At 34.0% G+C, this 59562-nt stretch overlaps 8 protein-coding genes and 1 pseudogene across 20 annotated transcripts; 4 read left to right on the top strand and 5 right to left on the bottom strand.

Moving 5' to 3' along the window:
- Window positions 1-4137: 4137 nt before the first annotated feature.
- Window positions 4138-6881, top strand: LOC140977572 (probable indole-3-acetic acid-amido synthetase GH3.1). Its single transcript, XM_073442323.1, has 3 exons — window positions 4138-4517; window positions 4932-5033; window positions 5174-6881. The coding sequence occupies exons 1-3, from the start codon at window positions 4195-4197 to the stop codon at window positions 6549-6551; spliced, it is 1803 nt and encodes a 600-aa protein (XP_073298424.1). The 5' UTR covers window positions 4138-4194; the 3' UTR covers window positions 6552-6881.
- A 3460-nt stretch (window positions 6882-10341) lies between these two features.
- Window positions 10342-12639, top strand: LOC140977540 (E3 ubiquitin-protein ligase APD2). Its single transcript, XM_073442289.1, has 5 exons — window positions 10342-10479; window positions 10595-10829; window positions 10960-11136; window positions 12083-12212; window positions 12527-12639. The coding sequence occupies exons 2-5, from the start codon at window positions 10751-10753 to the stop codon at window positions 12603-12605; spliced, it is 465 nt and encodes a 154-aa protein (XP_073298390.1). The 5' UTR covers window positions 10342-10479; window positions 10595-10750; the 3' UTR covers window positions 12606-12639.
- A 4916-nt stretch (window positions 12640-17555) lies between these two features.
- LOC140976216 (metal transporter Nramp3.1-like) lies at window positions 17556-20692 on the top strand. Its single transcript, XM_073440185.1, has 4 exons — window positions 17556-18415; window positions 18887-19023; window positions 19102-19754; window positions 20028-20692. The coding sequence occupies exons 1-4, from the start codon at window positions 17847-17849 to the stop codon at window positions 20244-20246; spliced, it is 1578 nt and encodes a 525-aa protein (XP_073296286.1). The 5' UTR covers window positions 17556-17846; the 3' UTR covers window positions 20247-20692.
- A 957-nt stretch (window positions 20693-21649) lies between these two features.
- LOC140976217 (protein DWD HYPERSENSITIVE TO UV-B 1-like) lies at window positions 21650-26515 on the bottom strand. Of its 5 annotated transcripts, none has more exons than XM_073440187.1 (7): window positions 26401-26515; window positions 24012-24633; window positions 23270-23707; window positions 22751-22945; window positions 22446-22502; window positions 22088-22150; window positions 21650-22008 (listed from the first exon to the last, which is right to left on the bottom strand). In XM_073440187.1, exons 2-7 carry the CDS (start codon window positions 24561-24563, stop codon window positions 21922-21924), a joined length of 1392 nt encoding a protein of 463 aa, XP_073296288.1. In that variant the 5' UTR covers window positions 24564-24633; window positions 26401-26515; the 3' UTR covers window positions 21650-21921. The 5 variants fall into 5 exon arrangements, with proteins under 5 accessions (XP_073296288.1, XP_073296292.1, XP_073296289.1 ...); XM_073440191.1 differs by having other exon boundaries at window positions 24012-24619; window positions 26401-26509; XM_073440188.1 differs by having other exon boundaries at window positions 26306-26455.
- A 3230-nt stretch (window positions 26516-29745) lies between these two features.
- LOC140977823 (uncharacterized) lies at window positions 29746-31856 on the bottom strand. The gene is made up of 2 exons (XM_073442557.1): window positions 30856-31856; window positions 29746-30029 (listed from the first exon to the last, which is right to left on the bottom strand). Exons 1-2 carry the CDS (start codon window positions 31681-31683, stop codon window positions 29952-29954), a joined length of 906 nt encoding a protein of 301 aa, XP_073298658.1. The 5' UTR covers window positions 31684-31856; the 3' UTR covers window positions 29746-29951.
- Window positions 31857-33347: 1491 nt separating this feature from the next.
- On the bottom strand, window positions 33348-35379 carry LOC140977862 (karrikin insensitive 2 receptor CA-like). The gene is made up of 2 exons (XM_073442591.1): window positions 34853-35379; window positions 33348-33907 (listed from the first exon to the last, which is right to left on the bottom strand). Exons 1-2 carry the CDS (start codon window positions 35218-35220, stop codon window positions 33463-33465), a joined length of 813 nt encoding a protein of 270 aa, XP_073298692.1. The 5' UTR covers window positions 35221-35379; the 3' UTR covers window positions 33348-33462.
- Window positions 35380-43671: 8292 nt separating this feature from the next.
- Window positions 43672-52992, top strand: LOC140976218 (uncharacterized). 8 transcript variants are annotated; one of them, XM_073440193.1, is made up of 12 exons: window positions 43672-44062; window positions 46211-47080; window positions 47899-47984; window positions 48325-48465; window positions 48559-48845; window positions 48904-49185; window positions 49547-49603; window positions 49772-49949; window positions 51687-52028; window positions 52446-52638; window positions 52715-52836; window positions 52934-52992. In XM_073440193.1, exons 1-5 carry the CDS (start codon window positions 43697-43699, stop codon window positions 48701-48703), a joined length of 1608 nt encoding a protein of 535 aa, XP_073296294.1. In that variant the 5' UTR covers window positions 43672-43696; the 3' UTR covers window positions 48704-48845; window positions 48904-49185; window positions 49547-49603; window positions 49772-49949; window positions 51687-52028; window positions 52446-52638; window positions 52715-52836; window positions 52934-52992. The 8 variants fall into 8 exon arrangements, with proteins under 8 accessions (XP_073296294.1, XP_073296298.1, XP_073296299.1 ...); XM_073440197.1 differs by having other exon boundaries at window positions 51687-51727; window positions 51806-52028; window positions 52715-52992; XM_073440198.1 differs by having other exon boundaries at window positions 51687-51727; window positions 51818-52028; window positions 52715-52992.
- LOC140976221 (protein CONSERVED IN THE GREEN LINEAGE AND DIATOMS 27, chloroplastic-like) lies at window positions 49328-53820 on the bottom strand (annotated as a pseudogene).
- A 152-nt stretch (window positions 53821-53972) lies between these two features.
- Window positions 53973-57521, bottom strand: LOC140976220 (uncharacterized). 2 transcript variants are annotated; one of them, XR_012175176.1, is made up of 10 exons: window positions 56973-57521; window positions 56735-56879; window positions 56243-56411; window positions 55898-56156; window positions 55614-55702; window positions 55308-55490; window positions 55120-55205; window positions 54812-54896; window positions 54208-54569; window positions 53973-54135 (listed from the first exon to the last, which is right to left on the bottom strand). XR_012175176.1 is itself a non-coding variant. In XM_073440201.1 (9 exons), exons 1-9 carry the CDS (start codon window positions 57160-57162, stop codon window positions 54435-54437), a joined length of 1341 nt encoding a protein of 446 aa, XP_073296302.1. In that variant the 5' UTR covers window positions 57163-57521; the 3' UTR covers window positions 53973-54434. The 2 variants fall into 2 exon arrangements, 1 of the variants encoding a protein (XP_073296302.1); XM_073440201.1 differs by having other exon boundaries at window positions 53973-54569.
- Between the last annotated feature and the right edge of the window lie 2041 nt (window positions 57522-59562).

The following is a 59562-nucleotide window of genomic DNA, read 5'->3' on the forward strand; positions in this document are numbered from 1 at the left end:
AGGAAATAGTGTATTGACTAACAACTATAGTTTTTGACATAGTGGTAAGTATTTGATCCTAACATAGTGATATAGAATAAATGATGTCAAACGCACAATGTCTTAGTTCGTAATGATCAAACAATATATCTACATTAAATCAAATGCATATTTCCATCCGGATTTAATAAAAGTGTCAATATTTTATAGTGAGGAATATTTCTTGTGTACAATTGCCATATTGGCATTCCAAAATAGAGATCAGAAAAAGGAAAATACAATAAATGAATAAGTGAAATGAGAAAATTGCATTCATAGTTAGGCCTTTAGAGCTGCAACAAAAAAGCAATGAATTGACTAATAATTATAAATTTTGATCCAGTGATCAGTGTTTGATCATAAACATTTAGTTTGCTATGTATTGTGTTCTTAGAAATAATAGACATTTGTAAAACAAAAATTGTAATAAACTCCAAATTAATTTGTCACAATGATGGTCAAGGTCAACCGAATAATATGCTCTTATTGGAGAAGATGTAACAAGAGTCTGGCAAACAGAACTCGTAATGCGAGTCCATGGAAACAACTTTAAATTATTTTGAACAATTATTTTTAACCCATTTGGGATAACGGAAACTACAATAACCACATTCCTATAGAACACTCAGGTAACGGTCTAGTGTAGCATTTTGCTTTATATAACACTTATTTCTTGATGTTACTATGAATGACCGTCTTTGATACCATTCAATCATGTCTCGAGTTTAGGTTTGTACAATCGTAAGCAAATAATGAGTTAATATAACATTTACTTCGACTTGGTTCGTTCATGAACCACACCATACCAGGATATATTAGGCTCTGATATCATTCTGTAACGCTTAGATTCAACGGCTGTCTCTACACCAACATGAGTCTTTATGTCCTCACTCACATGATCGAGCGTGCCTAGCCCGGGGTGCGACATAATGAATCAGATATGGTCATCAATAGGAATACCGAGAAATAAGTTTTATGCAGAACAAAGTGTTATGCAAAACAAAGTGTTATGTATGTGAGAATCACCTCATGAACCTGTGGAGCAAAGTGCTACATGATATGGGTAGCCACCTCTTGAACTTATAGAAGCCACTTCTAGATTTCTGACGTTTATTGATCGATAGGTCGGAATGCGATGAGGACGTCACATTCTAAATGATGAGTGATTATAATACCCCATCCCACAATGAATAAAATTTATAGTTAAAATGATTTATGATAACTTACAATAGACTCTCATAGTAACTTGAGTTAACCATTTTCGTAAAATATTGAAAATTACAGAATTTTCGTTGCATCAGTCTATTGTACAGTCGTGCTTGTATAAGCCTAAGCTCAGGACATGACAGATCTGATTTAATACGTGAGATAATTAATTAATTAATCTTTATTAGGTTGGTTAATGAAGTGTAAAATAAAATGATGCTGGTCCATGTCTTATTCGTTAACAAGCATCCCACAAACCAGCTAACGTTTAGCTCTAACAAGTTTAGAGACACGGAGATAAAGCATTCGCTACGGAGTGCGACTATATGTAATGGATATATGTAGCAACTGTTTTATCTCCGTCTTTTTATTTTACAAAATGGTTAATTCAAAGTTTAAAAATGTCAAAATGAGCTATATCTTTTGGATTGAGTTGATAATTTCTCAACCCACTAAAATGGTGGACTGACCGCCTCACCCGCTTAATGGTGGGTTTTGGCAGATTGACGTGCGGCCCGTCCTAACCCCCAAAATTGCACATAAAATTCACTAATGTCAACATACCTATAAAAATAAGTGGATTGAGTTGATAATTTTTCAACTATCTATTTTGACATGTCTATCCAAGTTACTACCTGACTAAATAAAAAATAATCATAAATGAAATATTTTTTTTAACACATATAAAACAGTATGCTGGCACTGTGCAAAGTGCTCTGTCCTCTTAATATGCTCTTCATATCAGTATATCACTGTGCCAAGAGATCTGTCCTCTTTTATTAATAATTCAATTATGCACGTGTGCTTATTTTTCCTATTTTTCATCTATTTTTCATATTTCCTATAGAGAAAGAGGAAAAATTTGTATTTGATACTCCTTTATATTTTATAACTATCTAACTGTTAGTTTACCAATATAATTAACAATGAATTTTGGATACAAATGTATTTGGGCAAAATAAAAATTTATTGAATAAGTATTTCGAGTGATTTTTTAGGGATACGGCAGAAAGGGATTTTTCGAAAAAAATTCCTCGCGAAACATCAATCATCATCATCATCATCATCATCATCTCAGGATAAAAAACGAAACCCTAGCCGGCTTAAGTGGGCGAAGGCGGCTTTTTAGTCTCGTTAGGTGTTTTGGAGAATTTTACTTTTCCAAAAGGACATAATATTATTTCACATCCCTTGGGCTTCTTTGTTTTTGGATTTTTTTTGTCGGTAATTGAGTTTTTGTCGACTTTTGTGGTTGTTCCCTTTAAATTTTGCAATTTTGTTGGACCTTACTAGCACATCACTATAGCATTTTGATGTTTAACCTAGTTTTGTCGCCTGAAATGTGGAAAAAATACGTATGTTAAGATTTCTTTTTTGATCATAATATTGTTCAAAAAAACAATTTAATGAAAACTTATATGGTTTTGGTTTAATATATTGAGGGAATTAAAACTTGGCTGAGTCTCAAACTCGAGGCCTCATCTAGATGGTGGTGCCACAAAATACGATTATGTTAAAATATTTTTTCCAATCATATTTCATGTTTGAGTTTTTACTTTTATTACGCCTTACATGCTTATAAAGATAAGTAATTTATGAGGGGAAAAATAATATTTCGGGAAAAAAATTATATTTGTTTTGAATATCACATGTGATTGATTATACGTAATAAAAAATCAGGATCACTATAATTTTTAAGATTATGCGATCAAAGAAGATACACTACGCTCATTTGCCGATATTCAGTTTTCAACTCTCTTTTTTGACGCTCTTATTATTAATATTTTGACCTTTATGTATGTTTTCATTCTCACATTGTTGGATACTTGAACCTTAGCTTTGACCATAAACTTTCAAATTCTCGAACTTTTTCTTTTAAAAAAATTATATTTTCCAACTTTTTTTAGAATCTCAAAATCTCATCAAATTTCGAAGTTCCCTGACACCAAACTAATATTTCATAAAAAAAATATTTAAAACTAGTATATCTTCATAATTAATGATAAAGTCAAGGGATTAATTTACTTGGCGATGGAAACTAAGAAAAATCAGGAAATCATGAGGCAAGTGCCGTGTAGCAACCTATCCGACATGGAGATATAAGCATGAATGGATATTTAATGTAATTACAAAAACAAAAATCCTACCACCAACGTAAATTACAAAACCAAGGATGTCCACGCCATAACTGCGTAATTAATATTTTAATCAGCACTCATTAACCCTGATTAAATTATCTAAATATGAATGGTTTAAGGTAAACAAGGTGACGTCACCTAGGCCCAAGTGTCTCCTTTTCGTGGGTACATTACCTTGGAAAGATATATATTTCTAATTACATGTGTCCATCCATGAAGAAAATTGAAGGAGGAGATACCAAGTCCGGCTGCCCCGAGTTTAATCTAAAATAATCCTAGTATTTGTCTAATTATACTAGTGAGATAATTAATTAATAAGATTATGCTGACAATTATATATAATATATGTGATATAATCTCCATTTATAGATAATTTGTATCTGTGTTTATTCTATATGAAACTAAGTGCTATAATATAAAAAAAAATTATTATTCGATTAAAAACAAATATTTGATTCATTTCAAATTTAAAGTCATCTTGGCATGGTCAATTTATCAATTTAAGCTATTCATAAAGTATAGTTTTGAAAAGAGAATATACTATACAATAAGATTTTACAATTAGAATATTAAACAAGGATGAAATTTTATTTCAACTATATACTATGGTAAATGAAATATTTAAAATAAACGAAGAATAAAGAATATAACATAACATAATTTGTAATCTTGTAATACTTAACTCACCATAAAATAGGTTGAAAAGGACAAATGTCGCTTCCTATATAAACCATGGCTTACTCCTCAAAATTTTCACTGCAAACACAATATTGAACCTCAATTCTTATCAAAGTATACAATACCTCAGTTTTATTTCTTACTTTCTCTGATTATGGCGGTTGACTCTTTGCTCTCTCAGGCGGCTGTGAACCCTCCGCCGAACGAGAAATTCGCTAAGGCACTTCAGTTTATCGAAGAGATGACCAAAAGCACGGATTCTGTACAAGCAAGAGTGTTGGCTGAGATTCTGAGCCAAAATGCTGATACTGAGTACCTCCAGAGATTCGACCTTGGCGGTGCTACCGATCGGGATTCGTTCAAGTCTAGGATCCCTGTGGTGACGTACGAGGATCTTCTGCCGGAGATTCAGCGTATCGCTAACGGGGATTTCTCTCCTATTCTTTGCTCTCGCCCCATCTCTGAGTTTCTTACCAGGTATTGGAAAGGAAAGTTATATATTCGTATATTGTTTGCTTATTTGTTTCATTTTTTTGTTATTCATTTTAACTCTGCATACTCATAAAAGGTGTTTGCTTGTCTCATAAAAGAAAAAAATTTATTTTGTGATATTTTTTTAAGTTTTTTGTATTTAATGAAATTAACGTTACCTATTTTCACTATATTCGTCTTTTTGTACGTGTCTCATCCAATTTTATACATATTAATGAATAAAATGACATTAAACTACGTTTGAAAATAAGATAATATATGTTTTATTACACAATCAGTCATAAATGTTGTTCATTAATGAAGCAAAATTTTCCAAGAGATTCACAAAATTCGATTTAAAAAAAATAAATGAGTGCTTTTCTTAGGGTTTTCTGACTACTTTGTTGACTGAATATGCAGTTCTGGAACGTCGGCTGGTGAAAGAAAGCTCATGCCAACAATAAAGGAAGAAATGGACCGCCGACAATTGTTGTACAGTCTTCTCAACCCTGTAATGAACTTGTAAGAATATCATTGCATTAATATTTTCCCGTTTATACAAATTCTTGATAAATCGATGCAATATTATTATGAATAATTTCCACATAAAACAAGATTGCCAAATAAATAATTACTATTCTTCTGTTAATTGTGGTCAACAGATACGTTCCAGGGCTTGACAAGGGGAAAGGATTATACTTTCTATTTGTGAAGGCAGAAGCGAAAACTCCGGGCGGGTTGGTTGCACGCCCGGTGCTCACCAGCTACTACAGGAGTGATCAATTCAAGAGCCGCCCTTACGACCCGTATAACGTGTACACAAGCCCCGACGAAGCGATTCTCTGCTGTGATTCATTCCAAAGCATGTACACTCAGATGCTTTGTGGCCTTCTCATGCGTGAACAGGTTCTCCGAGTTGGGGCCGTTTTCGCCTCGGGTCTTCTCCGGGCCATCCGGTTTCTCCAACTCAACTGGAGGAAACTTGTGCAGGATATCTCCATGGGGTCCTTGAACCCTAGAATTACAGACAGTTCAATTCGAGAATGCATGGCTAAGATTCTTAAACCAAACCCTGATCTTGCTGATTTTATTGTTAAAGAATGCGAGGGAGAAAATTGGGAAAGTATAATTCCGCGAATATGGCCGAATACTAAATATCTTGACGTTATAGTAACTGGGGCCATGGCACAATATATACCGCTTCTTGATTTCTACAGCGGGAGCCTGCCACAAGCTTGCACCATGTACGCGTCCTCCGAGTGCTATTTCGGGCTTAATTTGAAGCCGATGATGAAACCTTCGGAAGTTTCCTACACCATCATGCCTAACATGGGATACTTCGAGTTTATTCCTCACGACCCGAATAACCCGACAACTCTCTCCCACGATTCGCCCCCACAGCTGGTGGATTTGGCGGACTTGGAGGTGGGAAAAGAGTACGAACTTGTGGTCTCTACCTATTCAGGGCTGTGCCGATACCGAGTAGGTGACATACTCCGAGTAACGGGTTTTTACAACTCCGCGCCACAGTTCAAGTTCATAAGGAGGAAGAATGTTTTATTGAGCATTGATGCTGATAAGACGGACGAATCTGAGCTACAAAAAGCGGTCGAAAACGCTTCGGTTTTGCTACGCCAGTACGATACTACCGTGGTGGAGTACACTAGCTATGCCGATACAAGTTCAATTCCAGGACATTATGTAATCTACTGGGAACTGCTTATCAAAGATCCAACAAATCCCCCGAGCGACGATGTCTTAGCCAAATGCTGCCTAGTTATGGAAGAAACGATGAACACAGTTTACAGGCAATGCCGAGTCGCGGATAATTCTGTCGGGCCACTAGAAATCCGGGTTGTGAAAATGGGGACATTCGAAGAGCTGATGGATTATGCAATATCAAGAGGCGCGTCAATTAATCAGTACAAAGCCCCGAGATGCGTCAGCTTCACTCCCATCGTGGAATTACTGAATGCCCGCGTGCTGTCAGTGCATTTCAGCCCTGCAGCTCCGCAATGGACACCAGGGCGTCGCGTTTGACTCTCTTGCATCAGATTTTCGACCAATGCTACCAAAAAACGAACATGCTTTGGAGACTGTCGAACAAAAGATTCCCTTTAATGTCCCTTTTGTTCTTGATTGTGGATTGTGTGTTTAACGCTTTAGAAGTTTGAATGGTTTCAAGTTTCTTTTTTGAATTCGATTGGATGCTTCTGTGTGTAAGATTCAAATAATCTGCACTTTGTGATTCTTATTTAATTCAGTATGTTAAAACTTTCTTAAAGTTGGGGGAAAGCTAGCTGTATAAAGTTGTAAAGTGTGATTGTAGGGTTGCTCATATCTTTGTTTCGGTTATTATCGAGTTATATGTGAAAATATTGTTACAAATTGCGATTCACTTGTCTCAAGGAGGTAACGTAGTGCAATCAGCAAGGTATCTGTTGGCTTTGTTTGCATGGAATTTGTTTCACGTGTCGCATGCCTGCTTTGCAAGTAATTAATCATCATTCTAACATTTATAGGGAGGTTAATTATCACAATAGAACTTTACCCATGATATATGAGTAGGTCTCTTGTGAGACGGTCTCACGAATATTTATCTGTGAGACGGGTAAACCCTACCGATATGCATAATAAAAATAATACTTTAGCATAAAAAGTAATACTTTTTCATGGATGACCCAAATAAGTAATCTGTCTTACAATACGACCCGTGAGACCGTCTCACACAATTTTTTGTCATATTATATATATAAATTAATGTTCTTACGAATTTTTTAAGTTGAAGAGGAGTTTGTTATTACTGAAACTCAAACCTCATATTTCTTTTTAAATTTGAGATCTTGATATCAAATGTATCATACAAAAATAATATTTGAAATGTTACCAAATTCTTCTATAATGAGAACGGAAAAACTCATGTTGTAAAGTATGTAAATTAATAAACTAAAATTGTTAACCGACCGATAACATCATCGCATATCTTTTTTATAAGACCTACTTTTATAGATATGCATCTAATAGTATATGCTCCATATTAAATATTTTTCTCCTAGATAACATAAACTATCCCTTTTTAAAAATTGGTGATATTGTTGTAATTATTTGCTTGTTTTAATTAAGATAAATTTTTTGGAGGAATTTTTACTTTTGGTCTAAATCAATACCATCTATATTATATCTATACCAAAAATACCCCTATCAAATTACAAAAATAATCAATTTTTATTTAATAAAAATATCGTAAATATTATTTTAATTTACTTCTAAANAATTTAATATGTGTACCGGCCCGATTCTTGTTCATACACTACCCACCCAAATAGGCCAGGTCCGTGTTCGACCCGGTCCCATTGTGATCCACATGTGTCATTGCACACATGAATTCCACATCTATATCAAGTAATCGCCATATCAATTTCACTTCAATGTTATTTTCCAAAAAAGTTCAAAATTGTAAAAAAAAAAAAAAAACTAAAATAACAGACTAAAATTGAAATTAACAATATAGATTATCAAAATTACAAATAAACAAACATAGAGGACCAAAAATTATAAATTGGGCTGGATTCTATGATTCTATCTGAGCTGGGTCCGAAAAATAATAATAATAACTTTTAAGTTGCAATTTATTACAACAAAATTTTTGAGTAAATAATAAAGGAAAATCTCCAAATTAGATATAATGTAAGCTAGGGCACATTTGGATTGAAAATTTGGATTTGTAAAATTATTTGAGAGAATGATTTGAAATGACTATATGTTGAAATGGATTTGAAATCCACTTAAATGACTCAAAAAAATAATATTTGCGATTTGAAATCCGTCTGAAAATGGATTTGCAAACAAATAGATTTGTTATCATGATATTGAAATTCCTAATTTCAAATACTTCCATCTAAATGTAACCTCTGGTAAATCATTTGAGTAGGTCTCTTGTGATATGGTATCACGAATCTTTATCTGTGAGATGGGTCAACCCTACCGATATTCACAATAAAAAGTAATACTCTTAGCATAAAAAATAATACTTTTTTATGGATGACCCAAATAAGATATCTGTATCACAAAATACGACCCGTGAGACCGTCTTACACAAGTTTTGCCAAATCATTTAAAAAGGGAATAATATTTTGTGTTTGATTTCGCTTTGGATTAATAGAATTATGTTAGTTTTGATCTTAATCTCTTCAGGTGCGCAATCTACAGATGAACTATTCTGCTATATATTTTACTACATCTTATGAGACACGCCTATTTTGATTTGAACAATTGGATGTCTTATTTATATTATTAGTCGAATTAGATATCCTAAATTCTTGAAATTCTTTCCTTTATTATTAATTACCATGAAATTAAGAAATTGGAGTTTGGAAGATACCAAACTTATTTGTATTCATCTGCTTGTGTAATTGGTATCTGTCCAGTTGTGATCTACCCCTTCTTAATATACAAAAATACCCATCCATTTGTTATTGGCCAATTTTCCATTTTTCGTTGGGTAGATAATTTTTTGCGTATAACTTGACCTATTTTTTATTTTTATCCACTATCTCGTCAAATTTTGGTTTTAGTACATTAATTTTTAATTTCTGATTATTTTGGTTCAATTGTTGATGTATCATCATAGAAGTCGGCAATTTTTTATACCAATTACATACACAACATTTTCTAGTGTCACGAGAATATTTTCATATGTCATATCAATACTAACATGGAAATTAAAAAAATATTAAAGTTTGTCAACTAAAACCAATCTTTAAATATTTATAAATGGATCAAAACTCAAACTAAAACAAGTTAGGGAATTAAAAAAAGTTATTTGTCACTTTTTATAATGTTGAAATTTGTTTATGTCAATCATCCGAAATTGATAACTGTGAAAGAAACATTTTACCAAGGTCGATTCTAAGATATTTGACGAGTTTGAATTTAAAATTGTTCAATCCTTTTTGGCTTTTTGTTTTTGTTTTTTGTTTTGAAATTGGTTGTACGATATAATAATAACCTCCTTAGGGTTGGCTCATTAAAAATTGTGTAAGGTACTTATTGAGGTAATTAATAAAATACACAGATTGTCCTTTGCCATTGAAAAATAATAATATTTTACGAAAGTTCATATAATATTTTGATATCATAATAATTTATTTTCAAGATTCGTTAATCATATATTAATTACATTTAAAATAATTGGATGTCCAACATGAAATAATAAAAATTAAATGAAGGTTATCATATCATTTTTGGGGACAAAGGTCCCAATCTAAACATGACATTATTTCGTGCAAAAACTACTTAAAAATGTTTAGAGAATCTTGATTTCGGTACTTCAAATATTTTTTTTTTAAAAAAAAACGTTTGACTTCTTTTTATTTTTATTTTTTTGGTACAATGAATGTGGTTGCTTGTTTGATATAGTGGTGGAATTAACGGGACTTAATTAATCAAATTTTTGAACACTTATATATATATATATATATATAAAATTCATGATATGGACCACACTTAATAGGATAAAATAATCGAATTAGTGGGGTCGATCGCATTAATGGTTCACAATAAACAAAAGAAGCAAAAACATCAATTATCAAACGGGTAAAGTGACGCTTCGGGTTTCAAATATTCAATAAAAGTAATAAGCTCTATTTTTGAATTACAAATTGGGGGATAAGATGTTAAGATAGAACCAAAAAAATAGAACTAGTGATAATTATTTAAGATAATTGAGTTTAATCCTCTTTCAGAGATTCTTTTTTTTATTTTTATATATTTCTTTTAAAAAAATGTCCAAATCAATTATCAAACTGGTCGAGAGAATGGAATATTTGTTAACCGAAGCGTCGGGGAGGGTAAAGGGTCACTTTACATAGTGAGCCTCTGGTTGAGGCATGTGCAAAACATATATACGTGGAGGCATGAAGGGGGAATATATCATCGGGCCAGCTCCTATCGTCACAATATTATATATGTCAGAGGATAACATTTAATTTTCCGACAAACTAAAATCATTAATATAACTCCAAATGCTTTTTCTGTCTGTGTCCCAATTACATCTACAATTTTAATTATTATCATTTTTAAAGAAAAAGGAGATAAGATCAGCTATCAAACTTGCCAAAGCATCCCCTTTCCAGACATACATTCTGCAAACTCAGTATGCTTTTTAGATACTGAAATCAAGAAAAAGGTTTTTGAATTACTTCGAGTTTGAGAAAGGAGCGAGAATTATTTGAAAGAGAATGCCGACTGGATACGAAGGGGGAGACGATCCTTTACTTGATTTCGCAATAAGTTTGTTTTCTAATGCCACAGTTGCTGGTACTAAATTTATCAGTGTGTTTTTGTGAAATTTATCATTGTATTTTGAGAAACTCAAAATTTGTTGACGGGTTTTTGTTTTGTTTTGTTTTGTTTTTTTTTTTTTTTTTTTTTTTTTANTAATATACAGTAATATTTCTGATGATTATCGCGCTGATCGTGAAACTTCTGTGGAGATCCAATGGTGATGAGGAAGAAACCATTACTGTGGCAAATGAAAACAGTATATTATTGTCATCAAAGAAGGAAGCTTTGTTTTCCAGTTATGGAACAAATTCTGAAGATGATCGCTACTGTTTGGAATCAGGTAAATTCACCTTCTCTTTTTTAGCACAATTTACTTTTAGATTTCTATATTTGAATATTTGATTCCTTTTCTTTTCTTTCTTTTTTTTTTTTTTTTTTTTTTTTTTTTTTGGTTTTAAAAGTTCAAAATGTTTTTTTTTAAAATTTAAGTGATAGGAGATAAGGGATAAGATGAGAAGAAATTTATAAAATATGGAATTGAGTAGTTAAATGACATTTTTAGAATTATTAAATTGCTTCCGACATACCAAAAATTGATTAGTATAAAAGGTTTGATTTTAAATAATAGTATATATAAATATAATTTGGGTTTTAATATCATATTTATGTGCTCTCCAAATCTGATTTTCGTTTTCAATTTTCGTTAAGCTTTGACAGGCTTATGAAAAATTTAATATATATTAACTAGAAAATAGTTAAAATTAATTCGTTTTGTAGAGTGCTGGTTATGAGATTATATTATACTCTATATATATTAAGAAAATAATATCAATAAGCTTCTGAAAATTAAAAATTAAATAATGTCACGTCTCAGCCTCACACTCGCGCCTGTGTGATCGTACAATAGATTCTTACAACAACTATTTCTTGTATGTCGTTGTTTTCGAGAAGTACATTGTATTTCATTACAAACCATTTCAAGAAATCACCCATCAAATTTCAGAAAAGTTTTTCTGTTCTTTAAAACAAAATTTAATTATCCAAATGTGATGTTACGTTGTCTACTGAATTTAGTAAATCCTGGACAATAAAATTTGTTTTCTTCGCATCATTATTATCGAGATAGGTATGAAAACAATACACAAGGATTAATAATATATAAAGGTTAAAAGATTAACTTTAATATAAAAAATCATTTTAACCCATTGATTTTTTTCAATAAATTTTTTTACTTAAAATAGAAAACCCTGGATCGACCCATGGTGAAATAGTTAATTATGGTGCAGGTAAAGGGAGTTCGTGGACTTCGGAGGATTTGTATGATGGAAAGATATGTGTGATATGCTACGATGATGAGACAAATTGCTTCTTTGTTCCTTGTGGTCATTCTGTTGCTTGCCACACTTGTGCCAACAGGTTAACACTCGCGTGTGTAAATAAATATCACAAAAGCTTTAGTAACACGGTTTTACGAGTCAATTTTGTGATACAGATATCTTATTTGAATTATCCATGAAAAAATAATATTTTTATATTATTATAAATATGGACAGAGTTGACCCGTATCACATATAAATATTTGGGAAACCGTCTCACAAAAGACTTAATTACTAAATAAATAAAAAATTTAATGTTCTATTTTACATTTGTTATACGTAGTATTTCTATTATTTATTTCGATATTCTACTTAGGGCTAAGATTATCAATTATGCATTTTCTTTTAATGTAGGATTTTAAGTGCAGAAATCAAGAGTTGCCCAATATGCAGAGGACTTATTCACAATGTAACAAAACTTCAAAATTCGTGAATGAGAAATTAATTGTATTTTGTGGCTTCGTCTCTCCCATTTGTTTAAGTGGCAGTAGTAACAAGTATATATCACCACTTCATCTCAGAATTAGTACTTCATCTATGTATATATCTCCCTGTGTATTATATGGCTGTGTCTGATTTGACTGATAATGTGAGATTGTAAGTTGTTTTTGGGTTTTATCCCATGTTTGATACATTTTTTAACAAAACCACGCAACCACATATTTTTTTAGTAAAATATTACTCATCAGAAGAGTATGGCTAAGCCCATCACAAGAAAATTTACGTGTTGAATGTTTTCCTAATAAGAGCCCTCCAACTGGGCTGTCCATCTTTTGGGATTAGCCAGTGTGGGCTACTTGCTAAAACTAATCGCAAATGGTCAAATAAAATTGACATATTCAATTGCAAACAGTCAACGCCCTCGACGAAGATTTAAGTTACACCGAGTGTCATTGCTGTGGAAATCAAGACTACGGTGATATCTATCCCAACCTGCACAAAGATGGTTCATATCCTAGAACGGCTACTGTAATAGCTCATTCAATAGCTCATTTTCTTGTTTCTTACCACTCTTTATTGTCTGGGAGGAAGAGAAATTTTTTTTTTTTTTTGGTTGGTAGACCTTGTATCTAAGACTTCATAATTGATTAATAAGATTACAATATTTTCCTTCAAAAAAATCGTCATGTTTAAATTATTTAATTAATTAATATTTTAGATGAATTGATTCATTAATTATTTGAACATTTTTGTGGTATACGGCTTCCGATTTGATTGACGCCACATCCATATAAAAAAAAAAAAAAAAAAACAATAAAAAAAACAAACGAAATTACTTGAGAATAATTAATGCTTCCATAGAAAGTAAAGAATTAAGTGCACGCGATCTCCAAAATTATTGCTTTCGCATAAGTAGAAGTCGGCAGGGCTACGTAATTGGACTAAAGAAAAACGCCAATATAAAATCTTATCTTCGCCGAGCTTATCTTACACAGTAATTCGATTATTCTTATCAATATTTTGGTTGATGTATAAGAGTTGATGGAGTAATTCAGCGATTAATCAATAGTCAATTAGGGTTATTATAAGAGTAGGTGTGTGCTTAAAGCGCCAATAATCGAGAGTTCGATTCTTGTTACCAACATCTTCTCGGACCAGTTTGTTACACAAAACTTACTAATGTAGTTTACCTAACTAACATGTTTTATAAACTCTTGCATTAATATTCAAATACTAGTTATATTTTTTTTTTTTACAACCTAAGAACTCACGATCACTATTAATATGTAGTTTATTCAGTACGTACTAAAAAATACTGATCATGGCAAGTTCCTATGTCTTAAAAAAATATAAAATCTTACTAGTATTTGAGTAGAGTGACTCAGCATTAGATTACTGAGAGAACACGGGGCGAAGATTATTCCATAGAATATTGTAACATCTGTTAATTTTAATTAATTGGATCTCTCTGTGGACTGTGACATACTCATATTTGGAAAGCAAAAGATAACAAGCAAAACACTTACTGGTGTAGATTCTAAATAAATATACCTCGACATCAGTTTCTGATTTGTTTCCCTTGTAATCAAACTCAACCTAGTATATAAAACCATTTTCATCTGTATATTCAAGCTTGCTTAAAGTACTGGTTCATTTTATAAAGTCATTCATTCTAATAAGTTCAAACCAAATATGTCTAAAATCTGCCTCAGTTAAAACTTAAAACCTCCACGCAGTATGTATATAAAAATACACATATAGGTATGGGTGCAATATTCCAATGTTGCCAATTGGATAGGCTGACAACTCCCCAACTTTATCTGAAACCGATGATGAAAGCCAATCTCTTACAAAAAGCCCCACCAAAAGTTTGTCGTGAAACGAGGGTATCGTCGGGAAGCACAGATCGTCCTCGGCATGCGGTGACACACGAAAGCCACTAGTTTCCACGCACCATTGTCCGTCGTCATTGACATATACCGTCATGTCTATTATTCGCTCTCGATGATGATGGAGAGCTTCGACTCTACAGCGGAGTTATTACCCTTTGTTAATCCAACGACTCGCATGGATCCAAATCGTTTTCACAGGTACGTTCGCATAAAACAAGGGGAAAAAAAAAAGTCTTTCAACATGTACAATTGGGCACCATAGGAAGCTTCGTGGTTGCTTGCTTTGGCTGACAATGGAGAGAGACGTGTGCCATTCTTGGGGTCCCACGAGACTGTCTGAGGTATAACATTCGCAGCCTGCAGAGGGGAACCCATTGTTTCGATATAGAAAAAATCTTATAAAATAATAATTGGGGTTCACGTGAGACTAAAAACAATAAAATATATGATCATGTTTATTTTATTTCTTTTCTTTGGATAAAGTATTATTTTTTACTTTTATTTATAAGATAGGTTTTAGTAAGAATCGTTTGGAAGTGAAGAAGAAACTAATAGATTAATTACATCTAAAAAAAATGACTATATTTAAATGTTAACTTTACATGTCTCCTCGTGCTTGTTATTTTTTGTTTACATTTAATTCAGTAAATACTGTAAAATATAATATAAATATAAATATAATTTGGGTCAATAAAAAATATACGATCCATTTAAAATTTAATTAAATAAAAGGAATTTTGACTTTTTTAAATCGAAAAAAGAGAGTTGAATATGTTAGTTATGTGAGATCATTAATTAACTCATCAATTAGCTCATTAATTAGTTAGTTATATTTCACATGGGTGGAGCTCTTTGTTTGGGTCGAACTCGACCCACTTTTCATACTCTCAACCCAAGTGTGAAGAACGAGATGCTGAAATACATAAAAATAAAAATAAAAAATAAGAAAAGTGAGTCGAGCTCAAAAAAAAAATTAGAAGACTCGACCCACTCTTCTAAATTTTTTTTTAATTTTTTTAATATAAAAATAATAATAAGAACTCTTCTAAAAATTTTTTATTTCTTATTTATTTATTTTTTTAAATAAAAATAATAATAATAAGCTCTTTTTTTAGAAGAGTGGGTCTCTTCTAAAAAAAATTTATTTTTTTTAAATTTTTTTTAAATAAAAATAATAATAACTCGACCCACTCTTCTAAAATTTTTTTTTTTTTTTAAAAAGTTTTTTTTAAAACAAAATAAGAATAAATTTTATTTTTTATTTTACTCTTTGTGGGTAAATGATTTCATAAATGATACATATAATTTGTATAGCTTGACCCACTATTCTTAATTTATATAGATTTCAAAAACGATACATATAATATGAATTTTTAACAAATTGATATAATAACATAAGAGTGAGTCGAGTTTTGTGGTCGAGTTGAGAAGGTTGAGTCGAGTTGTGTAGGTTGGGTCGAGTGAGTGGAGTTTGGTTTAGGGTTTAGTTTAGGGTTTGGGTCGATTTTGGGTTGAGTGAATAGAGTTTGTGGATTTTGAGTTTTTGAAATAATATATAATTGATATTTATGATGATCTATTTAAATATAATTAGAATGTATATGAAGTATATAAAAAATTTATACTTATGTAAACATTTTAATATGAGTTATATATTATAATTTAAGTAAATTATTAAAAAATTTATAACAATAGTGGAACCTTATGTTAAAAATGTATCATTTAGTCAAACCATGTGAGTCGAATATTGACTAAATGTTTAATGTATTTAAATTTCATAACAATAGTGGAACTTAAAAAATTCATAACAAATTTCACTCCAACATGTTCACTGAAATGAATGTTTAATGTATCTCAATAGGTCGAGCTTTCATGTTATTCGTGTACTGAACGTGGGTCGAGCCACCTCCAAAAACTCCACTTTGGGTCGAGGTGGGTCGAGCCAAAACCTCAAGCTGGGTCGAGCTCGACCCAACTTGGGTGAGCTCGAGCTCGATCTAGATAATTTTATTTCAATTTTAATTTTTTAGAATGCTTAATTAGTACTACAATTGGTCAATTTACTAAGTGAATTTAATATAAATTTAAAATAATAAACATTCTTTGGGTCAAGCTCGACCCGGGTCGATGGGTTGAGTCTTTGGGTCTTTTGGCTCTATCCACACGATCCTATCCTCGACCCAATAAATTGTTTTCATTGTGATGTACTGAAACTACAAAATTCTAATTAAAACTGGTTAAATGGATCATATAAATTCAACTCAAAATCAATATAAAATACCAAATAATTGTTTTTATCCCAAATACTGAAACTATAAGTAAGTATTACAAAATGGGTCGAGCAGGGTCGAGTGGGTCGAGCGGGGGTAGAGTCTTGTTGCATATTTCAAATGGGCAATGGGTTGAGTGGGTCGAGCATATGACATATTTCAAATGGCCGTTGGTCGAGCATGTGGTGTGGGTGGAATTTGGGTAAAGTGAGTTTTGTGCTTTTGAGTGGAGTGATTGGAGTTTGGGTTGAGTTTTGTGCTTTTGGGTTGAGTTTGGGTGGACTGAGTGGAGTTTGGGTAGAGTTTGGGTGGAGTGGGTCGAGTGGGTGGATTTTGGGGTTTGAGGTTTGTGTCGAGTTTAGTTCGAATAAATAATTTGAGTGGATGTTGAGTTTAATTGTTAAACATGTTAACACATAAATAATTTATATTTATATTAAACATTTTAATATGATGTAATTAAATAANCATAATAAAAAATTGGGTCGAGACTCAACCCAAATATCAAGCCTTGACCCACCACTAATCAAAAAAATTAAATTTTAAATGGAAGATAAAAAAGTAAATTACTCTCTATTCCCTTTTATCGAATAAACATGTGCAACACTATCTTTTTCCTCATTTTCCCAATTTAATGAGATGTTTATAATTTTAGAAGTTATTGAAACGATATTAAAAACATATGAGATTCACTGACTTGATCTATAAATATCATAAAAAATAATATTTAATTAATAAAAAAAATCTCACGAAATTTATATATAGGAGATACTACGAAAGTTTTTGTGTTCAAAATGAAATCTTTACTATAACAGCAGCTATAGTTGTGGAACCTGTTTTTTTATCACCTCACGAGCTTTCATCTTTTATGACTACACTGCAAAAAAGCGCAAGATTAATTATTAATATTAAAATTGGTGGGAAAGACTAAGGCCTTAGCTTCGCGATCACTCCATAAAAGCACGCTCGATTTTTTCTGCCCGAGTCATCTTCCCTGAACCATTTTTTCTTACCCACTTTTCGCGTGAATTTCGTTGTTCTTAGAAGATTTTCTTCATCATTTCACCGGGAATGTATTCAAGAAATATGCCTACACTCGAAGAAGACCAGCAGCAACCGTTGCTGACGATTCGGCCTATAGATTCGTCCAATGAGGACGAAGAAGAACGAGCCTACGACGCGTCGGAGAAAATTCACGTCATTGGAGTGGAGGAAGGGGATGACTCCGACGAGTATTCCACCCAGGTGCAGCATTTTTCTTGGCGGAAGCTGTGGCTATTCATGGGTCCGGGATTCTTGATGAGTATAGCCTTCCTGGATCCGGGAAACCTGGAGGGGGATCTCCAGGCGGGGGCGATTGCGGGTTATTCCCTTCTGTGGCTGCTTTTGTGGGCCACCGCCATGGGCTTATTGGTTCAGCTGCTGGCGGCTCGTCTCGGCGTGGTGACGGGGCGTCACTTGGCGGAATTTTGCAGAGAGGAGTATCCCAACTGGGCTAGATTGTTGCTTTGGATCATGACGGAACTGGCCTTGATTGGGGCTGACATTCAGGAAGTGATTGGCAGTGCTATTGCTATCAGGATTTTGAGCGCTGGTTTCTTTCCTCTCTGGGCTGGAGTTATTATCACTGCTCTTGACTGGTAAATAATAGCACGTGAATTTCTGTGGTTTAATCACTTGACAAGTTTGGCTATTTCTTGAAATTATTTCTATATCGAACAGTTAAGAGCTTTATTTTGATCATTTTCTGTTATCATGTGTGTAAATTGGTTGGTGACAAATACCATTGATTGGGGTTGAATTGGTGGATTGTGATAGATTCGATCAAATTCTTTACTTGGATTTGGATAAGCGAGTCTGAAGTATTTATTGCTTATGTGACTTAAGTACTAGAAAGTAGGAGGCGTAAGTGAAGTTTCACTTTTGTGTACGGTATGTTTTTCTTATGTCTGCAGTTGTTGAGATTTCATGCTTTTGAATTAATAAAGTTTGAGGACGTTTTTCATTTCTTTCTTTTGAAATAATAAAATCTCCTGTAAACTACATGGACACTGGTTCAACATTTTTATTCAACATCTGAACTGTGCAGTCCTGTCTCTTCCTTGATGCAGCTTCATCTTCTTGTTTTTGGAGACCTATGGTGTGAGAAAATTGGAAGCACTTTTTGCTGTCCTTATAGCAACAATGGCCGCCTCATTTGCATGGATGTTTGGTGAGACGAAGCCCAGTGGCCGTGAACTTTTACTCGGTGAGACACAAGCTCTAAATGAATCGATATTCAGTAACCTTCTTGCTAAAATTTATATAAGTGAATCTGTGATTACAGGTGTTTTGGTTCCAAAACTCAGCTCCAAAACTATACAGCAGGCAGTTGGAGTCGTCGGGTGCATTATAATGCCTCACAATGTATATTTACACTCCGCCTTGGTACAATCTAGAGATATCGACAAGAACAAGATCGGTCGAGTTCGAGAAGCCCTCAAGTACTACTCAATCGAGTCTGGCCTGGCTTTATCAATCTCTTTCATGATAAATCTGTTTGTCACGACTGTTTTTGCCAAGGCATTTTACGGTACAGAACAAGCCAACAGTATTGGGCTTGAAAATGCAGGGCAGTATCTTCATGATAAGTATGGAGGAGGAATTTTTCCGGTATATTATATTTGGGCTGTTGGTTTACTAGCATCTGGCCAGAGTAGTACCATAACCGGCACTTATGCTGGCCAATTTATTATGGGTGGATTTTTAAATTTACGGTTGAAAAAGTGGATAAGGGCACTTATAACAAGAAGCTTTGCAATTATCCCGACACTTATTGTTGCTCTTGTTTTTGATACATCTGAGGACTCGTTGGATGTCCTAAATGAATGGCTTAATGTGCTTCAGTCAGTTCAGATACCGTTTGCTCTCATTCCTCTGCTTTGCCTGGTATCAAAAGAGAGAGTAATGGGCATTTTCAAAATTGGCACTGCTCTGCAGGTATTTTCTTGTTCATAATTTTTCAGATTCCATATGCGTCAATTGGTCCTTCATTATGTGTAAAACAGGAGAGGTTTTCTGTATGGATTGATTGGTCATTCCACATAACGAACAAACTCTGCGCTTCTTATGTTTCCAAGGCTCTTGTTTATTCCGTCCGGAATTCTCTACTTGTTTGTACACATAGCTGAAGACATAGAATTCGCCCATTGTTTCTTATTCAGAAACAAGAAAAGAAACAAACTAAAATGTTCTTGTTCTTTTGGTTTGTAGATAGTATCATGGCTTGTGGCAGCCCTGGTGATTGCTATGAACGGCTATCTTTTGGTCGATTTTTTCTCCTCAGAAGGGAACAGTGGTGCTTTCTTCACTTCTGTGGTTTCCTTGGTTGCGGCTGCATACATTTGTTTCATAGTATATCTTGTTGCAAGGGAACTTAGCTTTTCCAGTTCGTTCCTAAATGCCAATAGGATGAAAAACTCAGAAATCTGATGGATCATCATTTGCACATTACTTCATTTCTTGGCAAATTGATTCTTTTGCAAGGAGGTTGCAGATGTCTCTTGCCTGTGAGAAAGAAGATGACTCTTGATTTTTGTGCGGTATTTAAACCAAGCACCAGAGAACGAATGAACAAAGGGGCTTGTGAAAGGCAGCTTCTCAAGATTGTTAAAATTTGTTTCCCCTTGAGGGCTGAATCCACGTATGTTGTCAGTTTAATGCTTTAATATGATGTCCCTGATAGGTAGTCGAGCAGGGCAGTTAGCCTTTCTGGGGGAATTGTATTAGCAACATTATGAAATTATTCAAATGCTTCGTATTATGCCAATTTATATATGTGGATAATAGTTACCATACCAATTTTCTTGAGCCTCTGAATTGCGTTACAGATAATTGCCAAGAATATTTTCTTACAATCAGAATGCAAAGATTTATTATTTATTTTGCAGGTATTTCAAGCACCAATACATATAACACTCGTAATCCCCATCAATTTCAACAGAAAATCTCGATATTTAAACCAGGGATGGAGATTACAGGTCACTTGGGCTTGCCCATGGCGGTAACCATATTGTTGTAACGTCCCATACGTCTTCCCTAATGCCACTCAGTTGTGCACTTGCTGCAGCAAATGCAACACTACTGCAGGCAACAGTAAAAATATCCTTGCCTTTGCACAACTCGAATTAAAGAACTAGCACAAACCAAGAGTAGTTACAAAGAAATGCGGCTGAAAAGCAAAAAAGCACAAGCATTAAACCATTACTCAATGGATATCGTAGAGAGAGTGAGCATCTTGTAGTTCGGCATTGTTACTCGACCAACAAAACATGCATTTACACGTTGAGATGGAGTGTTTGCAACCTGAGAAGGCTAATGAAGACGACTCGAAGGAAGAGGAAGGTCCGGAAAAGGATCCCGAGGAGGACCTTGAATAAGATTTTGGCAACAGAAATCCATTACGTCTTTATTTCCTTGCAATCTCCTCAAATAAAACAAAGAAACTGTTCGTTCAAGTTCACGGGAAAATTTAGGGATGGACTCTGTCAATATCTTTTTAAAAAATTACCGCCTTAAGAAAATATTTTTGTATAGAGTAAGATCATAAATTGATAAAAACTCAGATTGATGGAGGTACCACAACAAATCAAGGTGGAGGAGATAGTTTCATTCTGTCGGTGTATCATAGAGCCAAGGTCCTACGACGCCTTCTTGTAACATTACTTCCCAATCATAGCGCGATTTCGAAAATTGTTGGAATTCTTGAATCTGTGGCAGACTCTTGAAATGTTTGTAGTAGAATTCGTAATGCACAGGCACATGAAATGCAATGAAAGAACTGAAATTCTCAAATTCAGCGTTTTTGCTAGAATGTGATATTTTATTGCCCGACAGAACAACAAACAAAAAGCTTCTATAGTCATTTAAAGCTTAACAAAATAAGCACAAGGTGAATCACTGCGTACCACTCGTTTTTATCTTTAATACATACTATGCGAAAACACTAATCGCGATGATTAATTAATATTATACACACACAAATTCTTCAAAAAATAAGAATTTGTTCAATGTCAAAAATGGAGTAACATATACAATTCAAATGATGACTGACTATAGCACTGAATAATTTCTTTCATTCATTGTAGAAGTTCTGATGCATGGGATCTCAGCCTCCCTTGCCATAGGAAGGGCGGCGCGTGTTCGGGCTGACGTTATGTTCCTCGGCACGACTGTTTGTTGAAAGTAAGTTGACCTGTACATACCACCAACAAACCCCAACTATAACAACAATACTAGTAAAAATGATAAAAATAGTACTGATAAGAAACTGCCTTAATAATTTCATTCTTGGTTTTTCGTCCAGAGTAGGCAGCAAGGACAGCCATGTGAAAATGCTGCATTCGGAAAAAATTATGTAAAAACGTTAAAAGTATAACAGCAAGCTCGATCATAAGTTTTCGAAATATTAAAATCAGCCTAAAATATGTGTAGGCCAATTACATCCAATCCTATTTTTCTTGTAGAATAAATATAATTAATTCAAGCTTTGAAAAAAATATAGAAGTAACTAAAGCATTTCGAAAAACCGATGTCAAGTCCGGACAACACATCATGCTAAATGAAGATATATGAAAATCAATCAGCCGAGATATGATCACAATATATGTAGGTAGAAAGTAAAGAACTTACTCTAAAAGGATCGCTTCTCAATGACTGCACAAAAATTGAGCTCCCCACTCCAGTATCCTGTCACAAGAACAGCATTAATTTCCTCATTAGAATATTCTGAAATAGAAAGTTTACACTTCTAGGAAAAAAGTGTGTGTATATATATATATATATATAAAAGAAAAATAAAGATTGTTATTTGCAAGAGTTGGCTATCTTTATTTGTGTCCGAAGATTTTTATTTAATTAAAACGCTAGCTAACTTCACAGAGAATTTGTTAAGAAAAGAGCTATATATATATATATGAATCTTGTTTGCTATCCACCTCCAAAGAAATGTCTGTCAGCCGCCTTCCCGTTTGGGCACAACATACACGAATGGCTGGTTCTTCACAACTTCCACTGATAATGTAATCTCTTCCGTTCATATAATATGAACGAGTATAGTTATAAGCACTTCCGGTCGAAACGATCCCGAAATCTGTGTGAAGTCTCCCATCCACAGCTAAAAGTTGTTTCACCTGAAATATTTTCATAAACCCATAACAAAACAGATCCTGTCAGCCAGAATACATTAAACTCACCCTTGAAAATTTGAGCTGACGCAAACTCAGCCTAACATTAACAACATATATTTTAACATTGCCTACTGCTAGTCATGAATATATATTTATTAAGACCCAAAATGCGTTACCAAAAAAAAAAAAAAAAAAAAAAAAAAAAAAAAAAACNTAGTTTATCATGGGGGCCAAATTTATTAACCATGATACATTTACTCAAAATGATGTAAGATCCTAACGTTTGCTACATCAATAAGAAAATTGAATTGTAGATGAAATATGTACCTCATTATCAACAGCCGAGACGAGCAGATAAAGATCGTCAGGAGAGAAACAAACCATCACATTTCCTCTCGAGCTTGCAGCTGTATAGCAAGGTCGCATGGGATCCTGTCTTAGGTCCCACATCTTCACATCACGGTCAAATGACGAAGTTGCGAGGAGATTGGGAGAATGATTTGAAAACTTAGCCACATTTATCGGTTCACGATGCATGTCCGTGAACAATTGTAGGCGTTGTCCAGTGCATACATCATATATGGCAACTTTCTTGGAGTAACCACTTGTCAGGCATCGATCATCTGTTGAGTTCACGTGAACTGATGTCAACTGCTCAAAGTCATCAAAGGTAACTGCAGCAATGGAGTATCCATATTCAAGTTTTGAAGTAACGTTGTTGATGTCGTATAATCGTAAAGCATCATTATCCGAGCCCACCAGGAGCTAGATTGGCAAAATATAATATAATTCTATCAGCAAAAGCTCGAGTTCATCAAAGACACATACGTGTAAGTTGATCAAATATCAAGCAATCAAGATTCAAAAATAAATACTCAAGCTAACAAGATGAAAATAATGAAAATTACAAATTAGTGGTTTTGAACTAATGATCATACGATTATGTCATAAACCACTTTATCCAACAACTTAAACTTGTTGAATTATTGGAGGATGGAAATGACACGGTGATTAATAATCGCCTTCACAAAAGGAGGTGTAAATATAAAGTTTGGTTCCAACAACATACCTTTGAGGGTTGTTTTTTAAGCCAGCAGAGGCCAAGAATACCGCTGGTTTGCTGGTAAGGTGAGATATACTTGATAATATTTCCTGTCTCATGGTTCAGAATAACAACTTCTCCATCGAGGGTTCCAACTGCCATTAGACTCGGGTCAGACGGGTGATACTCAAACTGCCTTGGACGAAGCCTCTCGTCAATTTCTTCTGTTGCCAGGCCTACATTGGTAATAGGATATTGAAGTGCCTGAACAGAGGACACAAACTTTGCTGCACAAAGGGACCTTGTATAGAAGTACTGATTCCTTTTATGAGATGATGAAGGCTTTGTCCTTGCTGGATTTTGACAATAAGCCATATTACATGTTCCCGTTTCACGAAAATGCAAGACATTGACAACACTCTCCTTGTGAAGGCGGTTATATGGCAAGTACTCATAGTATTTGGAGAGGAGTGATTTTGTTATTTCAACACTTGTTTGTTTTACCGGTAAATTATCAGTCATATCGATATCAATCCTCCAAACAGAAGGATGAGAGGTAATTTGTGACTCCATTTTCATGTTCCCGAGAAGTATACCTCAAGGAGCCCCCTTTTTCTCTTCAACATCCTAATTTTCTAAAAGAAAACACCTGAAATTCAATCAAAATAGCGACAGTGTGTTACTTAAGAACAAAAATTCAAGACTTTCAGCATCAAACACCAATAAAACAAGAAATTACTGCTGATATTGGAATTCAAACAGACCACAGCATGAAATGATAAGCATAAACTTTTTGTGCAAAAAAATATTTATCCTTTCAAACACAGGAGAATTATCGCTTGTGCTAGAAAGTTCCTCTCAAACATATTAGCTATTCTATATCTTATTGTGGAGCTAATACGGAACATGTGACACTGACCGCAAGCATCGGGAGGACACATTCTTTGTTCAAAATGTTCCAAGAAAGTAGAGATAATATCAACCTCGAAGGATCACTACTAGTATCAAATTGTTCTAGTTTAGTAACTGAATGGAATAAGTAAAAAAATTCAGAATGAAGCAAAGTAGTAAACTCCTCAAGAACAGAAGATGTACTATCGAAGTCGGACCCTGTAAAAAACATAATCTAACAATTGGAAATTTACCTATTTGTCAACTGAAAAGCAATTTGTGGATAAAAAATAAGCATAGGTATAAGCTAATACAGCCTCCAAAAGCCCTTTTAATGCCATGTTTGACAAGATTATACGTTTCCCTTAAAAGTCAGAATTAAACTAAATAATGCGAACCATTTTTAAAATTAAAAAAAAAAAAAAAGAAATAAGGTTGAATAATGCATCTCGACTTTTCACTCCAGCTATAGGTTGAAGAAGCTTTCTTGATGAGTAGAACCAATCAAGAAAGATTACTAAACATTAAACAACAAATAAACCATAATTATTGTGCTTAAGCAAAGATAATCAATCTAAATATGAAACAACCATATCTTATTACAACGACTAATCTCCTAACCAGACATCAACAATTCAAGGAAAAATTACAATAACATTTATCCCAAATAATAAGAATAATTTGCAATTTCAAAGAAAAATGGCAAATTTTGTAGGGGTCTAATTGAGTTACCTATATTCAAATTATTGACAAGGTATTGTCAAGAATGTTTGGTTTGACTGAGCTAATCCGCGACACCAACCAATAAACTTAGGTGGAATAAGAGGACAGACTGAGAATAACTTCTTATTTTCAAAAATTCTGAAAATATCTTGTACCATCACATGGAAAAGGAAAAAGAAAAAGAAAAAGATTAATATCAATCTAACAATTAATTGAACTTGTTATCTCAACCCAATAATATAGCTTAAAAAAATCAAGAATCCTCAATTTTGACAGAGTTGGATGCAGAAAACAAGAGAGATTTCTCATACCAAAATTTCCCAGTACTTCTTCAAACATGACCAGTAATTCGGATTCAGTTGTTATTAATTTCAAAAAATACTTTACAGCACAAAAGTTGAAATTTTGAAAACAACAACATTCGGCATCTACAACACTAACTTGATTCGAATACCAAATGATCCAAAATCGTTCTCTCTAAATCCTTTCTCCAAAAGAAGCCAAAGAAATCATCTACATTCTTGTCTCCCCTGTTCTCTCCTCTCTATTATTATTTCTCAAAACTTATATTTTCTAACCATAAAGATTCCATTAAAGCTTCGATATCAAATTTCAGCTCGAAAAGCAACCATAAATCATGACGTTTTACACTGAAAATCACGAAGAAAAAAATTTTAACAGAAGAAACCCAAAAACAGCAGTTTTACTTCTTGCCCATGATTCATCTTCACAAATCACAACTAGTCATCCGTAAACAAGTTTATAAAAAGAGAAAAAAGGAGCACATAAACAAGAGAGGAACCTCTCTGGAGCTGCTGCAACTTGTGAATGTGAAGTGGACAGGAGAATATAGAAGGAAGAGAACTCTGTGCAAAAAATATCAATAAGATCTATATATACACACATATCCTTTATATTATTATTATTATATATATATATATATTGTGTAAAAATATCTTCAAATACTCTCATAATTTTTATTCAGGATATAAATTGATCGGATTTATAATTATTATAAAATATAATATTTTAATATAAAAATATATATTTTTATGATTTAAGTCGAATCAAATATCTTCTCTCAAAATTAAAATCAATTTTTATAATATATAATATAATAGCAATAAAGTTGCTTACAGTATATTGTAATAATAATAATAATAATAACAATAATATCTTAGTGGATAAGTTTGGGAGTAATATTATTGGCCTATCAACTTGTACCATTAATAACGCGTATATTTCACAAAAGGACGGTTTCTAAATTAATTTAAATTATTATGTTCTTTCCCACATGCTTTATAATTATTCATTTTGAATTCTTTTTCCTTTTGGAAACCGAAAAAAAAAATTAATGTCAAATCTCATAATACAATTGTGAATAAAAAACTAAAAGAGGGCTTAATATTTTTTGTTCACAAAAACTCATATGAGACGATCTCACGGGTCAATTTTGTAAAACGGATATTCTATATATCTCATTCACGAAAAAATATTACTTTTTATTGTAAATATAGATCGATAGATAATATAAAAGCCTTCTTGACTTTTGGTGGGATTATTTATTATAATATAATATGTCTTAAATCGACATCTTATTTCAAATTTATGACTTTGTTGTCAATAATAACTGTACGAATGGACAAAACTACAATTTTACGCTTGATTAAATTTTGTGATTAGAAAAATAAATTTTTAAACATAACTTTAATTGTTTACACACGATGCGACAGCTTGTAATAGAATTAAAATTATGAGGGAAACGTTTTCTAAAGGATTTGAGTGATGGCACCGACTTTCAATTGTTATTACCCACGACTCCTAGGATTTGATGGGCGAAGCATTTTCCAACTCCAACAAATAAAGTTAAATATTACATATAATCTTATTTATATTTTCTTCAAATGAATATAATTTCATTCATTTCATTTCTCCTATTATACGTATTATCTTTAACTCGACTTTTCATCACCTATAATTTTGTATCAATAATATTTTACAAAACAAATTCTGGATAATCTCGTAGGTTTCAAAACCAATGTTCTAATATAAATTGTTTAAAAAATATGTCGAACAATTTTTTAAAAAATATTATATATTAAATTAAGGGACCGTCCATGCAGTTCTAAAATATTATATATTAAATTAGACCTAAATGTCACCTAGGCAGTTCTAGACACATTTTTTTAGAACACTGCTCAAAAAAAAAAAACCTAAATAAGATGAGATAATAATTTACTTTCAAAAAGAAGAAAAAAAATCAAATTTTAAAAAATCAAGCTGTCTGGATTTTCTTTTCTTTTTTATTTTTATTTCGAGAAGATATTTATCAGAAACTATAATTTTAAAAAAATCAAGCTTGATTTTTTTAAAATTATAGTTTCTGATAAATATCTTCTCGAAATAAAAATAAAAATAGAAAAGAAAATCCAGACAGCTTATAATTTTTTTCCTCTTTGAACAATTAACTCCATACAATGTTGGAAAAGAAGAGAATTGATACAATAATTGATATATGGTCCCATTGCTTGTGAAACCCATGGGCGGATAGATACCACAACAGTTCATTTGAAGACCTTATCGATTTTTATAAGTGATAGGCGAATTATAATGCCAGAGCTATTTCTTTCTTTCCAGAGCAATCTTTTTGTGAACGGACGAATTTGTCCTCCAAAGCCAGGTCAAATCGTGCTCTTTTGCTTATTTTCCATGGGGAGGATCCTTCCCCTGACGAACGAGTCATCCTCTAAGTAAATCCGAATATCTTTACAAGTTATGTATGTTTGGAGCTGATTTTCATTTACATTTTTTTTTTCTTTCTCTGCTGGGATTTGAACTTGTTATTTTCGTTTGATCTTCAGGATTGGTTTGTGCACATATCGTGCATATACAAATTTACTTTGTTTATATTATTTTTTTGTGATAAATAACTTTTAAGTAAAAATGTTAAGGGACAATTTTTAATTTTTAAATTATTACTTACTTTATAGATGATTTTTGTTACGTCTTTTGATAACTAATTAGAAATTATTTAAGTAGGATCATTTTTATTATTTTTAGAATCTACGTTCGATTTTTAGAATCATGGGTGATAGATATATCTATGAACATAAATTAATTCAATCTTATGATAGATACGTAGCACATTGGAACAAGAAACCTCAATGTTATCCGAATCTTTGAATAATACAGGATGAGCACAAAATATTAAATTCAACGAAAAAGTAGAATGGCTTATTTATCAGAGTACTACTTTTATGATGGCTTTTCATACAAATTCATTCGGGGAAATTATTTTTCATTATGTTATTGGTCGATTTTCTGGTCAACTAATTTATTTTATTTTCTTCGATTTTAGTCATTTTTATCATAATATTGATGTAACGATAAGATTTTCTGGTCAACTAATTTATTTTATTTTCTTCGATTTTAGTCATTTTTTATCATAATGTTGATGTAACGATAAGCATTATTGAAATATTCAATGTCATATCAATATTTCGATAAGAAATTAATAAAATTTTTAAAAATATAATATAAATTAATGGACTAAGATGTCAATTTACCACAAACATAACCAAACATATAAAAAAAAATTCTCATTTTTTGTTTGCTCAGTTAAGCTAATTTTTCAAGTCCTTGAAATCCTGTTTGCCCATAGTTAGCGAAGCCATCAAAACAAAAAAAACAAAAACAAAAAGTATGTAAAAGCACAAAAAACAAAATCATTCTTTAATTTCACATTTACATTTAGAAACTTGACTCGCTAGTAGGAAATTAAAACGTTTGGATGTCGGCAATAAAACACACACAACTTCTTCGACTTCCCGCCCATATAATAGGCCAAAAACCGAAACTTCCTAGATTCTCGTGTTCTAAGATTCTTAAGATATTTTCATCTTTTTTCTCTTAATTGTCCCACGTCGATTAGATAAAATACAAAAAAATTATATATATGGACTTGGACAATCCTCTCCTTTTGAGCTAACTTTTGAAGTTGAGTTAGGTTCAAATTTAAATCTTAACATTCTCAAACTCTATAGTATTTTGCATTTGAGAAACAAACAGACTTCATCCCTTTGAACCAATCCGTGTATTGGGATCGTTCGCAAATTAAGGTCGATTTCTCCAATTCAATAGAATTTGCATTATTAAAAAAAAAAGAGAGAGAGAGAGAAAACTAGATTAAAATAGGAACGAAAGCTACGGATAAGAAAATTAATACAAAATGCGAAAAATACTCCAAATCTAGTAGCCCAAGATCTGTGAACTTTAATATTTTAACATTTGTGGGTTTGTTATTTCCTTTGGTAGTAGGGGACAAAAACATTATACAAACTAAAATTAATGCCCCTAGAAGAAAATGAGCCAGACGAACACGGCCCCTCCACCAATAGCCAAACTCCGCAGCGCCTTCTTCTCCACCCCACTCTGCATTATTGGATGAATTTATGCAACAATATAATAAAAACAGGATTGTATTGATAATAAATTATATATGTTGACCGTTGACGACCTTTTGAAACAATATAATAAAAAACTGGATTGTATTGATTATATCCAGGATAGATTTTTCTATGCTTTCACATCACCCCATATAGCGTGGCTACATCTCAGCCATCCGATCTACATGATATGACGTGGGACTCGGCCAGATGATCAAATACATAGCATAAATAAAGCGCGTATACATATTGATTTGACCTGATGACTGTGTAATTAACCTCGTATATTACGCCAGTAATCTAGCAAGAATTTATCATGTCCTATAATTTCCCATTTTAATGACCCTTAGAGTTAGCATTAATCTCTGTACGTTTCAGATTGATCAGTGAGGGGAAATTAGCATTTACATTTTTTGCGTCCTAGATTAAGATGAGTTGGTTAAAAACCCCAATTTATTTATTTCGTTAAAAAGTTACAGTGCTATCCTAGGTTTCGTATGCATGCGGACAGATTGACGTGGTTGCGTAAAAGCGCCAAAAAATAAGAATCTTCTGAGTTCTGCCATATTTGTCAAAGACGCATTATATTCTACTTCGCGACAACCTAAATGCTCTCGTAAGAACAACGCCGCTCAGAAAATGCATCCAAAGATCACCGCCATTAATGGTTGCGTGAAATAAAAAAGGCGTCTCCGGGTAGCAGGAGCAAGGAACTAGAACCCGGATCGGGCTGGAGAAAATTTCAAATTTCACGATTTACATGTTAGTAGTCACTGTGGTTTTCAGATGCATCATGTTTTGTCAATGCGTACCTGATCATCGGCCGGACCAGGAGAAATGAGGTCCGAGCTTGTCCTGGGAGATTCTGTCGCCGGTGCTGGTGTGCTGAATGGCTTAGGAGCTGGAGCAGGCGCCTCAGAGGGGGACTTAGTCGTCCATGGTGCAGCGGCTGGAGCTGGAGCCGAAACCAGAGACCCCAAGGGAGTGGCTGCTTCAGGCGCTGGAGATTGTGAGGACTGAACTGGAGAAATATCTGTTATTGGAGCCGGACTCGGAGAGGGATCCACGGGGAATGAAACCGGAAGACTTGAAACTGGATCCGAAGCCGGAGAAGCCACTGTAACTGGTGACGTAACAGGTGGACCGGAAATGAAACTGGCTCCACGAGGAGCTCTGGCCAGTGGAGGACTTGAAACCGGTGGCATCGAGACTGGAGAAGCCACTGTAATTGGTGTTGCAGAAGGTGGACTGGAAATAAAACTGTCTCCGCTAGGAGCATTGGCGGGTAGAGGACTTGAAACTGGATCCGAAGCCGGAGAAGCCACTGTAACTGGTGACGTAGCAGGTGGACTGGAAATGAAACTGGCTCCATGAGGAGCTCTGGCCGGTGGAGGACTTGAAACCGGTGGCATCGAGACTGGAGAAGCCACTGTAATTGGTGTTGCAGAAGGTGGACTGGAAATAAAACTGTCTCCGCTAGGAGCATTGGCGGGTAGAGGACTTGAAGCTGGAGCCGAACCAGGTGGCCAGGAAATAAAAATGGCTCCATTAGGCGCATTGGCAGCCGCAGGAGATTGAGCCCCGATAGTAGCCACCGCAATGCAGACCAATGCGAGTAGAAATCCCGTTTTGCGTTGCATGGTTCTGGATTCTATGGAAAATGTGAAAAAACAAATGACAGGACAAAGTGAATGGAGGAATGTATATAAATTATAAACTGAACATTTTTTTCATACTAAATTGAAATAATTATTCATAAAATAAATAAATGGGAGAATAGAAGGAAAGTGGACATTTGGCCAGGCCATGCAAGAGCAGACAAAATCATGTGGCGATTGAAACCTTCGGGCCGGGCCCGAATTCATGCGTCTCTCTTTGGAGTCGCCACGTCACTTACGCCTCTGAAGCGTGGCGACAACGTTGCAACCTCAACTAAATCGTTGTAATAAACCAAATTGCACTCAGCTTTAACAAAATAGTTTTTTGATGTTTTAATTGAAATATAATGTTGTTACTTAGATATCAAAATATATATTATTTTGATTTGATTATCATTTTAAAATTGGTCAAATATACTAATAATGTTTTTTTTTTCAATTTAAGCAAACATACAATCAAAAGTTAAAACAAATACAAAAACAAAAGGCTCGATATAATAATTGTCTGTAGGAGAAACTGCAAAACAGGACTCTGAACGAAGGGATCTTCTTCAGAGATGTGACCAAACTCTTGAATTTGGTCTTACAAAATAAATTTTTAGGACATAAATTAGAAGAAATGAAGACTATCTTTTTTTAACACACATATAAAGCCATAATATAATTTTAAGCCCGATAACTAAATGGGTTTCACCCGACTATTATATTCCTAAAGTTATCTTGCTTTCGTCCAAATATTATTCCCATATTGTACTCATGGGACGGGTGAGTAAAACTTCTGTAAAACAAATTAATAAATCGAGTTTGATTAATTCAAAAATTCAGTTTAGTTAATTTAAAATCTGATTTTTTTTAAAAAAATATCAATTAAATTGGATAAATCGTTCGACTTCGACCATTGGTATGAAAGAATGGTTAAACCTAAAATTCGACCATTGGTATGAAAGAATGGTTAAACCGAATTAACCGATTTATTTTTATAAGTTGAATTCAATTTTTCTATAGGGCTTAAAAATTGCAATATTTATCGTTGGGCCGTTGGTCTTTGGGTCTTTACGTATCATTTTATCCAACTGCATGTAAGCATGTGAGTAAAAATAAGAATTAATTTTCCAATTGACAGAAAAATTTTAAGAAAAATAAATAAATTTTATTCATGAAAAAAATATTATTAATTTCAATTTTTTATGCTAATAAAATTTTATTTAAAAATTAATAAATATATATTGAAATTCTTAATACTTCTATATTTTTAATAGAGTTTTTAAAAGTCAAGGTTGAGTACCATTATAAAAATTAATCTTAAATATTGTTATATTTGTTAAAGAGTATATAAAAGTCTAGATTGAATAATCTCTAGAGTTTCAAAACCGACATTCACAAATCATGGTACAACTTCCATATCTTTCTTTCTTGAAGATTGTTTGTTGTATGAGACTTGACATTATACGATTAATATACAATAAATATGATGTGAGATACATCTGAATTATTGAATTGCATAGAATTATTATTTTTGATATTTGATTGAAAGTGTGTTATAGACATTGGATTTTTATGTAAATATACAAGTTAAAAATTAAAAACCCGTTAGTTTCGGGTCTGCGTCTGGCTCCGGGTCCGAATCCGAGCGGGAGGGTGTGAGTTTAGGTTTACACGACTAAAATAATGAAAATACTTCATGACCAAATCGACCCACAATACTATTACAAACCCAATGAACAAAGAGAACACAAGCTAAGTGCCGAAGCCAAAACCAAATCAAGCAGCAATATTATTCCGAATATGCCTAAGAATCACCGGAACCACCACGTCCGGCGAGCTCAGCTGAGGCAAGTGGCCGTCAGTGCACATAACCTCGACTATCGTCTCGCTGCCGATGTTCTGGTGGAGGAACTCAGAAACCACAACCGGCACGGCCAAATCTTTCATGCTCTGAATGATGTGGCAGGGGACTGTTACATGTTGTAAAAGCGGTCTAACATCGCTGAAAAATATAGTTTGTGCTACAATTAATGCTATATCCGGTCTCATGTTGAATAAAGTCCTGCTGAATTCCTGGACCACTGCGGATTCCATGTCCCCCCCAACTACCAACGGCGCGAACCCGCTGCACCATGCCTTGTAATTTGATTTCATCGCTTCCAATAGTTTGTGGACTTCTTCTTGCTCGAACCCTCCGAAGTATTCTGGGTCATTAAGGTACCTGATTCGTTGAAATGGTTGAATCAGAAGATCAACGAACGAGTCTAATGGTGGAGGAATTGATTATTCATTTTAAATAATCAGTTCCAGTGCATGCGTGTCAAGAAAGACAAAATAAAAATCGGAAATTTTACGTCGTTTGCACGTACGCTTACATGATATATGTTCATAATTACAGTTGAAAGTGACGTATAGTTAGAAAACAGTTTGCGGCATTGTTTTTTTTATTAAAAAATTGGTGGTCCAACACGGGGTGCGGGGTGCAAATGAATCTAGCAGTATTTGATCACTTTGAAAATTTTAAATTCGAGCCGAACTCGAGAACAGCTTATTTTGCTAATAGTTTGCATCATAGTTTTTTTTTATAGGAATTTGGTAAAAAAGAATTAAGCTAACTATTTTATCCAAATCTTGATGACCGATAGGAACACAATATTTAATGAAGTCTCATAAAATATAATAATTAGTAAAAAGACTTTCTGTAAAAGCACTTAATACATATCAAGAAAATATAAATGGTCTTTTTTTGGAAAAAAGGAATACATATATTTATAATGACGTGTAGGAATACAAAATTTAGTTATTATAGTTCTCTTCTTGTTCAATATAATTTGTAGATACATTACAGCTCAAAGACCACTATAGAATTTAGGATTAGATCTGAATTAAAATCCAATAAATTATTAAACTTCAAATTTTCCTATATATGTATAGGTATGTATATTAGGCCGGCAAAACCCTCACTACTAGAAATTTCTGTTTTACTGTTGATAGAAAATGATTAAAAAAGAATAATAATGATAAAGAGACACGTAGAGATGGGGGAAGACCATTTTTGTATCTGCCCTCTTTGGCTCTGACCTTGTATTAATTGTATTATTTTTAAAAAAACATATATTATTTTACTAAAGTTCAACCCTTATTCATTCACAAAGAACAAACCAACCTTGGAGAAGCAGAAATGGTGACAAGTTTGGTGAAAAGATCGGGCCGCGTGATGGAGGCAATGACTCCGATCATGGCGGAAACGGAATGGCCTACATATATGCATGACTGCACCTCAAGTTCTTCCAAGATCGCAATCACATCGTAAGCATAACCCTCAAGGGTCGTGTACCTCTCAAAGTCGAAGTAGTCGGGATTCGTAGTTCCGGCCCCCATGTTGTCGTACACGATGACCCGATACTCGTCGACAAGATGAGGGATGAGGTGCTTCCAAACGGATTGATCGGTTCCGAATCCGTGGGCTAGAACTATGGTCTGGTCTCCGGATCCCAAGATCCTAGCATTATGAGCATCTTCGGCGACTCCCATGTTTTTTGTCGCTAGCTAATTGATGTATGGTGATGTTTGTTTGATGATGGGAAACGAAGTGTGACTTATTATAAGGTTCTTAAATAGACCAAGTTTGGCTTAATATCACATGAGTGAAGCATATTAAGGCAGGTCGAGGAGGAGAGATGGTTGAGTTGGAACTGCCGAATTCTTCCCTATTATTATAATATATGTTTGGACGAGTGGCTGGTTAGAAGAGAGGCTAAATAAACAATCACGCTAGTTTGTTCAAAATTCGGTTGAGACTTTGAATTTAATAATTTTAGTCAAGTCAATGTTAGTTGACTAATCAGATAAGTTCTGTGTGGAAAAAAACTAAACTGACATATTAAACACTCAAAAATGACTAAGTAAGAAAAACAGTTAGGTTATCAAGAATAAGCTGACTGAAATGTAAATAATACATAGATGTTCTGGATGTTAGGATATTTGAATAACTCCTACGTCACTTATTTATTTTTTGTGGGAAGGATGTTCACTAGAAGATGTTTAAGATTACAACTTTTGTAATAACTCGAATCAGCAAATCTTTATCACTGCTTAACTGAAACTCCTATTTTAGAGTACACTAATTGTTATCTTACAAGTATCTCGAAATGAAAATATTACGTACAAATTGTTCCTCAATTATCTGATATAATATTAAAGCATGTGATAAGAAATATAGATTTTGAATCCTAAGTTTTTGAAAAGCTATAGCTATTTTTTTTCCATACAAGTTCGAAGCTAAATTCTAATATATATCAGCAACTCTATGCAAGCGGACTCTTGATTTTGTGAGAAATATTTGGTTTTAAATATATAATTTATTTATATTCAAGGTAATTTTTTATATGGCTTTTTTTTATAATTAGTTGGGTCAATGATGATAACTAGTTTAAACAGCTATCATTTTAATTATTCTAATTAGGACAATTTTTAGTTTTGTCTTAAGGCTATGTTTGGTGTGTAGGATAAGATAACTAATTGGATTGATGACAAAACTCAATGTAAAGATATATAATGTGTTGTGATAAAGCATGTTTTGTTTGATAAGATTTTAATGAGTATGATAAATTTTACATTTTTTGTTGTTGAGACAAAAATACCCTAAACTAGCATTGATGACAATTTGGTATATAAAATGATATTTGTAGCAATGTTTTCAAAATCATGTGTTTTGTTAATAAATAAATATTTTATAAAATTTTAAATTATAAATTATGTATTTATCTGATAATTTATTTTTTAATAAAAAATAATATGATTTTGCATTTTATCTCATTTTTAATATTGATTTTTAATTATTTTTTCTCTATTTATTTAAATTTTATTTAGTTTCATCATGAAATTATTTATGTGATGTGTGTACAAATAAAAAAAAATAAATCATCAAAGAATAGAATCCAAAATTGTAGATCTCTCATGTTGATTTTTTGTAGGCAAAATGGTAATTTATGTTATATTTTAGGAATTGGATTGTCAATCCCTCCAAAACAATGGGATATCTTTTCAACCAAATAGGTTTTTTTTATCATGAGCTTCTTGATTAATTGGACCCATAAAAAATGAGACAAACATGAGATTAATAATCTATCCTTAACTTATCACCCACACCAAACATATTATAAGAGTATGGGAGTTTGTATTTTGTGGAAAAAAATAGTATGGTCATTTTATTTGATGTCATGCCAAGATACCAATCACCTCCTTATATATGCTTTATTAACACAATTCAATTTAATATTTATTAGACGTTAAAAAATCTGCATTTTCAAAAGAATTACATATGGACAATCAAGCGAGAGTGAGTTCAAATATACATCTTCGTACAATACTTTTAACTTCCCCAAATTTCAAATAAAATATATGGAGTAATAATGGTACTTGCTACTCACTGAAAATTTAGGATCCGATTCTAGCAAGTGACATTAGTGCAGACACAGACTTTGAATTTGCCATGAGCTTGAAATCACGAAGAACGTTAGAAAGGGGGCCGGGAGGGTGTCCCGGCGTAGCCCCTCCGACGCTCAAGTCAGAGACTGAGGATATAAGGGGAGAGCAGCTAAGGATGCTACTGAAAAACAATATAGTGAATCCTGAATTAGACACTTAAATCTGGTATTTATAGGAGAATATCTGGACTTGTCATGGACATGCCTTCCACCTGAGCTAAGGATGGGCAGAGTGTTTAGACCTGCTCTTGATGGGCCCATTTATGGAGTATCAGTCCTTATCCTTAGGACAATTGAAACATATCATTAGCTACATGTTGGACTGAAAGAAGATTTGGCTTATATTATTATCGTCGATTATAATATTTGTTAAAAACAACAAACTCTCAATGCTACACAATTTTTAGGAAAAAAACAAAATTTCCGTCCCTTCAAAATTCTTACAACATACTCTAGTATAGGACTCGATATATTTAATTTAATATCGAATAAAATTTAATTACCATTCTAAAATTTTAAGTTTAGAAAATATTTTCAATCGAAATATAATAACCCTAATAAATGGACGATGCAGAACCACATGAGTTTGGATCAATATTGTTGATGATAAATATTAATTGTGTCGGAAAAATTCTAACAAGTTAATAATGTGACATTATTAATTAGGTTGACAGATACTCCTCAACTAGCTGCATTATTGTTATGTTATCTACACTCTGTTTTGAAATATTTTATAAGCTCTAAAATATAGCTTTTATAAAATATTTTCAAAAATCTCATTTGTAAGAGATCTCATTTGCAAATTTAAAATTTGAAACGAAAAACATTTCATTTTGCAAACTGTAAAGTAAGTATTGAGTTTATCAATCAGTTTATTGATTTTCGTGGGATCTGCAGGATCCTCTGATCAGATACGAGGTTATTTTTTTTGTATTAAATTGGAAGTAAATCCAAAATCGGACACTTAAATTTTGATACGACAGCTTCGCATTTTGTTTACTAAAATCATCTAAATCTTGCATGAAATATTATTTTGGGATAACGAGGTTGCATTGGTTGAGATATGATTCCGCTCAAAGGATACCGAATCGGCGGGTAGGGGACCATGCATGTATCCGAATCTTGAAATCACATGTTCAAGATTCAACTCTTGGATGGCTAACAAATTAATTCAGTTTAAAGTAGAATGGGTGGTTCGAATGACCCAAAGTATGTGACTGCGTGAGTATTGCAATAGTGGTCTCGTAGTCCTAACTGCCCCGACTAGCTTCGGACCCGGCCGTCGACCATGGTTCAGAATAGCATATCCGTATTTTCGAGCGAACCGGCCAAATGAGTCCCTACATTTTTTTTCCTGACTCCAACACTCATATAGATGATTCGTAGTGTTTCGCGAATTGGCCATTTTAATTTTCTCAATTGTTATATGGTTGGATTTATATTGAGAACATGTTGATAAACCTAAGTTTTTTATGCTGATTAGTTCTATGATCTTACTATTGGAGCCAAAATTAATTACGTTTGGATGAAATGTCTAGTGGCATACTGTATTAGATAATAACAAGAATTTATGTTTATGATCATGAAATCCACAATGTCGGCATACGGATAGATATTTCAGGCATGCATGCAACAGGTGGATTTGAATTGAAGAGAAGAAAGGGACATTTTCCCAAAAGCAATAATGTTGGCCTTGAGTTATTCCATAGTTTTATCATATCCATCACTTTTAGTTATTCCCATTTCTTTTCCCTTGTCCCGTTACCGTCCCATTTATAATCTTATGCATGTATTAAGTAAAAAAAAAAAAATTGAAGCACGAAATTTACTTAAATTTTGCGCATCCCCTCGATGAAATGCTAGTTTCGCGGTTAGAAATAATAAAAATTTAAGTTGAAGGATCAAATTTTATGCATGGATGTTGAAAATAAATATTATAAAGTTTTTACAGAACTTATTATTATTATTTTGTGATTGGTTGATAAATGATGAAAATAAGAGCAAAAAGGAAATAGTAATGGCATGCATAGCTTTCATACTTTAATCATCGTGGAGGCACTACTACCACTTCCCTTCAACGCACGCTAAAAGTTCCCACCGTCTTTTATCATTGCTCATGGCATTTTACCAATCATTCACTCGCGCTTTCAACATGTAAAAATATAATAAGTTTTCATATGAAAACTTATTATAATTAAATGTTAAAAACTATAATCTCTTTTTAATTTATTAAACGAAAAAAGACATGAAAAATTATTATATTTAAATTTTAAAAACCATAATCTCTTTTTGATTTATTAAACGAAAAAAGACATTCTAGATTAGATTATATTACTTTTGATACCTATATTGCATCTATTTTACCAAGGCACTAACTTATCCTTCCCATATCGAGATCCGTCATTTTACTGTAAATTGATGTTATATTTAGATCAATTGATTTGAAGTAAGATATTTGAAAAATATATTGTGGTGACATACTTCTTGTCTTGTATGTAGATCAAAACTATCTCCATAACTATTATATTTAACTAAATCAATAAATAGTTTTACTCAAAACAAAATTCTTGTAAGACATGTATACAAGATTGAAGCAATGGAATCCCTTCACAACTTCCTGACAATGGTGGTCTAAGGTTAGATAACGACGTTAAAGGATAAAACACCTCCACCGCTCAAATAAAATCAAATTACGTTATTAATGATACCCCGAGGAGGTCTGGGTCATGGGTATCAGATGATCCCGAATAATGGATCAGGTTATGAGAAGTTTTTGACCAATCCGATAGATAATCGGGCAAATATATAAATGGACATCATCTCCCCGGACTACTAGCAGCAGTGCATATACATCGAGCTACCAGAAGCCCAGGCTTCCAGACAAGTTCCAGATAATGGCCTTCTACCCGGTTACCTGGATAGTAGCACCGCACTCGAGTGCATAAGTATGTGATGCCTTACCGTGGTAATCATTACTGTCAGAATTGCATGGATTTAGCATGTCAAAGAATTTGTCAGAAAGTAGGACATGAGCAACCATCTTGTCATAATTAGTTAGTGGGCACGAAAACAAGGACATCATTGACTTTCTTGCTATAAATATCAGGTTTGCTCAAATTTGAAGCATTCATTCACACATATATATCTTGCCCACATCATTTTACTCTAAAAGAATATCCACCATTTCTACAACATCTCTCTTTACTATATAGCTTTTTCATCACCCACCTGCTGACTTTGGCATCAGAGTGGTCATGCTGGACATCTTTTCGACGCCCATTCATGTGATTATCTTCGTGTTTACAGGTCACCACTGGTCTTTCTCGGAGGAAGAAGCCTCTGGTTTGGAAACATCTCACTAAGCTCTCATTCTTCATCATTTTCACAACCCGACCTGATAAAATTATCCACGCATCTCGCACCTATTTTTACCCGGTCAAATCAATTAATTATGTCATTTTAAAATTAACCATGAAAACTTAAATAAAAAAAAAGTCCATCACCTCCAATCGGGTGGGGTCTGATAAAAATATTATTAAAATTCAAATAACCTTAAAAGCAAATATATATATATACATAATTACTTAATTAACAGTAACAACTGAATTATTAAAATTCAAATTAAATTAAATTAAAAAAAGCCCACAAAAAAGTGAAGCATGCGTGAAAAATATTATTGGAATCATGTTTCCTCCGCTGTGTCTTCAAGGGAAAGCTGCTTTAACCATTCAAATGTTCGATAATGGGTCCCCTGCTTTTTCGATGCCTGCTGTTTCGGAGATTCCACCGGCTGCACCACGTTAGCTTGCTTCACCGTCTCACTCGCGCTTTTCTTTATGCTCGCGACTCTTGAACGAACTGTATCTATCGCATCATTAGAACAGTTGCATACTCCAAGAAACCCTCTTGGTTTCCTTTTCTGGGTGTCGGAGATGATCTTGTTGCTGCTGCTGCTGCTTCTAATGGTGCAGTTGTGGCTCCTGAAGTTCTTGCAATTAGTGTTGGGAATGGGGGGGCATCGTGTTTTGAGATCCTTAAACGCGATTTCTTGCGGGGACGTGATTAAGATTCCTAGTCGAAGAATGTTCCATACTGATGATGATGTTTTCTTGGAGCAGATTCCGTTGTTAGTGCGTAAAATTCCCGATATGGGGAAATTTGTTTCGGGTGGCGAGTACCGGTGGGAATGCAAGTGTCTTTGCGGCGGATTCGGAAGCTTACGCCACGGCGGAGCTGCGGCTGCGGAGCTGCGGCTGCTGTATGAACGGTGGCTGCTGCTGATACTGCTGCTTCTGCTAGAAAACAGCGTGATTGAAGAAGAGCCACCGATTGATTCGGAATTCGAGATGGACCGATGATACTGGAATAATCCTTTATCAGAGGTTGAAGAATGGCGGAATGGAAGAATTTGGCCCTGGAAAAACACTTCATTTGCATCGCACATTTCCGAATCCTTCGATAGATAGCAGAAATGGAAGTCTTCTTGAGCTTCAGTAGCTCGCAGAGGAATCCTTTCTTCTTCTTCTTCTTTGCGCTTTCTCGACAAATGATCATGAAGTGGAAGATCGCAAAACGAAAGTGCTTCTTCCTCTTCCTCTTCATCTTTACCATATTCTTGTTCTTGATGCACATTTACAGCATTTTCTGCTGAATTCGCAACTGCCAATATTTCTAATTTTACAAATTTCTTCTCCATTTCTCACTCAAGAACTGGTGTCGAGAAGGGAAGGAATCTGGGTTTTACGTTACATTTGATTTCACTATATTACAAAAAATCGAATGTCGGGTTTGGGAAAAAGATAAAGCAAACTGCGCTGGTTTGGGAGATAAGATTAAAATAGGAGTATAGATTACGATTACGACGGCAGGTTAGGTAGTTTTCCTCAAATAATTGTTTTAATCATTTAAAAAAAACGCAAATTTCTATTCAAAATTTAATATTCAATCACGTACTAAAATCAAAATTTGAACCATTCATATGTTTTTAGAGAACCATGGGTTCCTAATTAAGCAAGCCACCCATTTTAACAAACAATATTATTTTTGTTTGCAAGGTAATTGTGAGAAATTTAAAAATCAAAATTAACCTCGTAAAATGATTGTTAATCGTGACCATGTCCGGCTCGAAACCGACCTTTCTAGTGGGATTAAGAAATTTTTTATATCAAATTAACTTCATTGTGAACTAATAATTAACATGCTCATTATGTCAAATCGAGTAACATCAAATACATTTTATTCGAGTCACGCAGCCAGTTAGGTATTTATATTTGAAATTTAGATTGCATATTAATTTTCTTGGAAACTTGTGGGAAATTTTGTGATAATAATATGTTCTTTACCAAAGAATAATTGAAATAGGAGATCCACAGAAACGATGATATATATAACAAGACGGAATTAAGATCTCTATTCAGTGTATTCAACAATATTTTATAATTAATTAATTAATTATATNTAATACTGCATACTTAAAAAAAAATGAAATTATATAATATATGCATAAGATCTTTAAGTTTAGAATTTTAAGAAATCGAAAACAACTAACTTTTATTAAAATAATTTAATATTTTGACAAATTTGATTAAATTTAATAAAGATAATATAAAGATATGCAATTTGATTAGTAAAAATTATATGGTTTTCTGGGCTCAGTACAAGCGCGGAACCACGTGTATGCCCTCCCGAGCTGTAGGCCGGGTGGTGAGCTTTTCTATTTTTATTTTTATTTATTATTTATTATTTATTTATTTATTTTATTTTATTTTAATTTTTATTTTTTATATTAAGCTTTCAGCTCAGCTTATATTTAGACTATGCAGCAAAAGTAGAAAAAGAATAGAGTCTAGAAAAGTTTGTTTTTTTCCCCATATTTAGCTTAAGTAGTTAAGTAGAAAAAGAAAGATAGAGTTCAAAAAAATTAATCTAATTACTATTATATTAATTTGCATGTATTATTTTGTATTTTGTTTTTTAAAAAATTAATCCAAGTATTATCAAATTTCTGATTCCACCACTAACAATATAGAGTAGGTTTTCTTGTGAGACGGTCTCACGAATCTTTATCTGTCAGACGGGTCAACCATACCGATATTCATCATAAAAAGTAATACTTATAGCATAAAAAATAATACTTTTCCATGGATGACCCAAATAAGAGATCTGTCTCACAAAATACGACCTGTGAAACCGTCTCACACAAATTTTGGCCAATAATATATACAGTTGGCCACACTGGGCAAAGGAAGTTCCGCCCATGCATATCAGTAAGCATGGAGATGATAATTCAAATCTCTAACACACAACCTTATGATCTCGAATTTTAACTACTTTCTTTCTTAGGTCATTTGGCAACCTGGCCTTACCGGCCTAATTTTTTTTATCTAATGGGCCAGGTTAATTATCATTAACAGGCTTCAGTAGTCCAACCAACAGTTTGAGAAAGCCCATGGGCCTACGGATCTTTTCTAATCTCTATAATAGATCGCTTTTGTCTCGGTGCCAATTCTGGATATGGTCATATGGCGTACGTCACAAAATTCACCGCGCTCCGTCTTCGTCTCTCCGATCACCGCCGTCTGGTTACTTCAATTACGCCTAATAACGCATTTGATTACGAGTCGAATTGTCATCATGTACTTCATAACTTGTACCTGAGGTTCGCGGGGAAACGGCGGCAGAGCAGCAACGCCGAGTGGGCGACGAAGTCCGAGTTCGCCGGGAGGGATGCTTACGATATCCTCGGGGTATCGCTAACTAGCTCATTTTCAGAAATTAAAGCTTCTTTCCGTAAATTGGCCAAAGAAACTCACCCTGATCTAGCTCGCTCACAGAGTCATACCTCTAGCGCTTCCGAGAAATTTATTCAAATACTCGCTGCTTATGAGGTGCTTTTATTTTCTGAAGATCAAATGATACAATCTTTTTGACGTTTTTATTTTGAGTTTTTTTTTATTTGATTTTCTTTGAATTGCCTGATAAATTTGGAATAACTTGTTTATAAATTCTTTTACGTATAGGCAAATAATCTATTTGAAACTTGAGAGTCATTGTTGCGATGTTGATGTTATTAACTTTCCGGAGGGCTCGTGAGCACTATGGAGCTAAGCTATCTATATATGGACTGCCAAGTAGAGTATTTGAATCATTACTTCAGTTTTGACGAATGGTGTGATATCCTGCAAATAATACTGAGTTTTGATGAGCATGAACGTACGGTTCAATGAATTGCTATCTTTTTATAAGAAGGGATATGATGGGCTTGAGATGGTCTCATCTGATATTAGAGAAAATTTTAAACATTGTTTGACCAAAATTTTGAATACTTACTTCCTTTTCAATTCTCTATAATAATAATAAATTTACCATAGTATTTTCTGAGCAAAAGTTATGTATGTTATAACGTCCATTCGTCAACAAGAAAGCAGTGAATACTAATTGATGCAGACAACTAACTAATGAGGTTGGTATATAGAACTTACATTCTGGGTTCCAGTCACATTGGGAGTCCCATGGCTGATTTTCTTTGTTTCGTTCGGCACCTAGGATAAGCATGGGATCGTTTCCAAATCTCCCCTGATCAGATGTTCGGCTGCCAGTTACCTATCCCTTGAGGAAGGGTGGAGCACGGAACTATTGACAAAATTTTCATAAAATGCCTAGATAAGTGATCGCCCAATGACTGTGATAGTTTATCAATCATGTTAATTGTGCTTTGAAATTTCAGTCTTTCCCGTCTCATTCCAGCAATAAAGACCCAAATTAACAAAAACCCCAATTCTCCCATCAACCACAGCCTAAACAATCTCTTTTCCCTCCTACACTCACCATGAACAGCACACACAGAGAAATCATTTACTTTTTTATGACTTATAAAAATGGGAGAGAGACACAAGATCGTGATAGGGAAAAAAATGACAATCAATCGTCGTCACTGATTGCGGAATGGCTATGAATATTGAAGGAAGAGAAATTGCGAGGTTGGTTAGTGAAGGTGAGAGGAACAAAACACAGTGGAGTTGTAAGACATTGTAGTGTGGCCGTGGAGGCGTGGAGTTGCGTTGATTTTCTTTTCTTTTTCAAAAACGTTTTGGCTATGGAAGTTAATTTTGGAGATGAGAGCCAAGCAAAAGTGAAAAGTAAAAAACACATGAATAGTTAGGAGAAAAACACATGAATAGTTGGGAGAAATAAGAAAATGATGGCAGTTTGGTCAGTACAAGAAAATATACAAAATTAATAATCATATTAAAATCATACCGGACTCCATATATTTTATCACATTATATTTCTTATCCCGATCTTTTAATTTCTTATCTTATGACTAATTTATCATGTCATTCAAATCAATCAGTACCTGTGACAAATTTTATTATTCGAGGTACACGAGTAGGAATGGTAAAAAAAAAATTTGAAGAAAATTAGGAGGCCCTCCTTGAAATTCACTTCACAATACAGGAGAGTTGTTTTCTGCGATATATTTTACCACGCTAAATTCTTGTTATTTTGGAATATTATAATATTAATTTTTTTGCGGTGATGGTCTTTCGGCGATTAAGGTTGAAAGATCCTTGCATGAATATTGTGACATATGTACATCAGAATGAAAGATCCTTGCATGAATATTGTGACATATGTACATCAGAATGTTCAGCCTGATGTATGCGCAATATGCCTCGCTAAACTTGGAGTAATTACGTATCCCTTGAATAGTCATCTGGAGATTGTTGATGAAGCTGAGGCCTGAGATAAGCATTATGAGAGATGGATTTCCTAGGATCTATAGTTCAGGCGTGTCCAGTTCGTGGTTCCTTGTAAAAGATTTTTTCTTTTTTCTACCTGGAGTAAGTTCTCAGATTTTGTGGGTTACTCTCTTTGTACTTGCGGAAATGGTTGTTTATTTCTAGTTCTTTTACAAGTTCCGTCGGTAAAGGTCATGCACAAGAAGTCTTCTAGCGAACTTTAAAAAAACTAACATGTTCTGTGCTTGAGGAAGATCTAATTTGGCTAATTGGCTTATAACTGATTCAATTCAGATACTTTCAGACCCTGACAAGAGAGCTCATTATGATCGTCATCTTTTATCTCAAAGAAACTCTAAACGAGATCCCATCATCTACAACTATAACTCATATGAGAGCTCAGGCAAGAAGATGGAAGTTGTGGAATGGTTGAAATGGTACAGATATACGGTGAATGACATTTTGGCTGAAAGAAGATTGATTGCTGGATCTGGTTATTTTGATATCCTGGAAAGAGATTTTTATTCGGCATTGCATATGGCATACTACGGACCTGAGATTGAGTCCCTAGATCTCCTTCCCAACTGTTTTGAAGCAGAAGAGAGGTCTATGCGTGTAACATCAGAGGTGTTGCACTTAGTTTCAGGCAGGGACCTTTTTGGAATGGTATGTCTAGCCAACAGGTATCCTGAGTTACCTCATGCCTACAAAGCAAAGCTAAAATCTCATGATTCGAGCTTTATCCAATTCGCTGATAATGTGGGTCAACAGTTGCAGTCTGATGATGATGGTCACAAAGATCTCCAGAAGCAGTACGTCAGTATTGATCACCGTCCATCTGATTCTGATGCCTATAGAGATCTTGAATTGCACATATCAGGGAGAGTTGTCGCTGTGGCTACAAGAGTTCCACCTAAAAATTATAACGGCCCACAGGATGAGGATTCCGAAGACCAAATACATGTTAACCTGACATCGAATGAAGAACTGTTTCATGGGGGTCAGGTTTTTCCTGGAGATGAACTCGCAGATCCTTCTATTGAATCTGGGATTCCTCTGGGAATTATAAAAGGTTTGGGAACCTCCACTGAAGAAGGAACCTGCAGTGTGTACAATAGCACAGGCATCAAGACACACATGATCGTGAAGCACCGGACATTGATGGTTTGTGCAATCTCCTTCTGCTACCTCTACACTTTCTTATAAAACAAGAAAAAGAAGTGAAATTTACGAAGGAAAATAGGGCCATCAAACCTTGTGCAACTCAAAACCATGCAACTCTTCCAGTGTCTGTCATCAGTATGAGATCTGTTACATATATGTGTTTTGTCTTCTATTTTGTGTTGCGGCATGGGGTGTGCTTTTAGGATATTGTCATATTCAGTTCATGTTCGGGTATTCTCTATCCAACTAAATTATAGGCATCAAATTAATCATTCATTCATGCAGATTTGCAAACTTATGCAGTATATCTGTGATGTTATTGCATATTCATTCTCACTGCTGTCAAAAGATGATTTTATTCAGCCATAGAGTTCACGTTAAAGATTAATGAATATCGTTACCTTATATGGGTATGTCATTTCACATGGAACGCTATGCCCTCATCCATCTTGTGGAAAAATTACATAAGCTATCACGATGTAAAAGATTTGGGAATGTGAATTAAGTTTAAAATATCATGGTTCTATATACAGGAAGATGCACTGTTTCTGCTTGTTGTCATCATATATTTAGTCTGAACCTTTCACAGGGACTTGTAGTCTCATGCAAGTTGTTCGTTCTTCTTAATCTATAAGGCAAAGGTTTACTCATCTTTTTTTTACTGCTAGTGCTATACGCATATCGTGTGACTTTCATGTTTATTGTCTTCTTGAATTTGCAAAACATGAAGTGCTTTTCAGTTGAATTTATGTGGAATGCATTCATATTAATACAGATGTTCCGTTTTCCTGCAATTTTTACATGCACATTTATTTCAGGTGAAACACCTGCATTGGTATCGAATTGGAGAGAAATTCTCAATTTGTGAATGCAGATGTAGTAGAGCTTTTCTGCCACCAAACAAGTAAGCATCTAAATTTTCTTGAAATTTATGGTTAAATCACATCTAGCTTCCTCCGGTAAGTGTAGGATAATGGGATATATCAAGGAGAGATGAAGAGTTCACTTGGGATAACGTTTTTCAACTTTCCTGAAATATTCTCAGTTCTGTCCACCATAATTTGTAAAAGATTAAAAAAATGTAAGCTATGGAGATCATTCCTTCTTGTTTCCGTCCTGCTGCTCATTTCCTCCCATTGTAAAGGACAGATATTAGCTACATTTACTGACCTAAGAACTAGCAACATATTTTTCCTATTTAAGTTATGAATTTGTCTTAATGTCGTTAAAGTTACCTGCTGCAGATTTTGGTTGTTTGAACCTCGCAGTGCCATGCATGACGTAGGAGGTTGGTATGTTGAGACATTTGGAAGAGATAAGAAAGGAAAGACTGTTCCAGATCAGAGGTGCTGGGATGGCATAGATACAACTGAACAATTTGAAGAGTATGTAATTTACACTCAAATATACAATTTCTATGAAAGATTAAATTCTTCTCGGCATTTACAATTAATTTTTCTTATCAATGTCATCTGCAGGAGGCTTCATCCAGCAATGTACTTACTTGCTCTGGCCTATAGAACCCTGGATATTGAAAATGCGAGGGAAAGGAAACAGACAATTAAGGATAAAGTTGAAGGAAAAATGTCTAAATTATTCAGTTGGTGTCAGAAGCTTGCATAGGTTTTGTGCAATTAGCACTTGATATGATGAAAACGATGCTGATATGACATTATAAAGATGTCATGTATTGGCATGGGTATATTCAAGTATTAGGAGAATCAGTATTCTGGTTCCTGCTGTGGCCAATGATGAATACATGAAAGTTATTAGGAGAATCAGTATTCTGGTTCCTGCGGTGGCCAACAATGAATACATGAAAGTTATTATGCACAGATTCGGTGGGAAGGTCAATAATTGCTAATTACCACCCTGAGGCTTGGAAGTTCTACCTATTTTTGTAGCAGATTTATAGTAGCTCTAGGGTCAATACTTTAAAGGGAGAACTTGTGAAGAGTGGAAAGAAGGAAATATGATTAAAGAAGCTTGTAATGAAGGTCCATATGAAGCAAAAGTGAATCAACAGCAATTCGGACAGCTTGGGTCTTGAAGATGATTGCCCGGGAAGAAACATCTCCCTGATTCAGTATACAGATTCAGATATGGTATCCTGAATTTTTCCGTTTCTTTTTCAGATTTAGTTTCTTGAATATGCGCAACACCCTCCGAATAACTAGCTTGCACCATCTGGAATTCTTCATTATTTATCGAACTGTGTGAATTTGATCAATTGCTATTGTGCAGTCATTGAAAAATCCAAATTAAAAGTCATGATTTCTGCAATTGATGCTTTTAAGCAACTCTAAAATATCTATATTTTCTCCAAATGTAAGCCAAATGATTTACAACACCTGAAAATCTAGCTTGTCCTGATCATGATTAAATTGATTTTCACGAACTCACTTAACTAGGTCTTCCCATTTGTAATATCGCCCACCTGCTAATGCATAAAACCTGTCTCTGCAGTAGACAGGCCTTCTGCAGCCGCGGTTCCTAGATCATCACCAGTCTTTACATCAACTGGTAATCTTAACAGCTCCTCCTTCCTGTATAATTATATTGAAATTACAATTAGTGTAATTGTCATGTTTTCTCAATTGAAAAAATTGTCATGTTTTCTCAATTGAAGATGTGGAGTCTCCACTGCTAGTTGTTACCTTATATTGAATTTTGAATTGATCTTTGAGACAGAACCGTTGGATTGGTTTTCTTGGACAAAAGTCCTATGGATGAAGTCCTCTACTGGTGTAGTGAAAATAAATAATGAAACAGCTGTAACAAGCAGCACTCCTGTTCCAACCACAGTCTGCTTCAGTAACTTGATGACTGGCTTGACCTATGCACATAGATCACAAGTTTCACGCCGAGGGTGAGTTCTCATGATAACCTGACTAAGACTTTATTGGTTTAAGAATTAATTGATTTATTTTTTTACTGCACAATAAGCTTTTGATTGATTAATTGTTTTGAGGAAGTTTAATTTCATCATCTATTTGTGGTCCTGTGCAGCATAAATTATTTTGCCCAGTCATCAAATTTAAAATCTATTAAACAAAATATACTATATCCATCTTGTACCTTATATGATCCCAGTAATCTATCACGAGCAAGGATCTGTAAAAAAAAGAGAGAGAAATGGCTGTGAGAAGTACTCAAATGAGTTTATATTGTCTTTTGGAGGTTTTGGTTCGGCAACAGAAAAATCTTTTTTGAGTCATCCAAGGCAACAAATTGGCTGACTATGATGAGTCTTTTTTTTCTTGATTCTTGATCCTAGCCTGCCGTTTGTTTCTGTAGTTGGCCCATTTCATCTGGAGAAAATAATTGATTGTTATTTTGTTTTTCCTTTGATTTCCTCCTGACATCCTAATAACTTACTAATTTTACAGCTGTAATTACATCTTTCAAGTTAGAAGACTGGTGAGGAAGTCTATTTACTTAATTACTTTACTTGGGAGGCAATAGCAAAGCTTTGGCAATTTCATGGCCCTGCTTTATCCATTTCCTTTTTTCCCAAAAAAAAAAACATTTTATGTCTTCTTTCGCTTCTGAAATTAGCCTATGCATTAATTCTGGCAGGGAGTACAGGAAATAGTCTAATTGGTTGCTATTTTTTTCAACCTAGATACATGCATCTTCACATAAAAGCAAGCGTTCCTAATTAAATAGCATATTTTTCTATTTTATTTCAATTTAACAGCATATTCTTCTCATAATATATCTCCCTTGATCATATCTGTCTGTTTTTTTTTAAAATTATATATGTGATGTATATGCTTATAAAACATTTAGCCCCCAGATTTACTTTGAAATGGATTGTCATAAAGGACAACCCCCTTAAATTTGCTATATTTTAGCAATTGGGTGCTAAATGTTATAATTTTGTTTTAAAAGAAACCTATCTGTCTATCAGATCATCAAATGCCGCCGAGTTACAGAAAATCTAATAGAACACCTTGCTGAGTGGGATTTTTTTTTTTAAATAGAACACCTTGCATGAGTGGGATTTTTTTTTTTGTGAGTTTTCCGTTTAAATAGGAAAGATTGAACTGCAGATATCTATACTAAAATTTTGACATCTAAGAAGGCTGGGTCTCGTAATCTTTGCATTATGCCATTTGCAGGGAGATATGGAGTTTGAAATTGATTTTTAGGCAAAAATTTCATCTTAATGCTGTCAATACAGTTTTGATTAGGCACTAACCTCTGGTGGTTTCACCCACATTTGACCATCATACCATCCAGTTTCTTCATAAGGTATGACTGCCGATAAAAGCCTATCTCCGACATAGCTCCATCCTGTCAAATTCATTATACTAAGCTTAGTATGCATGGAGACAACAATGTCTTGAAAGTTGGTAAGGAAAAGAAATAATTTGAACATGTAAATCTGCTCAGTTAGACAAACATGAGACATGTAGTGCTTTTTTGAGGATGCGTGAGAGGCGTCAGGTCAATTAAAAGAGGCATGGTGTTATGAAATCTAATATTCTTCTGTTTGTTCTGGTAGATAGCTAACACAACAGATGGAGATGTGGAAAATCAAATTAGAAACTATCTTCCTTTTCATTTCTAGAAGATTGAATTCATTTCATATAAATTGCAGAACTTGGCAAAAGATCTGACAGTAGCTACTTCAGCTGACATGTATGCACGATTGATGTTTTTTATCTTCCTTGTTTTGGTGCTACCCGTGTTGTGTGATACATTAAGTACAGTAAATAGTTTCAATGACAGGACATACCAGATAAATCCTCAGGACAATTAAAGAAACAAGAAAAAGTGTTCCTGTACCAGCAGCAAGGAAGAAACGCAAAGGATCCTGCTTGGTTAAAAAAGTGTTAGCCTCTCGTAGTTTCAGAGAAAAGATGTAGATATTTAAACACCAGAAATTGGATGAGTTGCCTGCATGGAGAGAGTGGTGATCATGCAATACAGACCCTTCGTGGCAAGTCTGTTTTCTTTTTTTATATATAAAGCAAATAGAAAATTTTATTCAAAGACCAGAACCAGTACAATCAGCAAGAAGTACACGACCAAGAAAACTAGGAACATAATAAAGAACTGTGGGACTAGCATGTGAATATGCCGCCATAGCCATAGAATGGGCCGCCATATTCGCTTGTCGCTGAACAAAACAAATTTTAAATGATGATTCTAGCGCAAGGAGGGAACGACACTGGCATATTAAAGCACCAAATTCGTAAAATCTGTATTGCTCCCAGGAATTGCGTCCACCACGAGCTTTGAATCTGTTTCTTAATCAACCTATATAAACTTTTTTTTATTTTTGACATACCTATATAAACTTTTAACGTAACCTTATCTTGAAAAAGTGTCCATATACTTATGGTACCTTTGATAGATTGAAGCTTGCTGCTGCAATAGGCACTCCCAGGACTGCGAAAGTCGCTAACCAAAGTCCTCCTAGGCGCAAGAAAAAGGATCCTGGACCCAGCTCAGCCCATGAGTAGAGTGTTGATTCTTTCAGAGACGAGTATTCATTTACCTACGGAAGCACCAGATGTTTAGTTGGTGGAACTCACAGCAAAAAAATTGTAATCAAAATGTGAATTTAATGTATCAGCATTATCTTGCTTCATGTTTTAACTATTTGCCTTCCTAATTTCCCAGGACCTTCATTTTTACGTGATTGTGGTAATTCTAGTTTGACAACCATTCCCGACTGATTCAGTGCAACTTAACTTATGGGATGGGATTATGGCGGTGGCATAAATATTCTCAGTGTCTCAAAGGTAATCTTACATGAGAGTACACCTCGGAAAACCTTATTTAATTGTACTCAAGATTGCCAATCTTTTTTTCTCAATTAATTCTGGGATTTCGATGAAGTTCCGAGGTGTTCAGGAATTTCATAGAAGAAATCAATTCAACTGTCCACGAAAACAAAATTACATGAAACATACCGGCCTTTGTTCGAATGGCACCTCGATTTCTAATCCAGGATCCCAACTCTGACCAGACGCCCCCCCACCTTTGCCTCCATCCATTTCATCTTTCAGGCCCCTGACAGCAATCCTTCCCCGTAAAACCCGACACCTTTGGTATGTAAACATCGGGCCAAACCCCTTTCCAGTCTTGATCTCATGTCTAGGACTTGAGACAACAGTACAATACATACTCAGTCGAAGCATTCTCAATTTTGACACTCGCTAAAGCTGTAGTAAACTGATAAATTTTCTTCCCAGCTCCTAGTATTTAGATTGGAGGAGAACTACGTCGGAATTCCATGTAAACTTTACATGGACTAGATGGAAGGGGAAATAATTGTGTCGTTCTTTTGTCATTTGTTTTATAGTTGGAAGGTCCACTTGATATATTAATTTAGATGTGGTGTAGTAAACGGGATTGTCCGGAGGAAGATATTTGTTTTTGTGGCTGAGGCAGATGGTGTGCGAGTGTGGAGTGGGTTGAGCATTTCGTGCCAACAAGATCTTTGCACGCTGCGTCCTCTTCATTACTGCGACTCCCCACGTGGAACTATAATGTACTGCGGACTTGGATTCCCTTGGGGAGCAAAAAATTGTCTGAAAACAAAGGTATTCCCTTCATCAAACATTTGAGAAATTTTCTACAGTTTTTTGAGTCAGGGATGAAGTTCGTTACAGTTGGATCTTGGACCCGAGGTCGTGTCAAACTTGAGATGAGTTACAAATCATAGGCTTGGCTTGTAGTTTAAGATTCTCATTATGAATGATGCTATGACATAATCTTCATGGTTCAAGGGCAGGGTTCTTTTAATAAAATCTTATCATTTTAGTTAATATTAAGTATAAAATCATATATTTTTACGTATCAATTAATTCACTATGTGCATGTCGATGCTTATATGTATCCGTACATCCATTGCAGGTCATATTTTGTTATGCTATTTTCGATTCTAAAAAATTTAGAAATAAAAATAACATTTAAAAGAATTATCATCTAAGGTGGTGATCGCTAGCTTGTATTTCCTAGAAACGCAAAACTGAGGTATTGGACTCCTAAAAATGCCGGTCGTTGCCGTATCCCAATTCCCAGGCACCCCATCTAACCTGCATTTAGAGACCTACAAAACTGATCAACTGGACAACCGGATTAGCCACCATATGCACTATGCCACTAACCTATGTATATGTTGTCAAGGCGAAAAGACCGTGAAACCAAATTTGCAGATAGGATTCCCCATGGTTCGATGATTCCCTCGTCTTTCCCTTTCGTGTTTCACTAGCTAACGCCCATCATGAATTCGTCAAGAACACAATGGCTTCTTGAGATAGATTACTCGAGGTTATATAATTTCCGCCTCAGATACTTGATCAATAAAACGAATTTCAGACAAGATTTGTTCAGATCACAAGTTGTGCCTACTCTGGTGAAGCTGCTTTCCCCATTTTTTAAGCACATACATGCAACCAGCAGCGGAGAACAGCCCAAGAGCTGCGAATGCAGTGATAGTCGAATTCCCAATATATTGATAGTCACCTCTCTGCAATACATACAAACAAAATTCGAGCAACTTTAATCACACACTCAATTTCTATGAGATTAATTCTCTACAATCATCTTCTCAAGCCCTTTTTTTTTTTTTATTTAGGACAGTCCTTTCTCAGGGTCAGGAAATTTGAAGATGGAGACATGTACTCAAAAGCAAAAATAAAGGCTAAAATACCACAATCTGTAGCTCCGCAATTATTAAATTTTTTAAAGCAACATAGATAAAGAATGTACCAGCATCAGGAAAACCAAGACAGCCGCACTTGCGGGTGCGAGTGATAGTGTCATCATTCCTCCACGAACTTCATTCGGCACATACCTATGAATTGCGTTGAAAGGTGAATTAGGATGCAAGTAACTAAATTAAGTCATGGCGTCTACCAATCAAACTATATGCTCATCATACAAGTAAAATGCAGGAGTAATTTTTTTAAACCACTGGATTTAAAATAACAGCAATATAATCCACGCCGTAATGATCCTCAAAAAACCAGAACTACAGAATTTGTGACTAAAAAAGCACAAGAGCAATAGTAGCTTACATGGTTCTCAATCTTGCAAGAGATGGCAGAACCAGGCCCATGCAAGTATGAAATATGCAGAATAGTGTCACGAGAAGACCAATTTCCTGAACATGTTAATACTTTAACCATATTATCAAAACCGGAAATTGGACTGTATGAAGCTCAGTGGGTCCCACAAATTAATTAATTACTTGAGAGTTCCATACCTGATAATCATAGGCCACAATAGACAAAACGGTGCCCATTATAATAAAAATGTATACTAGACATTCCTCTGTACGAAGTGCTAATGATCCCGGTAAAAACCACGGGAATCCAGTGCTACCGAGCATCTTAGAACCCAACATGCAAGGATATATCAAACCCAATGATACTTCTCTCCCATCAGCCTACAACGCGTGACAAGTTCCAATATTTTTAAAGTTAATCAAGAGAGAGGGAAACTCAAAAATAAGAAAAAGAACAAACTAAGAGAGAAAAGTATCTTCTATCGGTTGAGCTCAAGATCTTACCACTACAGTGGGAGCCCAAAGAATCCAAAATGCTGTAACAGAGAAGTGAACAGAAGCTTGCGCCACTGATAATAGCCATATTCTCTTATCTAGCAAATGAAAATCTAAATTTTGTTCACATGAAGATTTGAACAGTTCTAGAAAACTAAAATCTTTACAACGTCTTGGAAAACAGTGGTACTGACTTCTTAATCTAGCTATTTTGCATTATGTGTGAAAGTACCAAACACACTATATCAAAAACTGGTGTTTCTGATATCAATAAAAAAAGTCAGAAAACTTACCACAGAAAACGTGTCTATGAAACACAATAGTATAATCCTTGAACAGTGTTCTTTTTGGAGCTTCTTTCCAGCCTCGAGTAACATAGATAATTGCAACAACAACCAGAACCACAGATACTTTCCACATAGATTTAATGTTTTTATTGACATCACCATCAACCAGATAATTTCCAAGCACTTGACTGCCGATGAAAGATGCAGATTCAAAGAATGTCATCAACCAAAACATATGATTCAACGAATCTTGCCTCTGACCGAGCTGCAAAGCATACAATGTCAAAGATAACTGCCGTTGCTAATCCAACCACCTGTTTTTGTTTATCTAAGACAAATTTTTATGCCAACCTTGTCATGCTCGACTACCATCCATGCCTCAAAAGAAAAGGAAAATATTGAAGAGGCCAGTGAAAGACAAATGCTTGCCAACCAAATTGCTGGAGTTCCATTGACCATCTTCCATATGCTCACGAAAAGGTGCAGCATGTAAAACAATAAGCATAGTTTCTTATGACCCCTGCACGTAAAAGATCTTAGTAACATCAATATCTCGATATACAGTTATTTCGTGTAGTATTGCAAGCGCCAGGTGAAGAACATTATCAACTAGTCGAAAAATATATTTTTTTTTGCAATTCAAGTTACGCATTTAACAAGCTCCCAAAAATAGAGCGGAACCAGCTGGGGGAACAAGGCGCCGAGAACAACACCCAATTTCTTTCGATTAGCTTCAAACTAAATTAATCGTCCAACAGATAGAGATCGATCAAAACTACATGTTTCCACAACACATAAATTAAACTAAAACGGCACAATCGGTTGTTAAAGAAGTACACTCACACTAAATCAGAGAGAACTCCAAGAAAACTCCCGATAAACAGTGAGACAGCATATCCAACGCATAATGAAACCAGCATTTGCTCTTTATTCAATCCATAATAGGACAACTCGTACTCTCCATACACAGCCCACAAGCCCTCCATCACTGTTACGCAAAATCCAAAATCAGCCAGCAAGAAAGGACTTAGACTCAAAACCCACAAAAATAATTATCATAAAAGATACCAGATTAAAATACCCGAGGAAAGTGAGTAGAGCAGAAGAAAGTCCCGCTGAAAACGAAGGAAGGAAACGGGCGGCGCGTGATCGAAGACATTTGCGGCAGTTCTAGCCGGAAAAAGGAATATTGAGACGAAGCTGGAGATGAATAAAAATACGTATACAGCTTTGTTTGGCTCCCAGATTTCAGACTCGATTACAACTCCCATTACGGTGGGAAGGATAGAGCAAGGGTAGCAATTTTAACGGTGATTGCTCAGATCACTAAAAACCCAGATGAAAATCATGCTAAAAAATAACAAAGATAGATAAAAGATTTCACTTTTAACCGAAATTGTCCGGATCCTTCAAAACACCGGCGAAAATCATGGTAATACCAGCAAAAACAAAAGCACAGATTGCACTTTATTGGAAATTGTTCGGATCCTTCAAACCCTGACTGGAATCATGCTAAAATCATATCAAATGAATTACTTCGGACGCAATTGCAGATTTTAGTAGTTTTATGGTTTGATTTGGGAAGTGTGGACTGGTCTCTGAAATCCGTACAGGAAACCTAATTGAATTTGCAATGGCCCAACGGTTTGATGTAAAAAAACATATTCGATTACATCAATGACCCAACCCAATCAATTATCCAAGATCCCCGTCTTAAAGTTGTTTCTGTGATTTTTTAATTTCTGTGATTTTTTTTAAAAAAAAAAAAATTTGTGTGAATTGATAATCATTTTTTGACGCAAAAACTCTTGTGAGACGATCTCACAGATCAATTTCGTGGGTCGAATCTCTTATTTGGGTCATCTATGAAAAAGTATTATTTTTTTATGCTAACAGTATTACTTTTTATTGTGAATATCGGTAGGTTGATCCGTCTCACAAGAAACATACTTTTTTTTTGAAAATTTTGTTTTTGAAAAGAAAATACATTTAAAATTGCATGAAAAGTATAATATATTGATTTTGTTTTTTGCATTATTTTAAATTATAAATATAATATAAATATTAAACTATGTTAGAATATATTGTGATATTTTATTTGTCAATAGTTTCCATGTCATTCTAAAATTTAAAGCATAATTTATTAGATTGTGATATTGTTTCCTCTGAAACTCCGCATTTTGTATTTGGACGTGTCAAAATGAATAATCTAACTTCTCAATAAATGAAATAGACCTTGATTTGAATGGGAGTTGTATTCGCAAAATCATAACAGAAAATAAATGAAATAATATAATCAACGAAATCATTTAAATGTAATTTATATTTTTAAGAGACATCAAATTTAAATTTGATTTTTTTTAAAAAAAAATTAAAATACTTCACATTTAATTACAAATTTATTTATTATTTGTTTTCAAATATTTAATGGAGTATGTGAATACATTAACATTAATAAATATTTCCTTTTATAACATTTTTTTTTTTGAATTTTTTTCAAATATAGCAAAAACTTGTTTATCCGTTTACCTTCGTCCATATCTAAAAAAAACCCATAAAATAAAAGCATATATTTATCTGAAAAGTTATTCGTTATTCGAACTCAAGGTTTTGCAAGTACTGTTGAAGGAAATTGAAACCATTGAATATTATTTGTACATGTATTGAGTTTTAACAATTCTGCAAACGTCGCTATTTGGCGGCCTATTTTCGATTACGGGCCAAGGGACTTAAGATTCTTGTCATTTTTTATTTTTATTTTTTATTTTTTATTTTTATTTTGTCTGTTTTCAAAAAAGAGTTCGTTTTGTAAAGATTGGTGGTAATGTATTCAAATCTAATCCAAATCGAAAAAAAAACAAAAAATATATATATAATAAAAAAAATTTAACAGAATGATAATCAAATTTCTGGAAAAAGAATGACCACTCAATCAAATGGGGTGGGGAACCCTTTGGATATAAGGGAGTTGGAGCTCGTCATCCATAAAGTAAGCAGACAGCTATATTTCACACTTGTGTTGTATTTTATAAAGGAGAAATTATTAATTTTTTTGGTAGCTATCACGGTTTAAATTTTTTTTCATGCTATAATTCACAATATTAGTTAATTTAGATTTTTTTTTCAATTCTAATCATTTTTTTTTATCAAAGTGTCAAAGTCAATGGCTGAGCTAGGAAATGCGCTCTATCCAAACTAAAATTTTAAACTCTATAATATTTTAAATTTTAAATTGAGCCACTCATACTAATATCAAATTAATTCAAAATTAACATATAATTTTTTTTGGGCCATCCGGGCTAAAGGCTAAGAGATCCTTTAGCCCGGGTGGTTCCGTCAGATATCATACATGTCATTAATATTTGTTGTCGTGTCAATATTTTTCGATGATATATCATTATTTTTTGGTGTGACATCAATAATCCTAGAAAAACTTGGGTAAAAAAAAAACTCAAATGGTTAGATTGAGACCGTGATTTGACCCGACCGACAACATAACCAAAAATTTAAAACATACAAGATATTAGGGCTTTTTTTAAAAATAATATATAAAAAAGAAAAATTATAAAAATATTGCAAATTCAAAAGTTTTACAAAACTATAACAATCCGGAAAATGCTGTTGCGGATTCCGACAATGTTATCCGGATGTTTATTAAATTATATATATAT

Source organism: Primulina huaijiensis, chromosome 5 (genome assembly GCF_012295235.1).
Source record: "Primulina huaijiensis isolate GDHJ02 chromosome 5, ASM1229523v2, whole genome shotgun sequence".
NCBI classification, from domain to species: domain Eukaryota; kingdom Viridiplantae; phylum Streptophyta; class Magnoliopsida; order Lamiales; family Gesneriaceae; genus Primulina; species Primulina huaijiensis.

Excerpts from the sequence above, each read along its gene's own strand:
- LOC140977572 (XM_073442323.1), top strand. The coding sequence starts at position 4,195 with ATGGCGGTTGACTCTTTGCTCTCTCAGGCGGCTGTGAACCCTCCGCCG. Across the intron at positions 4,518-4,931 it reads ATCTCTGAGTTTCTTACCAG|TTCTGGAACGTCGGCTGGTG; the intron begins GTATTGGAAAGG and ends CTGAATATGCAG. Across the intron at positions 5,034-5,173 it reads CTCAACCCTGTAATGAACTT|ATACGTTCCAGGGCTTGACA; the intron begins GTAAGAATATCA and ends TGTGGTCAACAG.
- LOC140977540 (XM_073442289.1), top strand. The coding sequence starts at position 10,751 with ATGCCGACTGGATACGAAGGGGGAGACGATCCTTTACTTGATTTCGCA. Across the intron at positions 11,137-12,082 it reads TCGCTACTGTTTGGAATCAG|GTAAAGGGAGTTCGTGGACT; the intron begins GTAAATTCACCT and ends ATTATGGTGCAG. Across the intron at positions 12,213-12,526 it reads TGCCACACTTGTGCCAACAG|GATTTTAAGTGCAGAAATCA; the intron begins GTTAACACTCGC and ends CTTTTAATGTAG.
- LOC140976216 (XM_073440185.1), top strand. The coding sequence starts at position 17,847 with ATGTATTCAAGAAATATGCCTACACTCGAAGAAGACCAGCAGCAACCG. Across the intron at positions 19,024-19,101 it reads TGGCCGTGAACTTTTACTCG|GTGTTTTGGTTCCAAAACTC; the intron begins GTGAGACACAAG and ends CTGTGATTACAG. Across the intron at positions 19,755-20,027 it reads AAATTGGCACTGCTCTGCAG|ATAGTATCATGGCTTGTGGC; the intron begins GTATTTTCTTGT and ends TTTGGTTTGTAG.
- LOC140976217 (XM_073440187.1), bottom strand. The coding sequence starts at position 24,563 with ATGAAAATGGAGTCACAAATTACCTCTCATCCTTCTGTTTGGAGGATT. Across the intron at positions 22,946-23,269 it reads TCTCGGCTGTTGATAATGAG|GTGAAACAACTTTTAGCTGT; the intron begins GTACATATTTCA and ends AAAATATTTCAG. Across the intron at positions 22,009-22,087 it reads CCAAGAATGAAATTATTAAG|GTCAACTTACTTTCAACAAA; the intron begins GCAGTTTCTTAT and ends TGGTATGTACAG.
- LOC140977823 (XM_073442557.1), bottom strand. The coding sequence starts at position 31,683 with ATGCAACGCAAAACGGGATTTCTACTCGCATTGGTCTGCATTGCGGTG. Across the intron at positions 30,030-30,855 it reads CTGGTCCGGCCGATGATCAG|AGTGGGGTGGAGAAGAAGGC; the intron begins GTACGCATTGAC and ends CCAATAATGCAG.
- LOC140977862 (XM_073442591.1), bottom strand. The coding sequence starts at position 35,220 with ATGGGAGTCGCCGAAGATGCTCATAATGCTAGGATCTTGGGATCCGGA. Across the intron at positions 33,908-34,852 it reads ACCATTTCTGCTTCTCCAAG|GTACCTTAATGACCCAGAAT; the intron begins GTTGGTTTGTTC and ends TCAACGAATCAG.
- LOC140976218 (XM_073440192.1), top strand. The coding sequence starts at position 43,697 with ATGGCGTACGTCACAAAATTCACCGCGCTCCGTCTTCGTCTCTCCGAT. Across the intron at positions 44,063-46,210 it reads AAATACTCGCTGCTTATGAG|ATACTTTCAGACCCTGACAA; the intron begins GTGCTTTTATTT and ends GATTCAATTCAG. Across the intron at positions 47,081-47,898 it reads TGAAGCACCGGACATTGATG|GTGAAACACCTGCATTGGTA; the intron begins GTTTGTGCAATC and ends CATTTATTTCAG.
- LOC140976220 (XM_073440201.1), bottom strand. The coding sequence starts at position 57,162 with ATGGGAGTTGTAATCGAGTCTGAAATCTGGGAGCCAAACAAAGCTGTA. Across the intron at positions 56,880-56,972 it reads GCTCTACTCACTTTCCTCGG|TGATGGAGGGCTTGTGGGCT; the intron begins GTATTTTAATCT and ends TTTGCGTAACAG. Across the intron at positions 56,157-56,242 it reads TGGTAGTCGAGCATGACAAG|CTCGGTCAGAGGCAAGATTC; the intron begins GTTGGCATAAAA and ends TATGCTTTGCAG.